At 44.3% G+C, this 62597-nt stretch overlaps 5 protein-coding genes across 13 annotated transcripts; 2 read left to right on the top strand and 3 right to left on the bottom strand.

Moving 5' to 3' along the window:
* Nucleotides 1-876: 876 nt before the first annotated feature.
* Nucleotides 877-10294, top strand: LOC120906409 (receptor-binding cancer antigen expressed on SiSo cells). Of its 3 annotated transcripts, XM_040318075.1 has the most exons (4): nucleotides 877-1163; nucleotides 8396-8674; nucleotides 8801-9312; nucleotides 9393-10294. In XM_040318075.1, exons 3-4 carry the CDS (start codon nucleotides 8890-8892, stop codon nucleotides 9543-9545), a joined length of 576 nt encoding a protein of 191 aa, XP_040174009.1. In that variant the 5' UTR covers nucleotides 877-1163; nucleotides 8396-8674; nucleotides 8801-8889; the 3' UTR covers nucleotides 9546-10294. The 3 variants fall into 3 exon arrangements, with proteins under 3 accessions (XP_040174009.1, XP_040174010.1, XP_040174008.1); XM_040318076.1 differs by lacking the exon at nucleotides 877-1163 and having other exon boundaries at nucleotides 8257-8586; XM_040318074.1 differs by lacking the exon at nucleotides 877-1163 and having other exon boundaries at nucleotides 8259-8674.
* A 3700-nt stretch (nucleotides 10295-13994) lies between these two features.
* Nucleotides 13995-21755, bottom strand: LOC120906103 (acetylcholine receptor subunit beta-like 1). The gene is made up of 6 exons (XM_040317550.1): nucleotides 21666-21755; nucleotides 20468-21329; nucleotides 20185-20321; nucleotides 19951-20105; nucleotides 18815-19856; nucleotides 13995-18722 (listed from the first exon to the last, which is right to left on the bottom strand). The coding sequence occupies exons 2-6, from the start codon at nucleotides 20526-20528 to the stop codon at nucleotides 18558-18560; spliced, it is 1560 nt and encodes a 519-aa protein (XP_040173484.1). The 5' UTR covers nucleotides 20529-21329; nucleotides 21666-21755; the 3' UTR covers nucleotides 13995-18557.
* A 1266-nt stretch (nucleotides 21756-23021) lies between these two features.
* LOC120905434 (ELAV-like protein 2) lies at nucleotides 23022-41487 on the bottom strand. 5 transcript variants are annotated; one of them, XM_040316193.1, is made up of 5 exons: nucleotides 41361-41487; nucleotides 33909-35150; nucleotides 32847-33188; nucleotides 32265-32763; nucleotides 23022-31772 (listed from the first exon to the last, which is right to left on the bottom strand). In XM_040316193.1, the coding sequence occupies exons 3-5, from the start codon at nucleotides 33037-33039 to the stop codon at nucleotides 31424-31426; spliced, it is 1041 nt and encodes a 346-aa protein (XP_040172127.1). In that variant the 5' UTR covers nucleotides 33040-33188; nucleotides 33909-35150; nucleotides 41361-41487; the 3' UTR covers nucleotides 23022-31423. The 5 variants fall into 5 exon arrangements, with proteins under 5 accessions (XP_040172127.1, XP_040172126.1, XP_040172123.1 ...); XM_040316192.1 differs by lacking the exon at nucleotides 41361-41487 and adding an exon at nucleotides 39891-40107 and having other exon boundaries at nucleotides 32847-35150; XM_040316189.1 differs by lacking the exon at nucleotides 41361-41487 and adding an exon at nucleotides 39873-39976 and having other exon boundaries at nucleotides 32847-35150.
* A 2103-nt stretch (nucleotides 41488-43590) lies between these two features.
* On the bottom strand, nucleotides 43591-46413 carry LOC120905436. Of its 2 annotated transcripts, XR_005739911.1 has the most exons (4): nucleotides 46183-46413; nucleotides 44534-44657; nucleotides 44015-44406; nucleotides 43591-43879 (listed from the first exon to the last, which is right to left on the bottom strand). XR_005739911.1 is itself a non-coding variant. In XM_040316196.1 (3 exons), exons 1-3 carry the CDS (start codon nucleotides 46222-46224, stop codon nucleotides 44192-44194), a joined length of 381 nt encoding a protein of 126 aa, XP_040172130.1. In that variant the 5' UTR covers nucleotides 46225-46413; the 3' UTR covers nucleotides 43591-44191. The 2 variants fall into 2 exon arrangements, 1 of the variants encoding a protein (XP_040172130.1); XM_040316196.1 differs by having other exon boundaries at nucleotides 43591-44406.
* A 5979-nt stretch (nucleotides 46414-52392) lies between these two features.
* Nucleotides 52393-54807, top strand: LOC120905435. Of its 2 annotated transcripts, XM_040316195.1 has the most exons (4): nucleotides 52393-52586; nucleotides 52669-52826; nucleotides 52978-53101; nucleotides 53168-54807. In XM_040316195.1, the coding sequence occupies exons 2-4, from the start codon at nucleotides 52704-52706 to the stop codon at nucleotides 53386-53388; spliced, it is 468 nt and encodes a 155-aa protein (XP_040172129.1). In that variant the 5' UTR covers nucleotides 52393-52586; nucleotides 52669-52703; the 3' UTR covers nucleotides 53389-54807. The 2 variants fall into 2 exon arrangements, with proteins under 2 accessions (XP_040172129.1, XP_040172128.1); XM_040316194.1 differs by having other exon boundaries at nucleotides 52394-52826.
* Nucleotides 54808-62597: the final 7790 nt, after the last annotated feature.

Here is a 62597-nt window from a genome sequence, read left to right as displayed (position 1 = left end):
AACAAAACAGCAAAGCGTCCGCCAACTCGGAAGGGAAACAAATGGTTTCCGAAAATCAATACACCCCTTGTGCGGTGTACCAGGCGTCAATGAGAGCGAGTGTGTGTGGTAAGTTTGGGAAGCATGGTTATTGATCTGTTCCTGGCCAGTTGCGCTGTTGCTTAAAACCCAAACCCCCGACATTCGCTGCAACGCAAATGCCAGCACGCTTCTTTTCTTCTGCTCCAAAGTCTTGTCGAAAAGACTGCCGCATTAAATCGTTCACGTCCAGACATGGCAGGCCCATTGGGCGAGAGATGAGAAAGTGAAATTGCTTCGATCTCAAACCCGACCCGGCTGGGCGCATGATCTCGCGCCCTTCCCGTTGCTTCTACTACTGCTGCTCCTGGTCGTTATCGTATCCTGTTCCATTGCCACTGAGGCAACACTATTTTGAATCCCGAATCGATTGGGAGACTTTGTTCTGCATTGTTCTGGTCGCTTCTCTGGAAATCGAACGAAAGAGAGAGAGAGAGAGGGTGATTGGACATCTCGCACTGCTCTGCGTATTAATAGCGTGCTTAGTTGTATGTGTGTGTGTGTGTGTGTGTCTGTATAAGACGTTGCTTTGTTTGTAGTAGATGGTTTACGAAGCCCGACCCCATCACTGCGCATGTGTGCACGCTCCGGTGCAGATAAGATGGAGGAGCATCGTGCGGGTTTGCCCCAAACCGATGGCCATATTTGGTTGAGAGCAGAACGCTGCTGTGCCGAACGGATGTTGCCCGGAGAGCAAACGGGAGCAAATGAGTGTGAGAGGGAGAGCGCAGATCTGCAGATCGATGAGGTGGTAGCCGCCATGCTCGTACCGTGCGCTGCGACTACTCGTTGTCGGATGGTCGCGCGCTCGAGTCGCGGGCCACGCGGTTTCTTCCCCAAGCGAACCCACCACCGCCATCGCAATCAACCAAACCACCAACCACACCCAATCAAATGACCTCTGCCGCCTGGCCCGTTCCCCTGCCCTGGGGTAGAACGCGTTCCCCGCGCAGCTACCCGCAGTTCAGCATCTCAGCGACGTTTACGTGGGTAAACGATACGATTGCAGCTAATTGCAGCTGGCCAGAGCAGCAGCGTGCTGTGCAATGCGACCCCCTCCGCCCACAGGCAATTGTGTGCAAAAGGTGTGTGTGTGTGTGTGTGTTTCGTTGTACGTTGGGGGTTTTCTTAAACTGCGATCACGACGTTGGCACGCTTCCCGGAACGATCCAAATCGACTTTCAATAATACATCCACCGTAAATGTGATTGCCGACCAAGCGTGGTCCGTTTGCCTCCCTTCCGCCGGACGGGTGCGTACGTAATACACACCCCCCCCCCTCCTCCTCTCCCCTTCGTATTTAGTGATGCGCACAAGGCACCGCCCTTTTCCCGCTCGCTCCACGATTCGTCGCTGACGTAATGCCCCGCAGCATCCACTGCCAGCCACGCTGCCCGCCCGCGCAACGTGTCGAAAGTTTTCTCGCTTTTCCGCACGCACACGCAGCCACAACCGCTTCTGCTGCTGCTGCTGCCAGTCCTGCACGCCTGATAAGCGTTCGACGAGTCGATGGCTTTAACTGATCGGTTATCGGTATCGATTGCTTTCCGATTCGATTGATTTCCACCACTCCCGCTCCCCGCCCGGTGCTGCAGCAGCGATGCGGCGCCCTGTTCGATCGAGCAGAGCGGCAGCAGCCGTGCAGAGCGAAAAGCACAGCGCGCGCGACCCGGCCCGGGTTCATCGGCTGTCGGAGCGAACAAGTCGCTCGACGTTCGCCGGCTACCGGGAGCGCATGCTGCCGGGCGGGCTGCGCGCCGTCAGCGAGCTGCTGCAGACGGCCGTGGGAAGGAGTGCGCAGGCGCGCTCTGGCGGTGGGTCCGACTTTGGTTTTGGTGCAGGTCAAAATTTGGCTCCACCACCAGGATAGCATGCTTACGGGCGAGCGGACGGTTGACGAGGGTTTGCACGGATGCGGATTTTCGCCGAGCACTGTGTGAAGGCGCGAGAGTGAGACGGAGCTCAGTGGGGCGTTCCCCTTCCGTCCAGTGGTCAGCAACTGTTTCAGCGCGAAACACATCGAGGTTTGATCAAACAATGCGTTACGGCAAAAAGTTGGAGCTGGTATGACTGTGAAAATCGGGCTAAGCATTGCACAGTGAAAGAAGACCGGGATGAAAATCATTTCACATTTTTATGTGTGTTTAGAGTGTTTTTGCTTTGAAGCAGAGATTTTCATTGTTAGAAAAGACCAAAAATTAGACTTCTAAGCCCCGTGCATTGCAAGGACAAAAAAACTCCAATATTGCAAAAAGTCACTTGCTTTCATTTTGATGGTTAATAGTGTTTTAGAAAGGTCACTTAATAACCTTGCCTTATTTAGAAAAAAAAAATATTTTCAAGGGAGCTATGGCAAAAACTATAACTAAAACAAATCTAATTTATGTCTTTAACACGGTGAAAATAACAGAATTTAGTATATTCGTGTTTTGCCTTGTACTACACATTGTAGAATGAATTATTATAAAACTTATGTCCAAAAGTCAAGATACACTTTTCGCGAACTTCAGAAGTTACATCCTATTTTGTAATTATCATTTTGTAAGAAGTATAGGCCAAGTTATTTCTTCTAATAGCGTAATTTTGGAAGAGATAACAAAGAACAAAGTGAATTTAAATAGCAGGCATTTGAATTGATATTTACAAGGCCGTGAAGATGCATTTTAGCAAATTTTCAAGAATAAGATTATAAGTATATAGTATAAATCACAGCTGAGATGTTAACATTATTTTGAAGCTTTTCCGTAGAGGCAAATATTAAAACAATAAGATATACGTAAGCAATATCGAAGAATCTTGAAGAATCTTTGCACTTTAATTCTTAATACTTCGTTCTACTTAATAGTAATACGAATTTAGTTTCATTTGTGGTTTGATTTCACTTATGAATTTTTTGACACTAATTTAAAAAAAAATATTAGTTTTTGGAAGATCTTGCAACATGTAAATAACAATATAAATTCACTCTGTTATGATTTTTTTTCGAAGTGGATGATAGTTTACATTTCTGTCGTAATGTACGACAGCTAATTTGCAGTACCGGCACAAGGAAACTGTTAAAATAGCGTTAAACGAGCGAAATGTAGCTACTCCAAAATAGAATGTAACATCTTTCCTCAATAGAAAATATTAAGATCTACTAACAACATATTTTTATCCCGGTGTTCGTATGTGCTGCATTCGCTGTGCATTGGTATCCGCCCGCGTTCCACAGTAGCTTCTTAAAAGCATTCACTTCATTAATTCATTAAGGAAAACCATTTCATTAAGGAAAACTCTTTATCTCTAATGTCCATCTGCATTAGAATAACCAGCCGAGCTGCTTACCAACCACTGTACCACACGCAATCTCGCTTCTGCGCATGGGCCCCACGGTGGTTCCGAGGGACTGCCAACCAAGTATTGGAAGAGCAAAACACGATAGAGCGAGAAGGGCCATTCCTCACAGCTTAGACTTTTGCTGTGCGCGCGCACCCCTCCAAATACTGATCGGCGGAGGTGCTCTCCACTAAAACGTCTCAGCAGGTCTCAGGTCTCTAGCTGTTTCTTGTCGGGCGGTTGCTGCCAACTGTTTTAGATCGGCTTTAGGCATCGGCCAGAAATGAAAAAAAAAACCACTACTGCTTGAACCGGTTGTTATGATGGCGGCTGCACTATTAGACGAATGGTAGCGTTGGTTGGTATGGGGGAGGGAACGATGTGTGGCATCGTTGGAAGAAAACCGGTACGAATAGTTGCGGCACGTCTAGCTCCAACTAACCCTGTGCTCCTGTTGGCTGTGTAGAATCGGTTTTCTAAGCAACATGGATTAGAAAAACTATACCCCCCGATCGATCGCGTGTGGAGCAGCTGCGGGATACGATGGTGATGGTTTGTGGAGCTGTCGTTAGATGCTGCTTATAATTATAACTATTAATATTTATTTGTGTAAGCTAAAACTAATCTCCCACATTTCAAGTGCTCTCTTTCTCTCTCCCTTTGCTCTCTTCTAATCAAAGTGATAGTTGTTCTAAGCCCGCATAGTGGAACTGTGTATCGCGCCTTAGCTCTGTCCCTTACCGCACAGCATCCTAACACATTCTCCCAAAAGAGATGAACTAAACAGTCACGGCGGTATCAACGACCAACGCAACCAGCCAACGTCGTTGGTCGCAGCGACGCTTCGCATGGCTTCGTGCATTAGATACGTTACGTTAGGACAGCCTCCCCACAGCGCTGCGCTCCTAGCTGAGCGAGCACATGGTCAGGTTTCTAATGCCACTTTGCTGAACCAAGATTGTGTACGTGCAGTGAACCCTTTTTTCCTCACAAGCGTCATCCGCAATGCTCTCGCTCCCCAATTGGTTCGCTGTTGTTTGGCTTCGCTACCATCGGGCCCCGGGTTGGCTGGTTTACTGCTCCTTCGAGCACGATCACGGTTCCAGCCCGCCGGGACCGGATTATTGCTTTCGCGAAAGTGGGGAGGGGTGTGCTGTTGCTGTGTCTGTGCGCACGGTTTTAGCTAGAAATTTCCCCAACAAGTGCGATGGACACTGTACTCGCTCGAACAGGAGCGCAGCACCGCCGGTTGCCCAGCGGAGGATACGTTTCGGTGGTTCTCCCCTGCCACGACGCGCCCGACTGACGCTCGGCCCAACGACCTCCGGTGGGGGCGAACGCAAGCTCCAACGCTACCTGCACCGTCGCATGCGGCCCGGACATGCGTGGACTCGTTGAAGATCATCTGGTGCCCATTACCGGGTCCGGTGAAGGTTGCGCGATACAGCGCCACACCACGCCCTGGTGGCGGGTGCACTGGCGAGAGCGGGAAGGCAGTTCGCATTAGCGCAACACGATTGCTGTCTCGCTCCCGCCAGCTCGAGCGTGTGGATACGGCGCGGCGAGTGTTGCAACCGCCAGGTTTGTTATTGTTTTTGTGTTTCTGTTTTCGTACGACTTTCAATTTCCATTTCTAAAATAAATGTAAAACAAACAAAAAGCTTCTACGACATTCGGCAACAAGGGACAATGGATGCATTAATGTGTTTTGCACCTTTGTTCGCATAAACGGCGTTACACCCTTGTGGCATAAAATGAAATATTCGATAGCGTTCTGTTGAAAAGCTACTTTGTGCAATCTAATCTACAGCCCGATGCTTCACGCCCTGCCTTCGTCTGGTCGTTTCGCGATTCGAGGCCATTCGAAACGTCACCCATCGTCTCCGTGGAGCATTGCGCGCCCTTTGCCACACGCACCAGGGAGCCTACCACGGTTCCTGCGCTTTTGGTAGCATTTGCGTCAAACCAGACGTATTTGCAGCGTCGCTTTTCTCGCTCGCGAAACCGTTGTGATGAGACGCGAGTGCGTTTCCTCGAAAGGGTGTGTACGTTTTTGAATGCGGTTTGTTTGTGCCCCGAAGATTCTTGGTTGGGATTTCCCTCCATCCGGGTGCACGTTGAATATTGAAATTAATGCTTAGTTTTACAACCGAGATTCGTTTCAAAAGAACACATTTTCGCTTAATGTTTTCGTCACGGCGAATTTGCTGTCGCGACAAGTACCCGCAACGCTTATTTTCGCTGCTTGGATGTGCCGAGCGGACGCAATCTCAACTGTCACGGGCCCGCGGGACCGCCGTTGTTCCTGGCGACGTTTTCGTGCGCACCGCAACGCGCCCTGCTCGAGCTGCTGCGCTCCCGGTTGCTGGTGCGTCTAGGATAAACTTGTTCAGCAGCCGAAACGGTGCGGCGACAACTGACAGCTACGGATTTTTCTTTGTTCTCCGGCTGTCAACCGCGTCGCACACATCCCGCCGGCAGCCGGTACCGTTGGCAATGCGACAGAAAATACGACACTTGATATCGACTGCTTTGTGTGCTGCAGTGAGGATGCCGTTTGCTACGACGCTGAACGATTACAGATTGCACCAGACGGAAGAGGAATGCTGTTCAGTGCTCGCCACTCTTTGTCTGCACTTTTCAAAAAGCAATTTCGAGAGCTACAATCGTTGTTCGCCCAGCTTTCGGTACATCGCTACACCACGGCTTATAAACGCCAAGCGGTTGCGCCTGTCTCCAGGGTTTCCCGCGTACGCTCCGGATACATCAACAGCAGTCGTGGCAGACTGCTGCAACATGCGCTCCTGTGGAAAAAAAATAATTTGCAGCTAGACATCTAACCGAGCGCTCTAGCACCAATCGAACACAATGTATGGGATTTGACATGTTCGATTTGTTGGTTGCAAAATCAAACCTGTCAAATCCCATACATTTTTTCATGTTCGATGTCGTGTTCGATTGGTGCTGGAGCGTTGGGTAATTTGCTTCATTTCCACCAGCGAAGAAAATTTCACGATTTAAATTGGCCGTTCCGATGCCGTACAGTCTCTTTACCGGTTTGTCATTGTCTTCACGAGGCACCTACTTCTGAGTAAAGCTATTCGGTGTATTGCACTTATTCCTATCAAATTAAATAAATGCGTATTACAAGCAAGCTAGCACAACACGAACGTAAATGGATTCAATATTTCCCGCATTCAGAGTTCTTCTCCATGCTGCCTAGTGTCAACGGTGCGTTTGAAGGCAACACCCGTTCGGATCCGGTTGCCAAGCTGCTGCTGGTTTGCCGTCTGGTGCGAGTGAGCGCGAGCAGAGTGCTCTCGGCTGTCCTGCGCCCCTGTCACAGGATAAAACTCTGTCGAACGAGTCCGGCCCGGTTTCCATCCAGACGTAGCGAACTCGGCTCGCAAACCTCGAGATGTCGAACCACGACCGACGACGGCGCTTGACTTTTCGACGCCCTTGGTTCGCGGAAGAGGCCCCCGGAGAGAGGGTGCGCGCAGTATCTTCGCTCCTGGTGGCGAGCGACGGGTAAAAAAACATATTGCATGCGCAGCGATGGGCACCGGCATGTGGTAAGTTCTATCGGAGGCCGGCTGCTTGCTCGCTCTACTTGCTCGTTGCGGTACAAACGGCGCACGGTCGGCGCGGAAAGCGACAGCTTCGGCCGAGCGTGCGCTCCTGGTACGAACCGGGGCCCTCTATTTGCAATCGTGATGTGGTAGACCTGCGCGCGTTTTTTTTCTCTCTCCTTCGTGCGAGCTGCATCTTCCCGTACGAAATGACCGTTGCGAAGCAGCGTCGGCCGTGGTGGAAGGTTGGTTTTTACGGTTTCCCGCCTGGAATGGTCTCAGTTGTTTAGCATTGTTATATCATTTTTTTACGAGTAGTGTCAGCAGTAATTTCGGAGACAGCTTCATATTCTTGTTTGTTACTATTCATCCGCATGCATTGGTCGCTTTCATCTTCCCCGTCCGTTAGAAAGCGAGCTGCCAATATAGTTTTTCTCGATTTGCAATGTGTTAGGATTGCAGCAAATGTTATAGGACGTCGCTGGTGCTGATGCTAGTGATTGAGCATCTATTAAACCCCTTCACATTCTCGCAGTTTTGCAACAATGAGGCAAACAATTGTCACTATTTTTATTCTGTTATCGAATTAAAATAATAAACAAAATCATGAACATGCATTTTATTGGGTACAATTGTCAAAATATAAATTTAAAAAACCTAGGTAACACATTACACGCAAATACGGTGCAGCATGCAAGGCATACGAATAATCCAATACGAATAATACATTCTGATTACAATCACAGAAGAACAGTCCGAGGGCTGCTCGTTGAAAACTGTGCATGGATACTCCTTTACAGTCATGTGATTTTGAAAAACAAATCGTCACACAAACTGATCGGGAAAAACTGTAAAAGCCTGCACGCAGAAGCAGGGCAGAATTTTTATTGATAATACTGTTTTCATACTTGTGTTTTACATTAGAAGAAAATAGTACAAAATTTAATAATAATAATAAACTACAGGCGGTCCCCGAGATACACGGTTAATGGGGACCGAAAACGGCCGCAAAATACCGCGTATCTCGAATTTCCGCGTAAGTCGAATCTCGTGATTTCCAGCCAAAATATCTCTAATTTTCGTGCAATTTTGCAAGTAGAGGATGATTTTAACCACCAAATTCATTATTTGATATGTTTCTACTGAATTGAACAGGTTAAAACCTTTTGAAATGGTATTTCACATTCGGTCAATACGGAAATTATTTGGTATTTCACAATAGCTGTGTCAAATCAGTACAATTTGCTCAAAGAACTGTCAAATTTGGAAAACCGCGTATAAGAGGTACCGTGTATCTCGGGGACCGCCTGTATTTGTCACATTGATTGAACTAAAGTTTGAACGTTGTATTTCTTCTATCGCTATACCAAACACAAACATGATCTTTTTTTTACATCCCGTTGTTATTCCTTATTCTGATTCTAAAGTGTTGTAAGAGAAAATAAAGCAGCTAGAATCTAATGAACAACGAGATTTCCTATAGGAATTCAAAGCCAGTGCTTCATCAGCTGTCAGCGAAAGGTACGGAGGAAGAAGAAGCCGTGTATGTGCACGAGTATGACAGATCGAGCTGTCAATCTTCTCCCCCCCCATCCCCTGCTCGGGTGAAGACAAATCGGTACGTAAACATTACAGCCACCGTAAAGAGTGGATGTACAACCAGAGAAGATGGCCAGCGGGTTTTAAATGTGATTTTCCTTTTCCAAGTAAGTGCACTCCTTGCTGTTATCCAGTCAGTGTGCCATTGAGGGACATTATAAACAGTGATTGTCTGACGCCCTGTCGAATACCGAACCAGCTAATCCCTAGCCCGTTTGCTCTGGCCCTTTTAGGTTGTCTTTACACATTACACCGAACCACACACTGCCCTTGGTCGGTCCGTGACCGGAAGTTGACTGCCCTGCAGACAGGAGTGTGAGCGATGATCACAGAGCTGGTGATGAACCGGATCCGGCAACTGCTGCTAGCGATTGTGGGCGTGCTGAAGCGGGCGATGTGTTGTTTTGCCCGCCGCCGAAAGCTGTCCGCGAGCGAATGCGAGGTGCTGAGCGCGGTCAGCGTCGACCGGTATCCGGCCGGCGGCCGCACCACAGCCGGCGGCAAGAACGTCCCCGAGAAGGACTGGAACTCGTGGGACGATTCGCCCCGCACGGTCGAGGAGCACATCGAGCGGTACCGGGAAACGCTGGCCCAGCCGCCGTCCCCGACCGAGCCGCAGCCGGAGGTAGACTACTTTCAGGACATGGCGCCGCAGATCTCCTCCCAGCCGAAGGTGTGCATCGCGACCGAAACCGAGCCGACCGACTTTAGCCGTCTGGTGGCCAAAATTGACATTCCTGTTGTGGTAAGCGGATCTGCGCTCGAGCTGCAGAAAATTGGAACCATTTCGATAACTTTATTTTCCCTATCGTATTCATATAATAGAACGAGCTAGAAGACTGGAACGAGGGCGAGCGGAGTGGGTGGGACGATGCGGACGAAACGACCACCAAACAGTTGATACGGGAAACGAGGAAAGAGCTGCGAGCCCAGCGGCATCAGCAGAACCGGCACCAGCTCGAATCGTCCTACGCATGATGGGTTTAGCAATTTCCCTGCCCAGCAAACGACTACGTGTACAGAAAGAGAGAGAGAGAGAGAGAGAGAGAGAGAGAGAGAGAGAGAGAGAGAAAGCGACGCACGATACCACTCGCCTCACCCTTACAAGATATGGCTTACTTTTGACCTTCCATCCCTTCTTTTTCCTTTTGCCGATCTTACGAGAAGGAAACGAGGCATTGATCTACACTCCAAAAGTGTTTCCTCCCTTTTTTCCTCTTTCCCTAATTTTAACAGAGCTTACTGGCAACGATTGCTGGGCGAGAAGTCAAATCGACGCCCTGGCGTGGTACGTATATTGAACCTCCAGCGATAATCCGTCAAGAGATGTGGCAAACCAAAAACTGATTGTTTATTTTTGTATTATCATTAGTTGGAAACATTTTGAAGAATTAATTTTAATCGAATGTGTTATTCATAGGCTGGAACAGTCAGGTCCTTTCGTTCTAGCTGAGCGAATGGGCTGAATGTCTAGTTTGAGCTACGTGTGTGACTTAGCTACACCAACAAAAGACGATAGAGAAAACAAGTCCCATTGTGTTATTCTTTATCCTTGTCTGCACGAAAACCAAACTCTCTGTTCTGAAGAGAATACGGAATCCATCCGCGGTTCATTCGGGAGGACAAGTAGATTGGGAACCTGTGTGTCTGGCCGGTTACCGTAGAGATAAGGACTATTCAATGTAAATTAAAATGTATTAAACAAAATGAAAAGTGACACAATCGCATTCGTTTTCTGATTTTACTGATTATTCATACAAAAACCTATATATATTTGTTGAGAAATAAGGCATTACTAATGTACCGAATCTACATAGTTTGAGAAGTCGTGTTTATTTCATCTTCTTGGACATCTTCGACATACGTTCTGCATTGTGCCTGTGAGTCTGGCCATGCCTCAACAGAATCACCTATGCCCGAAATTCTCTTCAGAGTCTCTGAGCTAGTTTTGCCATAATTCCAACAGTCTCTTGGATTTCGGAGACCTGTTTCAGTGAGTACAGTCTGCTACCGTGATACGAGGCGTATGCGCTCCCGAGGCATCAGTGTAACTCGCATATTTTAGTGTATGTCGAATTTCACGTTTTTCAGCTATATATATGTGCATACCGGAGCTGGCTGCCGAGCTCTTCAAGATGGGGCCGGAGAGGCTTACTCGAAATGCATAAGCTGATCGTGAAAATCTGGGAACATGAGGAGCTACCAGAGGATTAGAAGCTGGGTGACATCTATCCAGTCTACAAAAAGGGCGACAGGTTGGGCTCCTCGACCTTCGAGCTATCATAGTTTTGTGTTCTATTATATTATATTATTTATTCCTAATTAAGTGTATTACATTTATACGCGGGAGGATAGTGAGCTGTTGCTCCGAACGCGTCGCGCTCCCGAATGCCCCCTAATCTCTTCTAATCTCTCTCTCTTGATCTCTCCCTACGTTCCCTCTCATCCGATCGGTACCGAGAGATCGATCTCCATCGGTACCGGGACGGTGGGCACTCGTGCTCGTCAGCCGACGAGAGATCGCTCTCGCGGAGAGCGCACCTGAGTGCCCCGCTTGTAATGCATCCAACACATAGTCCTTTATGCTTCCTACAAGATCCTGTCCCAGATTCTGTTCTGCAGACTTGTGCCCCTTGCTATAGATTTTGTCGGCAGCTACCATGCTAGGTTTGTTGGAGGCCACTAACTCACCATTGACCAAATTTTCACTCTGTGGTAAATCCTCCAGAATTATTGAGAGCGCCTAATCCCTACGCACCACCTGTTCATCGACTTCAAGACGGTCTACGACACCATAGACCAGAATGAGCTATGGAACATCATGCAGCGGTACAACTTCCCTGGGAAGTTAATCCGGCTGTTAGAGCCCATCATGAATGGGGTGGATTGGATCTCACACGGGTCTGAGTCAAGGTAACGGACTCTCTTGCCTGCTCTTCAACATCGCCCTGGAAGGTGTCATTCGAAGCGCGGGCTAGACAACGACATCCATGACACGATCCTCTACCAGTCTTTCCAATGTCTTGGCTTCGTGGATGACATCGACATCATCGGCAGGACAACAGCGAAGGTGTGTGAGGCGTACACCCGACTCAAACGCAAAGCAGCAAGAATTGGATTGAGAATCAATGCGACGAAGACAAAGTACCTGCTTGCCGGTGACTCAGACCATCTGAGAAGCAGTGTATTAGGTGACGGTGACAATCTCGAGGTAGTAAAGGAGTTCTGGTGACAATTTTGGGACGGTCGTTACTTCGGACAACGACGTCAGCAGCGAAATCCGGAGACGCATAGTGCGGAGAAAATATGAGATATATCGCACATTGATTCACCCGGTGGTCTACAAGTCCTGGACCATCCGAGCGGAGGATGCAAACACTCTGGGCGTGTTTGAGCGAGGCATCTTACGGACCATCTTCGATGGTGTGTTCAAGCTTGGATCGTGGAGGAGAAGGATAAATCACGAGCTTGCTGAGCTGTACGGAGAACCGTGCATCCTAACGGTGGCGATGGCTGAGACATATAAGAGGATGCCGGCGATCCTGAGGTCGGCATAACGCACAGAGGAGCACAGCGAGCTCGATGTCTGGATCAGGTAAAGCGAGTCCTGTTGCAGATCAGGTGCCTACATGGATTGGAGGCTGCAGTCAGGGACCGAGCATCCTGGAGAATGATTGTTTACCGGGCCATGTAACATCGACCAGCTCTATCGTGAGCAGGGCAACAAGAGGAGAGAGAGGTACATAACGGGTATTTTTGATTAAAATTAACAATTTTATACACTTCCACTTTCCGGAACCAACGGAATTGCAGATGAACTAGTCAAGAACGGAGGTGCACGACTAGAAAATGAGATTCATCAAATTGTTACTGAGGTGTGGTATAGCGAATCGATGCCTTGTGATTGGAATCTCGGCATTATCTACCCCATATACAAGAAGAGAGACAGGTTGGACTGCAATAACTACAGGGGTATTACGGTGTTGAATATCGCCTATAAAATATTCTCCCTGATCCTTCAGGACCGCCTTGTCCCGCACGTCGAAGAGATAGTCGGGAACTATCATAGAGGATTCCGAAACGGAAAATCAACCACTGATCAGATCTTCATCATGTGGCAGATCATGGAGAAGATGGCAGAATACAGATACGACACATACCATCTCTTCATTGACTTCAAAGCCGCATATGATAGCAAAGCCAGGGTAAAACTGTACGAAGCTATGAGCTCTTTTGGAATCCCGGCCAAACTGATAAGGCTAGTTAGAATGACTATGCCCAACGTCACTTGCCAGGTGAAAGTGGATGGAAAACGCTCAGGACCTTTTGCTACCACCGAAGTGCGGCAGCGGGATGGGCTTGCCTGTCCAACAGATAGATGAACGCACTTTTGAAGTGGTCCCACAATTCACCTTTCTTGGGCAAAGGTCAGCAACAAATATAGCATGATAGCTGAGCTGCGCGTAAGGATGCTGGGTGCCACCCGGTCTTTCTACAGCCTGAAAAATTAGTTCACCTCAAAGAACCTGTCACGACGGACGAAGCTGGGACTATATAGTACTTATATAGTACCAGTACTCACGTACGCCTCTGAGACATGGGCACTGTCCAAATCTGATGAAACCCTTCTGGCCGCGTTCGAGAGGAATATGCTCAGAAGGATACTTGGCCCCGTATGTGTGGAAGAACAATGGAGGAGGCGCTATAATGACGAGCTATACGGGATGTACGGCAACCTCATTGTCACGCAGTGTATCAAGCTCGCCATGCTCCGGTGGGCTGGCCATGTTGTACGCATGGAAACGGACAACCCAGCCCGTAAAGTCTTTTTAGGCCGTCTACAAGGACAGGCCATTAAGGCCGGGATAACGGACTAGCAGCCAGCGACTATCTGGCGATCAACTCTTTGTTTTGGAAAAGGTGTAGACATTCCGCATGTCATGCTCCATGTACTCCATACATTCCGCATGTCATGCTCCAGTTCAACGACTTGATCAACGATAACGACACACTTGATCAAAGCTGCAACAATCGAAGCGGTTGTCAAACGTGAAATAAAATGATGGTTTACCATATTTTACGCATTACTTTTGCATTAGAGCTACAATTTTTCGAACGATTGTTATCACTCTTTTGTTTCATTGTCGTTGTAATGTGTAACGTTGTGTAACGTTGTTGTCTTCTTTTTCCTACCTCATTCGTTCTCAAGAGAACCATTTCTGGGTGCACACAAATATTTCGAAAGAGTGTGAATAATTGCTTTTCATGTTACTTTGCGTGAGCTGATCGAAAATGTTTCTGGTCGAAACAGCGTTCGGAACAATATTTTCAGCATCTCAGTCAAAAAAGTCTAAGAGCTCATTAATTTTCCATACTTTTTAACCTTTAATTTCTTTCCGATCGTAGAGATTTTACTAAAAACATTCATGAAATTTTAAAGCTTCTTTACAAATCTACGATCGTAGAAAACTTTCCGGTGAGTACAGAATAAGCACTTATTATTCCACACACTTTCAAGGAACTAACGTTTTACGTAGATTATTTTAAACGCTCCTGACTCCTTTTAGTTTAACCAGGCGTCAACTTCTAAAACTTTGAACTTAGCGTTGAACAGAACGTTGATAGGTGATTTTTTCATTCTTCAAACACGTCTTAATTGAAGGGTCTAGTGAGCAGATGTGAAGAATAAACACACAAGAAAAAAATAAATAAAAAAGACGCCAAAATTACCAAAACACGAGTTTGTTAAAATTATCCACTATTTGTTGTTTTTTTTCTGCAATTGTTTCATTAAAAATGTGTATCCAATACAATATATTTTACTCGTAATGTTCGATAATTGAATCAGCAACCTACGTAAACATATGCAAACGTGCACCGAATGACCTGTGCTGCTTTTCCCGGGGGTTAAGGGCTGCAAACGGATGTCGATTTCGTTTTGTTGTGGTGTGTTTTGTTTGTTTTTGCTGTAAGACTTATCTCGATTTTTTCTTCTGTTTACTGACACAAATGGCGCATCCACACACACTGAGAGGAGACACGCTCACTCGTGCATTCAAATGTATCCATGTAATTTTCATTGTATTGCCTCGGATAGTATCAAATTGTCGTGGCTCCTCTTGTCTGGATTTGCTTAATGTATTACGTACTTTTGTAAATGTAATTTTGATGTTGTTCTGTTCTATTTTTCTTCAACGTTTCGTGCACGAGTATGTGTGCGTGTGTGTGTTGGCCAAGTCAGCAAATTTGTTGGATTAATGTGCAGAAACGTGTCAGTGCCGGCCGGCATACATATTGAAATACTTATTTCGCTTTTGTTTGTTGTTGCTAGCGTGTTTGCGATGAGTAGGAGGAAGATTACGACCGGTGAAGCCATACTGGTTTTTGATTGCTTCATAATAGCTGCTGGAAGTATTGGTTAAGAACCACAGGACACAAAACGTGTTGCAGGCAGAAACAGAAACTCAGTGCCATTTTCTTCATCTTCATTTCCACTTTCATCTCTTACTGTTCCTGGACATAAACGTGTACGAGAACGAAAATGAAACATGCTTCATCCAAATTTCCACCGTATCAGAATAATTATGTTTAGCTAACGCGCTGTGTCAAAGTTTCGCTTTGACAATTACATTTTCAATTTTACTATTGAGTAAATTCGCACTAGACTTTTTGACCGATTTCACTGTGTTGTGATTTCTTTTCTCTCCGCACCGTTGTGCTTTATGGCTGCTGTTGTTTCCGGTTCCCTATGTTGTTTTTCAACCGCTCGATTGTTTGTTAATTTTTGCTTGACCGTCTTCAATTTTGTCTTAAGTTTTCTCTTTAGTACCATACTTGATTTATTTTTTACGTTCTTTCTATTACACATTCCGGTATGCATTCTAGTGTTTTGTGTTTAGTTCATTTTCAGAAATGCTTAACATAGTTTACACGTAACGCTCCGTCGTTTTACACGCTTTCGCTCGTTGCTCTATTATTTACTAAATTATTGTGAATTGTATATCACGCGCTTTCTTTTGCAAATGTCATAGGTTTTTGGGTGCATATTTGTGTTCGGGTTTGTGTTCTGTCAAACTCTTTTGTTTTTGTTTTGCTTTTTTGCGCTCATTGTTAGTGCACAAACCAAAACAATGGATGTTGTTCGAATGTTGGAGCTTCATTATCTTATTTTCAACTTTTGTTGTAGTTTGTGAATTATGTTCTTCTTTTTTTCCTCTATTTTGCTCACACCCTTACCAAGGTTTAGCGTATTTTTTGTGTGTGTTTTTTTCTTTAATGTTTTGTTTTATTTATTTGTTCGGTTTTTTTGTTTGTTTGTTAGGTTATAGAAAACATTCATGCAATATTACCCTAGGATTTTGTTCCGAAGAACTGGTACTTGCTTCGGCATCATCTTTATACGGCTTCTCTTTCATCTTTTTCTCTGCCATACACACGGTTTTACAATTTTCCTTCCTCAGTTATTTCCGGTTACGACGTAATGCATTGCTATTTTATAAGGGTCCTATGTTATGTTATAAGTTGCTGTTCGTATAAGGGTTTTGGTTTGATGTATACGTAATACGCGTAATGAGTAATGCAGTGTAATTTGCTTTCCGTTTGCAGTTGTATATGTGTGGTTTGTAGGTTGTTTGTTCTTATTTGCTTACATGTTTTGCTTTCCGATCTGCGTTGTCTGGGCACCTCCACTCTAGTGTTTGGTTTACGATAATGTTATGCTTTTCGTTTCGCACATAAACGTTAGTTGAAAATGTACTAGGGATGTATAGACGATAATAAAATACTCTTTTGTGTGTGTTTTTGTTGTTGTTGTTGTTTTTTGTCTCGTGAGTCGGTTTCCCGTACACAGTAGACAGGTTAACTTACAAATTTGTTTCTGTGCGTGTCTTTGCTTTTGTTTAATTAGATACAATTGCTTATAGGTTAGTAGTTCAACTGATAGGATAGTGTTTTTTTTAGTATTCTCCACACGCTCTCTCCTTTTCTCCATCTATTCGCTAACTTCGAACAACATGACAGATATATAAAAAGAACAAAACTAAGCATCCTTGCTTGTTACTATTATTAACATCGGAAACAAAGCTCTTTCTTGTTATGTCCCGTGGACACACAACATATTTCTTCTTGTCCTCTATTCCTCCTTCCGGCCACATGTTGCCGTTTTGCTAATAATGCCATCGGTGCCACGGGCGTCACAGAAAACAAGACACACACACACACACATTAAATAGTCTTTTGTTTGTTTTTTTGTTTGTTTTGTTATTGTTATCCAACTTATCGGTTTAAACACGACGTTTTTTTGTTAGTTTGTTTTGTTTTATAGAAATTGCAGTTGACTAGCTTTTACTCGTTTCTTCCATTTACCCTCAATGTGGGTACAGCTCCGCATCATTGAAGAGTTACAGGGGAAAAGGGGAATCCTGCTATTTTTCGCGAAACACGTATTGCCTTTTGGTTTAGCTTATCGCGTTTTCGCTCTGCCTCGCTTTCCAGTTTCCTTGCGCTTTCTTGAATTAAACGTGCCAACATTCGAATAGTTATAGTTTTGCTACTCTCCTTATAGGTGTATCCCCATTTCTTCCCTCCGTTGAATCGTACATTAACGAATAGGTAATATTGAGCTACTTAAAGATTATTCGATATAAAAAAATTAACAGTCAACGACCTTGGCAAATTGCTTCCCCCTTTAATACTCTGGTTGGAGCATTGTTGTCCCCTTCATTAATCTCTCTTTCTCTTCTCTCCTCTTTCACTTTACCCCTCTCTCTCTTTCTCTCTCCCTCTCTTTCTTGCTCCTCTCTCTTCCTTTCTCTATTTAACTATCTCTCTCTTACTCGTATGAGCTACATATTGGCGTTTTTGGCAGAGTGTTATACCAATTTGACGACTGCCCTTTGTCGTTAGTGGTTGATTAGAAAACCCGCAGACGCTATTTTACGCCAAGCTGTACAACAAACACTACATGTGTATGTGCGATCGTGTAACTGTGTAAAGTGTAGGGTTAATGCTGTTGGATGAACATGTGTGTGGCTGCTGCTGCTTATGACTGTAAAAGTTCCTTTCTTATTGTTTGCTATAATGGTTGTGCAGCGTTTCTTAACTTATTCTGCTTCTCCCTCCTCCTCTCTTTTTCTCTCTCGTTCTATTTATCTCTTTTTTCTCTTTTTCGAGTTTTCCTCTTCTCTCTATCTGTCACATAAAACAAGTACAAGAATTGCTTCAATTCGACGGTAAGCAACGTTTGGACAGGCAGCACACTGTCTAGCAGCAACGAGATGGCGAGTACTATTGCTTCCCCAATTACCCGCATGTTGGTTATTGCAATTAACCGATAAGGTAGTATCTACAGAAACTTAACGTATGGCTGGCGTAACGCTGATGTGTATTGGCTATGGTGGTACCAGTGTTGACCGGCTCTCATTCGTTATCTCTCTCTTTCTCTCTCTCTCTCGCTCTCTCTTTTTCTCTCTCGCTCTCTATCTCTCTCGATCTCTCTCTCGCTCTATATTTCTCTTCGTCGCTCTCTTGCTTATGTCTTCCTTACTGGCAATTAATGGGGTAAACGGTGTCTAGGCAACTATTTAACGAACCTGACAAAATGCATTGCGATTGTTGTTTTTTTCCTTCTTCTTGCTTTTCTATGCGGGAACCGTGCCTCACCTTATATACTTATCAGGCACTGGACCGATGACTATCTGTCCGAAATAGCGAAGTAGTTGAACGTGGGCCTGCCATCCGATGGAGTGCTGTTTGATCGAGGATTGTGCGGACGGGTATATGACTCACCCTAAATAATGAACTATTGCTGAAAGGGAGGGTACCGCATTCGAGACCACTCTCGAGCCGGAAGCGCGGCCAACAGCGCTTCTTCGCTTCAGCCATGCCACATTGTGCACTTGGAGGTTACAGTTGTAAGTGTTCTATGCGTGTCTGTATGTGTGTGTGTGTGTATGTGCATTTGTGTGGGTGTTGGATGCTTGCCCCTGTCCTTTATTTGCCACGGTAGATCTCGATGATGCGGTCCTGATCGACGTACTCGAAGATGTGCGGCGCATCCATCAGTATACCGACCGTGCCGGCCGTGGTGACGATGAAGAAAATGTAAAGCTGCAACCGATCGATCACCATCGCGACGTACTTCCAATCCTCCCGTGTCTGTGTCGAGATCGAGAGAAAAGTCAAGCTGTCAGTAGGCTTCTAGTTCTTGCAAAAATAATGCGATCCTCCTCCATTCCCCTTCCACCTACCTGAATGTACAGATCTTCGTTGCGCAGATGCTCGGCTATGAACTCGACAGCCTCGGTCGCCTTGCTAGCCTCGGGCGACAGCAAGATTGAGTCAGAGCTTTCGCTCTCCCGGCGGCAGCTATCCGCGCCGATTCCGAGATCGCCACTGTTCAGCTTCCGGTTCATCTTGCAGTTCGGATGGTGCAGATCGGACAGCTCCATCACCTCCATCTTCGACTGCTTCGCGCCGAGCGCACTAATGTGCTTCGGTATCTCGGCGGGCGACCCATACGACGGGTGGGTGTGCGGCTGCGGCGGCACACTCATGCCCGGCATCTCCATCATCCAGCGCAGGCGCGTCTTGCGCGGGCGCTTCATCAGCAGCATCGCGGGCAGATAGTGCAGAAAGACGGACCGGATCCACATCGGCATCCGGTGCGTGCGCGGACCGCGGAAGTTCCAGTTGATGATGATCACCGTCACCAGGATCGAGACCGTGTTCATGATGAAGGTGAATAGCAGATACTTGGCGATCAGTGGCAGCACCAGCGAGGTGGGTGGCAAAATTTTCGACACCAGCAACAGAAACACAACCAGTGACAGGAGAATGCTGATGCCGAGCGTCACCTTTTCACCCGCCTCGGCAGGCAGGTAGAAGACGAGCACGCACAAGAACGAGATCAGCACGGTGGGCAGTATCAAGTTGACCGTGTAGAAGAGCGTCTTGCGCCGGATAATGATGTAAAACGTGATGTCCGTCTCGGTCGGGTTGCCCTCGTACACGTTGAGGTAGGCGGGCACTTCGATGATGTCCCACGTGCCCGACTTCCAGTAGTCGGACAGGTCGACGAAGTTCTTGTTGTTGTAGAGGGCTAGCGACACCTGATCACCGTTGAACGTCCACGAACCGAACTTCATGATGCAGGTCTGCTGGTCGAACGGGAAGTAGGTGACGTCGATCGTGCAGGAGCTTTGATAGATGGCGGGCGGTACCCACAGTACCTCACCGTTCGGGTAGATCAGCACGTTTGATTTGTAGCGCACCTCGTAGTTACCATCGGCACTATCGGGAAAGGTTAAAGGGAGAAAGGTGGGTGTTTTGTTAACTTGTATGTTTGAGGATTGGCAGCGGTGCACCGGGTGTGCAGTGATCGTACTTGTTGAACAGCACAATGTCCGGCTTCCAGACCTTGTCTGGGGGCAGCCGCAGTACCCCGATGCCGCCGTAATCAGCCTCGTCCCACTGCAGCTGGTAGTCGCTCCACACCAACCGCAACCACACGTTCGATTTCATAATCTGATTCTTCTCGTTCTGGGTGAAAGACATAAGAGACAGATAGTCAGACTGGAGGTCAGTTTGAATGAGTCCGTTTGCAATTGCCATTACATACCACGTTAATCAGCTGCACGAAGGCGAGTCCGAACCGCACGTCCACCTTCTGTGTCATGTTTTGTACCGGGCGAATGAGCTTGTTGTAACCACGAAACAGGTCACGCACCAGCCGCTCCTCGTCCTCCGAACATGACACTGGTTGTCGGGTGGATGCATTTGTTACAAGACACAAGGGTGGTGAAAATATGGGTTAGTTTGATGGAGCATCGCAACAAAGAAGATGTACGTCTGGAGAAGGCAGACACACCTTTGGGACCCCCCAAGCTTCGTGTCGAACTTACCCATCCCTAGATACTGCTGCAGCGCTAACAGCACCGACAGGATTAGCACACTCGGACGCATCTTGCCCGCAATGTGATACCCGTTTCTTCCGATTACTGCACAACGTCACGCCACGTCACGAGGGCCAACGCCTCACCGCTCGTGTGCTGCTGTACCCCAGCGCCTCAACTTTCCAACGAGTTACTGGCGTGCCAGAGCAGCTAGCAGTACCTTCTACACACTGCAGCACCACCTCCACCAGGTGTTTCACACGCTCTGGAACGACGACGAGGACGACTACGGCTATTCGCGGAAAGGATCGCCGTGCGACATTACCGAATCGCACCAGGTATCGCACTAACACGCGAGTGCGTGTGCACTCCCGAACGTGTACGAGTGTGTGTGACGTTGGAGAGAGAGATAGAGGTGTGGATGTGGTGGGATGGGTTGGGTTGGGGTAAGGAAAATACCACAACGAGGAAACGCCTTTCCTCACCCACTGCCAGTAGAGATGGATGGGAAGAGGGAGATGAAGGGAAGGCACCTACGCGGTGTACTTTACTCAGTTAGCTGGACATGGCGTGATGAATGGGGGGCAGATTCACATACACACACATGAACGCACTGTCACTCACCGACAAATCCCTCTTTTGTGTTCACTCTATCACGTTATCGCGAATTGCTGTGAATTTCCTCTAAATTGCAGGGCACTCCTTTATCTGTGAACGAAACACTGTCGCCACTACCACACTTACGCGTGCGGCAAACACACGCGTATACACACACACACACACAGCTTCAGTGCTGCAGATCCTTGCGTGCTGCGTGCGTGCTGGTAGAGTGGTAGTAGTGTGCTAGCACGCTCGCTCTCGCTACTGCCGCCTGTAAAATTTGTTGTGGTTTTGTTTTTTTTTTTGACAAGAACAAGAGAACATGGGTAGCTTTAGAGCAATTGAGCATCGCGCAAACTGTTGTGCAAATAATGGTTTATCGATTTCCTTAACACCACAAACACACAAACACACCTCCGTGTGCACGTATTGCGTTCGTGTGCGTCCGCGTGTGTGTTTGTGGGTTAAAGTTTACACATGAGAATGCACGAGCCGTTTTGGAGGGTTTTGGGGATGTGATAGACGAGGAGCAAATGAGTGTGAGAGAGAGAGAAAGAGAGAGGGAGCAAGGGAGGAGAAGGAGAGAGGAAGAGAGCACACAACTTACCGCGGGCCGTCGTCCAGTCGGGGCGATGATTTTGGGGCTACCCTGTACGGCAGAGCTGCTGCCGCTGTTGCTGATAACAACGCAAGCTGCTGACTGCTAACCATGCCATGGTAGTGCGAGGCCGCCTTATGGGGCTTTCGGATGAGTTCGTGGATCATTCGTCTCCCTCCATCCCTGCCCACTTGGCAAGAGGGCGCGCATCCTCGGTGGAGATGGGCGCATGTCAGTTGGAATTCTCGGGCGGAAACTAGAGCATCTCGCTCGGGATGCTGGAAACTCGCTCGCCCCGAATGTCCTTCGTATAAGCATGCGCATGCGCTGCAGATTGGGTGTCGGATATATTTTGTTCACCTCTGGGTAGTGTACACGCTGGATTTATCTTGTTCCAACTCTCTTTCCTTCTTTCTTTCGCCTTCTGTCTCTTTCTGATCGCCGAACAGGTGGACCATTCTTATCTGATGTGAGAGTTTTTTGTTGGTGTGCTGAGCATACTCTCGCAGCATCCAACAAACAAAAACCGAGAACAAAAAACCCTCAAAAACCATAGCCTATCCTTCCTTCCTTACCGGTCGAGGGATAGATTGAAAAGCAAGTTATTTATTCTACCTCCTTGGCTTGGTGGGGTGAAATTTTCCCAATGCCACAGAGAAAGGACACCACTCCCTGGGGCAGTGTGCAATCGTTTACTATCGGAATGCCGCTTTGGTCTATAATCACCAATGTAAGCAAAATGCAGACACACAAAATGCAAGAGTGTCTAATCGCTTAGCCCAAGGGTAGAAGGTTGCCGCAAGAAAGATCGCCCGGAGGGCGATGTATGAAGACAATCTTCATGAACTGCAACAAAAAAAAATCTCCACTTTACTATCTGAACGAAAATTAAAAGAAAAAAAAAAGGAAAAATGTAGACGATAATGATTCGTCATACGAGTTGAACTTAACAACACGCCCGTCATGGATTCAAGCCCCGAAGAGACCGTGTCGCCATACCGTAGGGCTGACTATCCTGCTATGGTAATAAATAAGTCACTGAAAGCCAAACCCACTAGTGCTACAGGGCAGACCTTGACGGACAACGGCCAAAGAAAAAGAAGATTGTCTGCTAGAGGGAATTTTCAATTTACAGCTGCTTTTGTTTCAATTCGCACAGCACCAGAGTTTCCAGGCGGCTTGTAGGCAGCTATTTCTGTGAATTAAAGCAATAGAACTGGTGAGCCTGCAGGACTTAAATGCGGGTACGATGTGTGGATCCGTTCAAAAGTCGACTTTAAAAAGTCAAGTACTTTGCATGCACCTTTATTAGATTTTCTCAATAAATTTCCACCGCATGGCAAGCAAATATCGACACATGGACGATTTTTGTTTTCTGATTTATTATCGAATTGTCAGCTTTGTGTTTTTGGTTTTAAATCTCCAGAAGTAACATACAATTTTGTCTTATGTTTGTGTTTGGTATAATGTTTGCGCGCATGTTGCTTATTTGCTTTCATTGTTTTAAATCATCTCCCTTCACACTGGCTTTAAATATTTATGGCTTTCTTGCCTAGTTCCCACATTCAATAGCTTTTCTTTCAATCGATTGAATGGATGTTCGTGTTTGCTTTGAATACTGATATTGTTTTGCTGGATTCTGTTTCTGTTTTCTTTCAGCTCTAGTTCTCTTTAGATCTCCACACATCAATATTTAAATGTTTGTTTTTTTTTCTGCAGTAAGTTAATTGTCTTTTGCACGATTATTTTATATTGAGTCATCCTCTTCCTGCTCTCCCATTACGCCCATTTCATCCTATCCAACAGTCGGTTATACCGGAGGTTGCGCTATGGCAAACATACAATGCTTTCATTGGCGAAAGGGCATCGGAGAGATAGGAAGAGTAAAATGAACATAAATGACATTTATTCGAAGAAAAACGGGAAGTAACGTATTCACATTGGAAACGTGTATCTGTCTCAAACAGCAAGGGTTCTGCTCTTGTTGACCCTTTCCAGCAATATGTAGTTCCTACCGAATACGAACAGTGCACCCGTAGATAAAGCAGTAATGACACAAATTCACATATAATACGACACTGACGTATAATGGGATGCCTGGAAGCCACATTTTATGTGGAACCACTAACGGTGTGGTATTTCGGTACCGTGGAATCAGCTGCTAGTCCATTACGGTTGCTTACACTATTCAATCAATTAGTTATATTATATATCTGTTCTTTTAAATATTAAGATATTCTCCACCAGTTTGTATGAAAATTGGGCTGGAAAATAGTCTGCTACGGCTACTGTTTTGACTCGATGACTCGTTTTTCGTTTTATTTTTGCTTTTTCTGTGCATCCTTGGAGGGATTGCTCAACTGGCCTTCCCATCGCCCGCCTGATTACTTTTCATATGTTTGTGGACGACATTAGTTTAATGATGTACTAGGATGGTGGGAACAGTGGGAACTCATGGGTTGGGACAAATGGGAATATGAGCCGGCGATTTAAAAATGTTGATAATGATGATAGTAGTATGCGATGGCAAGGACCATTCTACGATCCGCTATGAAGGTAGGCTGTCACTTCGCTTAATCCAGGCGGGTATGCGCACAATACTTTTGCTACACTTTCCATTCGGTGTTTAATTCTAGGTTGGTTTCGTTTTGTATCACTCATCCATGTTTTGTTTTTTTCCTATAAGATTCACAAATCGTGTTGGTGTTTGGTTGCATTGTCTGTCATAACCATTTAGACCACCTTTTTGTGGCTACAAACATGGGTACGGTTGCAAAGTTTCTTCTTTTCCTATACAAGTCTTCCTGAAGTCTTCCTGGTCTCGCATGCAACTGCGAATGATTTGTTCTTTTTCTTATGATTAATTCTTTTGTGGTTTCGTGCATAAAATGTATTGGAAGGTGAGGCTGAAGCCTTTTGAAAAAGAAAAAAAAAAGAATAGCAAGCTTCCAAAACAGCTTTGCGAGATAACGGTGAATTTTGCTCTTCGAATTGCATACCTTTGAGCGTTTTGACTATTTTATTTGATAGGTTGCGCCTTGCAGTAGGCAATTCGATTACCAGAAGCTCTTTTAAGCAATCTCTAGTCGTACTAGTAAATTACTTGAAATTTTAACGCCCGAAAAACACTGCTTCCTGGTATTAGCAAGCCATTTTGAGTGACTGCGAACCGAAACAAAATGGAATGACTAATTCATTTCACGTTTCTTTTTACGAACGGTGATTGTAGATCTGTCTTGTCACATGGAAACGGATTACTGGTTTGTTTTCATCTACTACTCGTCCATATAACCTCACTTTTACGATTACATGTGTTTCCTTTTGAAACAGTTTCTTGTACTTCAAAATGGATGTTTGCGGGCATGTGTGCTGTTACCGCACTGCAAGCTGCATTTTTATATATTTATATAAAAACCTTAAGTTGCTCGATGGTGCACACTGCACTGATCCACACCCATACACAATAAGAGATGCTCTAGCTACCTGTAGGACATGCCGGTACTATTCGACACCCGGACACGGCTGTTCGCACGTTGCTTGATTTTGAGGGTTTTAAAAATGCCCCTCTCTCGTAAGTTTTACATGTTTTTTTTTTATAAAATTTTCCCCTAAAAGAAACTACCTTCATTGTGTTGTATATTTGTATATTTTCGGTTCCCTTTTGCCTAAGCACTGTCACACCCACCGCCAGATTTAACATTAATAGTTCGAAAATGGGTATATTCAGCATTTTTTGCTGCGTATGCTTAGGGATTTGCTTTGTATGAGTATCGCTACCATGCCTTAGTTTGCTTTCATTAGCTACAGTAAGCTTTTGGAGAAGGAGGAATAGAGGATTGGAGGAATTGCTTGAATGTATTTTGCTCCAGTAAGCTTCTTGGGGTTTCTTTTCGACAGCAAATACACACACGGCTCTCAAATAGTGACACTGGATTTAGCATTCATTATGGGATTTGTTCGCATCTAAAACAGTCCAGTCTTTCGTCATGTCGTGCATCTGGCAAAGTTAACACTCACATACACCGACACATTCCGCTAATACAACAAACACAAACCGGGAGTAATGAACGTTGGTACGGTGGAAAAATATAGCGCTTGCGCCCCTGAATTTATAGAACTATCCAACCATGGCGAAGAGTGCCAAAGTTTGCTTAGGTTGCACAAAATATAATTGTAAATAGAAAAATAATAAACAAAAGACGTAAAGCGTACACAGTAGTTGTGATGCGCATAGCCTACCTTTAGGCGCATCTTTAGAGCAATATGATATGGAAGTAGGCCGCGTCTGGACTAGTAACCAATCTGATGCTACTCAACCGTAACAAACCTTTCGCTGTTTCTTTCTGTGTGGAAGTGTTAACCAAATTACTAGCATTTCTGTGCTGCGTTAGAGTCGGTAAGGCTACTAACGCAACACAGATCGCTGATTCAAATGAAAGAAGAAATCCAATTTGCTATATGTTTTGTGGGTAATTTTTTCTTTTCTTTCATCCAATTGTGGTACTATATTTCGATTGCCCTGTGTTGGAGTTTGAACCTGTTTTGCACCGTGAGGGGGAACGAGTGGAGATTCTTTTCCTTTAGTTTTTTCGGTTGCATTTGTTGAGATTTCCTTCTGATCTGATTTAGTCCTTGCTCATGTTTTGTTTTCCCGTTTCATTCGTGTGTTTTCTTTTCTTATTCTTTCTCATGTTGTTTTATCCCATTTCTTCTCTGTTCGCTCTGCTGCTCTATCATTTTGTAACATTGTTTCTGTCATTGCGCGAAGAAAAACGAATGAAAACAGGAAAACCTAACGCATAATGCTTACTTGAATTACCTTTGCTTCATTAACGGCAAGTGGACGTACGGGTGGAAGAAAATTCATTGCAATATTTCTTTTTGATACACCCACTCACATAAACAGACATATGCTATTGTAGTCATTTTTAGTTAGGGGTGTGTGGCATCCTGTGGTAAAGGATTAGGTTGAGGGCAACGAGCAACGAAGGGAGTTAAATTTCATTGCATAGTAGTTTACGTAATATACAAAATACTAGTTTGCTTTGTTCTTTTATATATGCTCGTTAAATTATGTGATTTGGAAAACTTATTCAAACATAGATATATATTCATATATAATCATACGTGCACATGCATCGCTAAGTGTGTGAGGGTGCCCATGTGCACTGTTTTACCTTGCTAATTTAAACCACAGCTTGACGCAAACACACTGGCAGAGGATTTTGAATATCGACCTACATCGAAAATAAATTGGATAGGATAACAGAAAATGATTAAGGTTAACTGGCATAGACAGTGCTGCCCATAAGAGATGTTATGCAGCTCTGCGCGGAAATAAACGTGTAGCCATGTACAAACGGTCGCTTTAAATGTATGCCTTAACAAAAGTGCCTCAATCTATGCAGTCCGCATCACAATACTATCTGAATATGCTTGCTTTCCAGACCGCTAAACCACACATCGAGACAATAAATACAGCTACCGGGTACAGAAATACATTGAAAATACGAATAATATTGTGTACGTTATTGTTTTCTTTTTCTCTATTATTCTTCCTCTCACCTCCCTATCTCCGTATGCTTTGATAAAAATAGAGTTATGTGTATCTGCTAAATATGCTTGCCTCATGCAAGCAGTTCTACACCGCCCACCAAATTGAAGTAGAATTTTGACTAATAAGCACCTTGACTAGAAGATTATAATACCGTTGCCCCGCGTTTGTTTTCTGTCCCTACATTCCGCCACGCTTCTTATTGTGCGCTTCCAGATAGCATTTTTGTTTCATAAAACAAGGTGTATGCTTATATGCTTGCGAGGTGGTGTAGCATTGCAATGAAACTCATACCCACAAATACACACCCACGCACGGTGTAAAGAGTTTTGTTTTGTTTTTATATCGCCCGAGAACTTATCAAAAAAGCGCTAGGGAATGTAATTGGTTTCATATCTCGATTGTGTAATTCTGTTACTGTCCAATTATTTAAAAAAGTGAAAAGGTTTCCCGCAATTTATTGTTCAAATCGTTCAAAATAACATGGTTGTGTAGACGCAAGCACGTGTGTGTCTTTGTAGGAGTGATTGGTTGTTGCATGCTTTTGTTTTGCAGCTTTCCTAGCTTATAAAATGGTTTATTATAATTGAAACAAAATACTCAACTCATTCACAACGTATATACGTGGATAAAAAAAAACGTCAGAATTTGTATATTTGGGGAAGAGATAGGACGGGAAGTTAAGTAGTAGGGTAGGAATAGTTTCATTACATCGCTTAAATCTCCTTTGTGCTCATGTATATTTTATGAATGCGTTACATATTTCTCTGTGTGTAGTTTTTTTTGTTGTTGCTCCAAAATTATATTACGATTATCCATATATTCTCAAATACAGGTTAAAGAGTGATTGATTAAATTGATTAGTTTAAGCACAATTAGATTTCATTTATTAAACTTAGTTCGGCTAAATATGAATTAAAGTTTGTTTCCTTTCTTACCGCGTTTATTGCGCCCTTTCACTCTCTTCTTTCGTACACTGTCCTGCTATTATTTCCCTCTTGTATCTGTTTCATTCTTCGCTGCGGTCCATAAACCCATTTCAATGGACAAAGAAGACACAAAAAACAAACACGAAAAAGGGTGAAAAAGTCACAGAATAAAAATTTTACTACAAAGAGATCGCTCCGTTATGTTTCGCTCTCTTTCTGACTCGCCCTTGACTAATCGTTCCATTGTATATCTTACTTTCCGCGCTCCTTGTTCACGATACTCGTCCCAGCTTTGTTTGACTGCCCTCCGTGTTGAAAGTTGCACTACACAGCAATAAGGTAATATTTCCATACAGTTTTTGTTTTCGTGTTTCCCATTATGCACCCACCAAAACCGCGTAACACAAAGAACGAAAAAGCCCTATCTCTCGCGAGGCGGGCCATTACACGCGTGGAAGGTTATGGCGGGCAACACATCGTACAAGATTAATTTAACGTTCAAAGTAATTTGGTATCAATTTTGGAATTTTGCTACTAGGCTCATACGTTTCAGTATTTTTTCCCGCCTGCACCCCTCCCGTGTCCCTGCTTCCGCCACAAGCGTAGGGAAGTGTGAGGGGCAAATCACCATACTTCATTACGTACCGCACCAACACACAGAGACACACACACATATTCATACTAGGAATAACACAAGTGCTAAATTATTGAACATCTTATTTAAAACTTATTTTAAATGCTCCTGTCCCTCCTGAATCCCGTTAAAGAATCAGAACAAGATGGTACGTCCTCTCCTACTTCCGCGCTCTATCTCTCTTTCCCTCTCGTGCGTTTGCACAGCCTAGCATATATTGGCTCTATTGCTTTCTCACCTCTCTGGCTACTGGATTGAATCGTTTTAGCTTAACAGCGATGTTAAATAAGGAACGCTTAGTATAGAGCGTGCTGCCGGTGCGTACGCAAGAGAGAAAGAGAGAAAAGGAGCGAACCGCGTACCTGAAGATAAATTACTATTCATAATAATCATTTGCATGTTGCGTGCTTTACATACGGGGATAATACGATACAATTATTCGATTAATTGGAATTAAATGGTTAAAATTGAAAGGAAATGGTACATGGAACGTAATATATTCCTTGTTTGTGTCTTTTCTCCTCTTTTCCTTCTTGCTTTCCTTTGAAGGCATTTTGCCAGTCCGGTGCGCTAGGGTGTGTGTGCAAGTCTTCTTTGATTGCAAGTGGCTGGTTACATTTGCTTTAGCTTCGGTGAGGAACAAGCTGAGATCAAACAAGTGTTGTGTTTTGACGTACTCTGAATCACAAACGCAGGCTTGCGCACACCATAATGCGTTCCTTTTTTTTTCTTTTCTTTTTTGTATTGAATAATGCTGATACATCGAATAATTAATAATTCATTACTCATTAAGAATGATAAGGTAAGAGATAAATACTTGGCTTACTTAGTTTGTGAGTACAGTACAGATAAATAAGATTAGAATAGAATGAGATGGAGAGACGATACAAAATAGTTATTGCCGAGGGGCACGCAGGAGAGAATGAGCGGATTCTTTGCTCTTCCGCCAGGTGCGCTCATTTAATTATCAAGGCGGCTCGAGCTCACTTGCCAGGATTTGTCTGCTGTATTTCCTCCACCTTAGTATGTTACCATTTCGGTTAACATATTTCAAATCTGCAAATTGTAAACCGTGCGGGGAAGCGTAACGGGGTTGTCACGCTGAGGTGTTTAAACTTATCGTCCTCGCTCGCGGTGCGTGAGTAACGCTGCCTACCAACTAAGCGGTGATAAGTGATCAAGTAAATAGGTCAATAAATAAATAAATAAAAAATAAATAAATAAGCCAATAAATATATTTACGCAGTATGCGTATGAGAAAATAAATCGACCTAACCTAATCATAAAACTCTCCTGCGGTGATGCAACGCGGCCTCGAATGACTGCGCGTCATTTTTGTTTCCACCGTCCCCAGGTGGCATTTATATGGATTTTGCTAAACTATATATTATTAATTCACAGTTGTTCTCGAATGCCGTCGGCCTTGCTTTTTGTTCGTTTTAGATTGATTATTATTGCACATACAAATTGTTCTAGACTTGTATTTCGATATTAGGCGGAGGGCTCTCTGTAACGCGCTCTGTCACACCTTGTGAATGCTGCCCAATTATGTTTCCTTCAATTTCCTTTCTTTTCACTGCTCTTTGCTCTATACCCTCTCAATGTTTCAGACAGCTTTTGACAGCCATGATTGGTAAAAACTATTCGGGTATAGCCATTCCCGGTTCCTATACTAGAGCGGAAGCTCTGCAAGCGTGTTCGTTTTTTTTTTTACAACATACCTTCCGTTTTTCACCATTCTAAAATATCATTTACATTTAATATATTTGCTTTACAAAGATTATTTGAGCGTTTTGGGCAATTTGACTCTAGTTATCAATTTCACTAAGGTGCCATTTTGGGGGCTTTCACGGGGAAAAACGGGGGTGGAAACAAAACTGACTGCATCATTTGAAATGACCGGCATAACCTTCGCACACGCTCACATATATAGTCTTGAAATTAAATACATTCATCCTTAATCGCTAGTAATGGGTTAGTATGGCCAAGGAAATAATTATTGCACCATTTGTCGAGAAGACTCGTCTTACTGGGGGTTTTGGAAAAAAAATCAAACACATACATTAGACTGGCGGGGATATCGATGGTTTAAGACGCACCAACTTACGGCGCTATTCTAGCGATCACTGACGTGATCGCATTGTGCGTGTTTCTGCCCCTGCTTACTGTGTACGTCACATGTGCGCATGTTGTCGGTTTTGCTACTTGGTTGGGATGGTTTTGCTAGTTTTGTGTTGTTTGGTATGCAAAATTAATGTTATGCTCCACACAAAGTCAACATTACAGCTCCCTGGCAAGAGTGGGACTACCGTTTGATACACAACATCCGTATGATTTGCATGTTCGTATCAAATTTGAATCATTACGTTCGAAATGAGGGTGCTACTAAAATCTTCCTGCATCTTGGAAGCCTGTTTAAACTTAAAGATAAAAAACCAATTGCACGCAACCGCGTATGCAGAATCAAGCATAAAAGCGTGCAGAATGAAGCACGAGAGGGAGAGAAAAGAAATCTAATCTTAATCGCAGTAAATCTTACCCATAATGGGTACACAATGGACTGGTGGGTGGTAAATGCATCAAAGTGAATCGAAAACCCTGGGAGCATAGGTGTAAAACGGTTTAAAGAAACTTAAAATTTTTCCCATTTTTAATTGGCCTTTGACTTGGTGTTGTTAGTCTTGAAGCTAACCTGCAGGACGCGGTTGCCGAGCGTGTAGCCGTTGAGCGACTGGACGGCGACGACGGCCTCGTCGTAGTTGGTCATCGTAACGAAACCGAAACCTTTGCACTTGTTCGTCTGCAGGTCCTTGATTACCTTCACGCTCTGGACCGCACCGAACGGACCGAACAGCTGCCAGAGCACGTTCTCCTCCGTTTCCGGCGCGAGGTTATACACGAAGATGCACCAGCCGGATCCGTTGATTGCGTTTGCGGATAATACTGAGCTGCCCAGGTCGCCGGTGAGGGGCGAGTAGCGGCTAAAGTTTGACGGCAGGCTTTATGGCAGAAACGGGTAAGCCAGCGGAAGAGGAGGTGACGATGACGGGAAGGATGATACAAAAAAGGAAGAAAGAGAAAGAGAGAAAAACAATTTTATAGAACGATGTGAGTAGACAGAATCTGATGACTATGTGTTAACAAGGTGTTAACAAGGGATAGTCGCAACAGAAGGTGCGTCACTATTTCGTAGTCGCACAGGTGCGAACGGTTGCTCTTCCTTGTTAACCCGCTTTTCTGTCGCCTGCGAATGAGTCTCGATCACGTGCGTGTGTCTCCAGTTGTCAGACATAGCAGTCAAACGCATAGGTTGACTCGCATAGGGAGACTGATTGCAGATGTCCTATCGGTCCAGTTTGATAGCAGCTAGCTTGTTGGTTGATGGGTGCAGTTCGGATGCTTGACTAGGTTGACAACACGCACGTGTAAAGCAAATGACCACAGCGATAGCAACAGCAAAAGTTATACACAAACAGCAAACGGCGGCTTACCTGAATCTGCCGCTGAGCGGATGGATCGGTCCCGGTGGGAAACGGCGCAGGTTCGGTGTTGGTGTTAGGTACGCCGCCAGCGGTGGGATCGCCTTGTTGATGTTATTGCTAGGATTGTTGGCGAACTTCACCGTGATCGGTTCGGAGGCACCCTTCGGTGTCGTGCCGTTCAGCTGCTGGATCGCCCGTTCCGCCTCCGAGCGCTGGTCGAACCGGATGAAGCCGACGCCCTTCGATAGGCCGGTAATGTTATCACATAGTATACGGGAGGTGATGATCTGCCCGTACGCGTTGAACAGATTCTCCAGGTCTTGCTGGGTCATGCTCTTGGACAGGCCGGACACGTACAGGTTGGCGCCCTTGATCGCGTCCGAGCTTGGCCGGGCGAACGACACCTTGATCGTTTTGTTCTGCAGGCGCAGCCCGTTGAACGTGTTGATTGCTTTTTCTGCGTCCTCCGGCCGGTGGTAGTTGACAAACCCGTACCCGAGACTTTGTCCTGCGTGCGTTGGGCAAGATAAAGACAGGGGAACAATGTTAAGTGTTGTCGTGGCAGGCTCCCAACCATTACCAACTACTTACCGGTGACTTTGTCGCGGATCAGCTTGCAGCTCTCGACGTCGCCGATGCTGGAGAAGAGCGACTTTACCTCCTCCTGTGTCATCGTCTGCGGCAGATAGTTTACGATCAGATTAGTCTTGCTGTCCTCCTGGCCGCTGCCGATCGAGCCGGAGCGCCCATTCTGCTGCACTGTTTCCAATCCGTTCGAGATCATCGTGTCGCCGGCTGCCGCGGTACTACTGTGTTCGCTAATCTTATTAAGATGGATGGATTCGCTGTTGCTTTTTATTTGTTCTGTTGCGCGCAGCTCGCCACAGCACGTGAGTGTTTGTTCTCTGAGTTCACTGAGTGGGGGCACCTTTGCTGGTTCGATCAATAGAGAGGGGAAGCGATTAGACAGATGAAGGGGGATGGGGGGGGGCTCGGCTTTCCGATAGTGCTGGCTGCGTTTGTGACTAGTTGCTGTCTTTCGTTTTCTCTCTCGCTATATTCTGGTACTGCTTACTACTGCAGTGCCCCGTTCACCCGGCTAAGTGAATTTTCGTAAGTATTGCACGCGCGCTTTTCTTTTTATAAACACACGCTACACACACTCTCTTGCTTTCTCTTTCATACACTCAGACACACATGCACACTCACGTCCAAACCACACCTACTCGTGTACGTTGCTTACGCTCGAAAAAACTGGAAATTGTTGGGTGAGTTAAGAACAGGCTTCCTTTTCCTTTTTTTTTATAAAGCGCTTTGCACTTTCGTAGTAAAAATTCGCTCAAACAGCCAATATACCGCGGACGATTTCTAAACCGTGGCGTGATGGGGGAGGGTGAAGAGGGTTGGTGAATTTATGCCTTTGTTTTGTTGTTGTTTTTGTTGTTTTGACTAGAATATTTAGTGGTTTTTGCTATACTTTGTTTTGCTAAATTGCTTGGCTTTCTTTTGTATTCTTAAAAAATCCTCCTGCGGTCAACTTTTACACGTTTTCCACACCTATCTCGCTTGCTCGGCTCTGCCTTGCACTTGTTCGTTGCTTTGTTTACGACGGGAAATTTGTGCTAGTGTTGTACGGTTAAAGAAGATTTTTACCCTTTTATACACACATACGTGTATATATATATATATAGTTGGCCGCTACGGGCGTGATGTAGGTGTGCAGGGGGTTTGTATTTTTTTTCCTCGTTGGCGGGTGTGTGTTTTGTTATCCCCCGGTTTTCACGCCGTTGGAATGTGAATACTGCAGGTTTATATTGCTTCTGCTGCTCTGCCAATTACACTGCGGAAGCTGGTCAGTTCGGCTGATGTTTGGTTTGCCGATGTGTACGTGATCCGGCCAGTAGTGGTAGTGAGACACTCAAGACGGTGCTTTCGCCCACGGACCGGGGGTTTAGGCCTCCAGTGGCGCTACTACGGCAGTCACGCGAGAGCGGTAGGGAGGGGGGTGGCGGGGCGGGGATGGAGTATTGTTTATGTTGTTTTGTTGTCTTTTAAATTTCACTCTTGGTTTTTTGTTCTCTTTGTTTGAATGCTAATGTTGATTGTCGTGCAGCTGTCACCTCACTGTGTCACTAGATATCGGCTTCACTCGTGTTGCGGAGGGGATGTTTCCTGGGTTGCGGAGGCTGCTGGCGTTTTTGGAAGTTGGGCACGATACCCGCACCGGCTAGTCGGCGTACGGCGTGTGTTACTGGTGTATGTTGGTGTATGTTTGTATGGCTATTTCAGCGCGCGGAATCTTGGGGTTGGCTACTGCCTTCGCTTCCTTTGCGTGCCTGTAGTGGTTAGCTAGCTTCGCCTCGCAAGGTTGATGGGTTCTAGCTGCTCTAGCCGTTCGTCGTGGACACGCGGTTTGGTTGGCGCTTTCGCTTACCTCCGGTTTTATTTTTTTTTTAATACTTGCCGTTTACCTTTTGTCGTGTACGCGTGTTGTAAGATTATATAATTAATCTTTACTAGGATAATTTTGTAAATAGGAAGCAATTGATCTTTTGTTTTCCACCTATTCCCCTTCTTTTTCGGTTACCGTCTTCCTATGTAAATAGTGTTCTGCGTTCCGTTCTCGTTGCCCGTTTTCCGTTCGTTTCACGCTCGGTTGGCTGTGGATGTCCTTTCCTGTTTTTTCTTCTGTTTCTTACTTCTTCCGTTTTCTGAAGTATGCACTTCCTGGTCGTTGGTTCCGCTGTGTGTATGTGCTAACGTTCTGCAATGCCGCACCGCACAGATGAACTCCTGACTTTGCCTGGTTGCGCAGCTACAGCCCTTATTCCGATCCGGGGTGTTGTAGATGATGCGAAGGAAAACGGTCGTAACGGTAATCCAAATCTCTGGTATCTGAAAAAAACAGCGTAAAGTTAGGGAAATTCAGTTCAGAAACGTTTTTTTTTCCTTTTCCCCAGCCAAGCGATGGTTCTAGCTTCCTATTGCGCGCTCCTTTACGCGAACCTGCAAGATAACTGGTGTGAGCTGTCTTAGGACCGCGGAAAAAAACGCGCTCCTCTACAACGAAAGGTTCCAACATTTCCTTCCCCTCGTTTTTCGAAGGGTAAGGGCGTGTATCTCCGTTTCACTAAGGTGCGCCCTTTTTGGTTCCGCTCCGTGGCCGCTGCGCTCACACTTTTTGCTCTCACTCTTGCTCTCTCTCCCTATTTCTCTCCCGCTCTATCGCGCTACCTCGAAAAGGACTCAAAAATCGATCGCCACACCGTGCGAACCAGGGACGCGAGACGGTTCATCTGGCGGTTCACGGTGTTCGAAATTGCTGTGTAATGCGCACTCGCTGTGTTGGCTAGCCTTACCACAGCAGCAACGCCAACGCACAGCGCGGGACGAAGGGTACGGAGGGTTTTTGGGAAGGGAAGGGCTAGCAACTTGGGTTACAACTAGCCTCTAAACAGACACTTTGCCGAAAAGATTGTCCCTTTTCTGGGTGAAGGATACACGCGAAAGCTTGCCTCGAAATTCTAGCCTCTATTCTCGCACAATCGAACGAAACTGTTATTTTAGTCCACCCGGGAAAGAAGTAATATAAAACGCACCTCCTTCACACACACGCGCACATACACACACACACACACAAACAGAAAGACACGCAGCCGGAGCTCTAAGGATGCAGAAATGGTCTGCAAAATTCCGGCTAGCCTTATTTTAAACAACCATTCACCGGCGTTGTAGCACAGAACGACAGAGCGCGCTAGGCGTACTGGGGACGCTCGACATTTTCAGCAGATCGGAGAGAACTGCTCGAACCCGTGGCATTGATAAATTTTTTAGCAGCCGCACACGGCGGCTCTCTCACTTCCTGACGCTCTCACGCGCTCGACGCGATTGCGTGTGAGTGTGTGTATGCGTGAGTGTGTGAGAGACAGAATACGTAAACCAAGCCCGAAAAAAGGATCTCGCGCTCGTACTCATCCTCGCAAACCCTCGAAAAGGGAAAGTCCGCGCCCAAATGTAGGCAATCGACCGTTCGGAATCGCTCTCCTCGTGATTGTCGTCTGTGTCGGTGTGCGTTAAAAACGGAAGAGAGCATAAGAGAGGAAAACTACCCTAAGGGCCCCGAACTGAATGAAGTGCCAAGAGGTATGGTTGTGGTGGTGGTGGTGGTGGTGCTAAAATCATATCGCACACTGTTAATTACACACGCAAATCACACGAGCGGGAGCTTACGAGCCGCTTTTGTACACGCCTTTGCCCGAATGAAGCTGAATGAAGAATGTAGTAAAAAGGTTTGTTTTTTCGGACACTATACACCCACATGCACAAGCGACTCGAAAATGGAATAAACCTGGGAGCAATTCAAAACTACTGGTAAATGGATGATTGGGGATCGGTTTTTGGGAATGAGTTGGCTGATAAATCCTTCTTTCGTGAAATGTGCAATAAGTATTGAGATATGTAGGCGATTTGTAATCATTCTGATAGTAAAAAGGAATAATTTATCGATTTACAGATCTCTCTCTCTCTCTGTCTCTTTTTCTCACTGGATAATAGGTTACATGTGCTTCAGGGCGTTTGCCTGCCAGCTTGATTGATCGAACAGAAAACCGGAAGCAACGTCCTTACAAGCAACAACGTTGTAAGTTCTGCCAGCAAAAATCCATAGCAACCACCGTTACATAACACGGCGAGTGCCAGCAGGGTGTAAAATTTCCTTCCGGCTCCCATTTTGCCGGTTTGTGGTTGAGTTTTGGATTCTGATTAGGCGAACATAATTGGTCGTGATTTTTCGTGTTGCTCCTATGAAGCAAGGAAACGCCCTTTCTACCTTTTGCTTTCACGCTTCGCTAGAACATGATAAATTATGCAATTGCGTATACATCGTCTCGAGATGGCATTTGTCTGCTGGTGTGGGTGTGTGGTCGTGTGTAGTTGTATTTAGCACGGTCTCGCGCACACTCTCCTCGTCTAGCCTTTGCCCTAGTTCCCGTGAGCGAGCGAGTGCAACGAGGGTGTGTGTGAGTGTTAGTGGGCAAAGATTTATGAATCCACCCTACATTCGCCGTCACTCGGTAAGGGGCTGGAGAGTGCGTCGACACTTGAGAATGAAAAGCACAAATCTGCAAACACACACACATACACAGAAACACGGCGAGCAAAAGCCGTGAGCATGCACGCGACGAATATCCTGAGGTTACGCTCTCGCTGAACCAGCCACACACTCACACAGACCCACACGTGCGCGCCTCGTTCGGGAAAATTGTACTGGAACATTCTACAGGGGGAGGATAGTAAAAAAAACTCACATAAACACACACACACACACCCGTGCGCGCCTACAGACACATCGAGCAGGGAATGCGTCTGGGCTGACTGTGGTCTGGTTGAAGAAGCCGCGCCTGGCTACGTACGCTCTTTACATAGTGTGTGTGTGTGTATGTCGCGTGTCTGTCACCTCCTAAAACGCCTTCCACATGTGAGCGAGGGGGGAAGGAGGGCGTGGAGGTGGTTACATTGGAACCTTACGGGCGTTCTGGTGGTCGCAGGCTGAGGTGTTACCGTTTCTCATTCACACCGGCGTCCTTCTTACCCGCTACGTCTAGACTCTAGACGCAACCGAGGGCCACACTGTGCTCCACTGCTTGACCTATTTCCTGCGCGCTGTGCCTGGGGATCTTTGCGGCTGCGAGCTTATGTGCGAGGGTTGCGCACACCCTACACAGCGACGCGTTCGAAAACACCGTGGAATCCATTCGTGGCGTGAGGGCGTCTTGCCCCAGCCATGGTGAGAATACACCATATCAAGATATCAAGAACCCCGGGACTCTAGCGACTTTAGCGCCACTGCCGATGCCCGAGGTGTTTCTTCTGACAGCTAGCTGGTACCATCGATACGTGACGCCGGTACAAGGATATGGTGGCAAAGGGGACGGTTTTAATTAGGACACCGTTCCGTGCTCGGGCCAGTGCTGGGCGGACAAAAAGGTGGGTAATACGCCGAAAACGAGGTGTTACCACGCTATTCCGCAATAAATAAGTGTTTTTGAGGGGGTTCGCATTAGTACTGGCAACACAGTATCTCGCTTACTTCCCGGTCTGTAGTTGTTACTGGCACACATGGGTACGGTTGATGGTGAACAACACGCAAGGAAAATCATTCCATCCAACCAAAAACGGCTGGATAACGTATAGACGGGCTGGCATCTTCTTCCATTATGGAGAATGTAGTTTTGAACGCAAGCAACCCCGCTCTGTGTAATGTTCGAGAGGCCTCACGCACCGATAGACACGTACAAGAGCAACTGTGCGGAGCAACAAATCCAGTTTTCCGGGGTCGAATGCGACCGGTCTATACGGGCATATCAAAGAGCGCACCATTGGTGCACTTGTTTCAAAGTAACGTCCGGGATGATGGACCGATGCGAGTAGGCTGCCCCCTTGCAAAAACAGCAAAAGAGCGGAGACACGTGCCGTATCAAGGAACGGATCTGCGGTTCTGCTAGGCTGTTTGTGCGCGTGCCCGGTCTGCTTTTTTTTCTTCAAAATCCTCATTCTACTTCCATAGAAGTTCCGCGCTGTCTCACTCGCTCGTGCTACTAGTGCCACTGGTGGAAATCCCTCGTCTGTATTAAGGCTCGAGGGACACCATTCCCTCAGAAAGGATGGTAAACCATTAAACTATACTCTGGTAGCGTACAGCCTCCGAAAAGTAGAGGAAGCTAGATCTATAGTAGCACTCCGTACCCACCCCAGTAAAATTGTTAGCCAAAATTCCGGTTCGAAGGACCAAATCGCAACGAGGGTATAACAAGGGAGCAAGAGACCTGAGCAAGATTTACACCATGATGTTGCAGCACTTTTTACAAGAATACACCAGAATTTATTCACACACACACACACACACACACACACACACACACACACACACACACACACACACACACACACACACACACACACACACACACACACACACACACACACACACACACACACACACACACACACACACACACACACACACACACACACACACACACACACACACACACACACACACACACACACACACACACACACACACACACACACACACACACACAAACACACACACACACACACACACACACACACAAAGACACACACACACACCCTTACCTGCCTTCGTGCTTTCCCCCTAATCTTCGCTAGCGATAAGGATACGGAGAGGTCGCTGACACTTACCAATACAAAAAAAAACCTCTAGCCTTTATAGTTACGGCGAGATCCCGCACGCCTCACGCCTGCCGAGTGTGGATTGGAGTTGTACAGTGTACGGGTTTCACCCTTGCTACTTCTTCCGATTTCACACAACAACACACTCACATACACATACACACACACAAACATACGCAGATCTCGAAAGGATCCAACCCTTTACACTATCCGTAGCATTTGCCGCGCGCTACGTCCTGACGCGATTCGCAGAAAGTGCGTCGAAAAAGTGTAGCCTTCTTATGCTGTTTTTGTATGGGTTTTCCTTGTTTCGCCTTATTTCCCTTATTGTTGTGTACGTATATGAAAAGTGTGTGTGTGTGTGTGTGTGTATACATATATCTAAATGACTAAAAATATTACTTGTGGTTGCCTTATCACCTAAAAACCGTTCCGTGCCACGCAGAAGGCTCACACAACAGGGCTGGCCTGCGCCGTGTAGAGGATAAAATCAGACTGCCGGATCGCCACGCACACTCGTGGAACCGGAGGGTGGGGGTCGCTTTCGTTGCTGCGGTGCCTGCAAACGAGCGTGAGCCTGCCCGTCGGTAGACGAACATAGATATCGTGTCGGGCCTGGGAAAGGTTCCGCCAGCACGCAACTATACGGGCGCACTTACTTGCTCTCTCACTAACTTTTCTCTCGTTTGCTCTATCTCGGTTTTGCTGTATCCTCGGTTTTTGTTTACTGCCACTGCGCCTGCCGTTTTGTCGGGGCGTCGTGTAGTGGTGTGCGCTGTAGCCGGTACGCTGGCCACGATATACGCTCCGAGCCTTACGCAAACCATACCGTGGTTCGGCCACAATGCCTTGCAAGGGCAGATTCCCGAGAGTACACGACCGGACCGTAACGCTCTTCAAACAGAGGAAAGCTTTTGACGCTCTCACGTTCTCTCTCTCTCTCTCTCTATCTTTCTCAAGTCGCAGGATTGTGCGCCGGTCCTCGTTTTTAGGCGCTGGCAACTGGGACATCGCAAAAAGGGCAGTGCTGGCGGGGTAGCGATGTTGAGCGCCTGCTCGACACCTTGGCCAGGACTGTTAAGATGCTGTAGATGCGTGGGTTAGGACCGTAAAAAAATTGTTATTTGGATCGATTACATCGACCTGCTAGCGTGGATATGCGTGCCACGCTCCCCTTACCAGCAAGAAGCAATGGTAGTAAAGGGACAAGCGGAAGGAGCAAGGAGTAAATCGTCTTACCAATCGAACCCTCCCAAAGCAAAAAACAAAAAAAGACATTCAAGAGATACCTCTTTTTGAGAAACATTTTCATGTCAGGTTCTTCATGGTTCTTTGAAATGGACCACTTGCCCATCTGCCCCAGGCTACGATAGGGAACGGATCATTTACTTACAATGGTGTGGGCAGAAGATGTTACTGGCGGTCTCCCGGATCTATTGGACCGGCATTTTCCTCACACTCTGACACATGCACACACATACACACACACTCGAGCAAGATGGGGTGTAAAAATTTGATTCCCTGAGCGTTAGACTAGCAAACCAGCGCAATACTCCCGAAAATCCCGGCACAAAATCTCGAAAAACCGAGCTAAAACGCCTGAAACACCTTCTTTTTTTTGTTTTCGACTGACACCTTTTCCACACGAGATCGGGCGGGGAGGGCAGCTTAGCCGGGAAACCGCTGGAATGTTCTGGACCGCCACCCGGAACGGGTTCCCGCGGACCCCATTTGTCCCGCGGACTTTTTCGGTTGGGTGGGAGTCTGAGGGAGCTGTTCTGTGCTTCTAGAACCTCCGGAATCGGTTGATAGGAAGATATTTTGTCGTTGTCGGTATATAGATATATAAAAATATGCTTGCTTTATGCGTGTATAGAGATGGGTACGTACGTATATCAATCAAAGACGGCACAAACTCAAAACCGCAAAATCAAGATGATGTACGAACGGACGAAAAATTAACTTGTCTAGCACGGGAAAATATACACTGGATTGAAGTTGATGCGAACAGTGAATCGGGAGCCTAGCGAGGACCTGGCGTACGGTGCACACACAGCGAGCTACCGATCACCAATACTAACGTGCGAGTGATAGTGAGAGCGAGAGAGAGAAAGAGCAGTAAGAAATAGAGAAAGTGAATTTTCCTTCAGAAGCGTAGGAGAGAGAGAGAGAGCGGGATAAAAAGAGTGTGTGTGAGAGAGAGAGAGTATTAAAAGGCTCCAAAGGATCAAGAAAGTACAAGTCATATCCGGTTCCTTTTGCGCATCACTAACACACGCTCGTTCTATCCGGTGCAGACCGCGTTTGTGTAGTGTAGTTAATAGCTGATTTAGAGTCTGGATCCTTTCCTTGCACTACTTCAAAAATTCAACATGCTGAGTAGTAAACTCCTTTATCATACAGCTTGCTTTCCGCTGTTAGGGATGCTTTCGAATAGGACATCAGTATATTTGTGAGCGGATATGTGTGTCACACGGACACACTCTCCCCTCGCAAGTAAGGCACGGCTCCCGTTCTATTGCACACGGCACGTAATACACTTGTCTCGCGGGTTTTCTCGAGTATGAACCAACCTCACAAACACTCACGACCACTTTTCACTCGACCGATGCTGATGTGGAGGTGTATCCGTGTACCCAAACTACATAAAAAGCAACAACGGGCAAACAAAAAAACAAAATGAAATAAAATAAAGTCCACGCATGCGTGCACGTGAGCAAACGCGCTTGACCGGCACCGGTTCGAGTGGACTGTCCTTTTACCCCGTTCCCTTCCTCGTGTCCGAGCGAGTTTAGCGAAGCGATGGTGGAAATCCAATGCAATGAGTAGGCAATCATCTCGAAACCGCAGCAAAGGGTATCCGCTTGCGCTTCGAATCTCGTTCTTGTTATCGTGTGCTCATGTGTGTGTGTGTGTTTTGCTGCTGTTCATCGTTGCATCCAACGGCTTTCCCAGACTTTCCGGCAACGGTGAGCTGCTGCAAAGCGACAGGGGGTTGCTGGGAAAAAAACCCTCCTCCTATGTTTATGCAGCCCGTGCCGTACACGAGCTACTCGGTAATAATGAAGGGAGCGAAGGTTGCTGAACGGAGCGAAGGGATTTTTGCTCGAGCAAAGCGTGGCCAACCCTTTTCTGGGTGTGTCAGCAGGGTGCAAAGAAAGTAAAACGCATCGATCGGCGACGATGTTGCAGCGTGACGGTGGCAGCACTTTTCCGCAGCTCGCCTGCGAAGCAGGCTGGATGCTGGAGAACGATGGGAGGGAGGGGGTGGTCTCTCTTTTTTGGTTGGGTATTGTTTTGGATGGTTGCTTTGGACGCACTAGTGCAGGGTATGGGGTGCGCGGCTGTCGTGCAAATGGAAAGGTTTGCATGGAGATGTTTTACACCAATTTTGCGGAGCAAGAGTTGCACCCTCCTGTTCCGTGTTCAGTCACGGATTTTAATATTCCCGCTAGTGAAAGTTGCTGACCGGCACGCGTACACACATATGAGCGGATGTGTATGTGTGTGTGTGTGTGTCTATGTCCAGCTACTGCTAGTGAGTGTATTAAGTATGCATATATTGAAACCGTTGAGCGTAAAATTTTATGCCATTTCGTTTTGAGAATTAAAATTTAAAACCCAAGCCAAAGATGCTTAAGAGCTAGTAGCTACGCAAATGTGGCTCATATTTCGTAGAAACCCATTTTAAAAGGAACAATTTTAGCAGAAAAATTGTTTTAGAACGGTGTTTTCAACACAGCAATTGTTTAGTTTAAGCAAAATTTCCCAGCAACTCTGCATGCTTCTCGCCAACAGCTACTGCGTTTCAGGCAGGACGATTTGTAGGGTGTTGCTAGGCAAAACAACAGGAAAACTACAAATTGGACGGTGTGCGAGAAAAGGAACCAAGCTAGCGGCCTAACGATATGGAGAAACTGTAGATTGCAACTTTATAACGAGCACGGCTAGATCTCCCTATCGCCCGCACAGTACCGTGGGATAATTGGTGGACGGCAATACGCTGCTTCTAAACTTTTATTTGTAGGCTGGTAGGTCGACTGGCTGGAAGGCTGGAGATGTAAAAGCGAGCCAGCAAAGCAAATCTTCATCACAAGTGTACTGATTCCGAATACGCAGATTACAACTTTTTTCTAGATTAATTTATTTGTATACACGTATATCAAAAAGAGTACATACTCAGACACGCATTACATGGTATATATTAGCTTGTATATAAATGGTTCAAATCGCTCATTCGTTGATGTCGTTTGGCGTGGATGAAGTGGACAGATCTTGAAGTGATGTAGTGCTATGATATTTTACAACAATTTTAGAATGTTATAATTTTACCTTTAAAAGAATAAAATGGGCATTACGAACAAAACTGCTAGTTTGCCAAAAGACACCAATACGCGTCATACACTTTCCTAGGGAGAGAGAGAGCTTTCCTTGAGTCGTTTGCATGCAAGCGTATTGCGTGCAAGGCGCGCCCCCTGTGTAGGCGCTTGCAGCACCAACAAAGAGCTTTAGCATAACGCCCTCTAGTGCGGAAGTTTACGGACCTTATTTCTTTGGATCGGGGATGTTTGAATGATGCTGCTGTACGTTGGATGTGAAGCAGAGCAGACTGGTTGATAAGCTAGGCGGAGATAGACGCTGAGATTACACGCACACTGCATATCATAGCAAATTTTGTGAATAAAGGTGGGGTGAAAAAAGATGAGAATCCTAGTCACGCTCTAGTCGCGTAGCGTGAAGATGGCATCGAAGAAGAATAGCACCCCGTTCGTGACGGCCAGTGAACCCTTCGAGATGCCGATCTTCTTCGTGTCGGTGTTCCAGGCATTTTCCCACTCCTTGAGGATCAGCACGCCGGACGCGATGAACATGGCGCACCCGATCAGACTGAAGAACAAGTCCAGCTTCTTGTTGATCGGATTGCTCAGCATGTACCCTAGAGAGAATGAAAGAAAGAGAGAAATAGAAAGAGAGAGAGAGAGAGAGAGAGAGAGAGTCAGAGAGATAGCTTATCAAAATAGACAATGGTAATCAAGAGGTGGAGGCCCTGGAGGAGTACTTACCGGCGAATAGTGCAATAAGAATCACACTGTACCCGACGAAAGTGCCGGCCGACAAGAGCTTCGTGATGTCATCTCGCTCTCCGAGACTTTTGTAGTGCAGTATCACACAGGTGATGGCCAGCGCCTGAGAAGAGGACAAAAAGTAGAGGTCGTAGGACGATTAAATGCTTGCCGGTCGTGCTGCGGCCCAGATCTGTCCAGACTATTATTGCACGATGAGTCAGCTGAGAGTTGCTTGAGATGACCTCAGGCACCTTCCTGCAGATAGCTCGTATAAATCAGACAGGCAGCGTGAGCATTCGTCACCTTCTGGGGGCTGGGGCGAAAACATGCAGCGAGAATGTAGCCATGATAACGCTTTGTTGTTTGCGCTCAGCCAGCGAGTGCAATGCGCAAACATGAAGATATTGAGCAGTTTGTGATTGCTCACCAACTTTTTGTTTTTTCTTTTTTCCCCTTCTTTAAAGAATACACGAGCAGAGCTAGTGTTGATGCTCGGTCCTCTCCTTCTACCCATGCATCAACCGGTCGAACTGGGTCAAGTTGAACCAGTTGCGGTGTTAGGTCTGATGCGCAGTTCGCGCGTGCCCAACGCATTTAGGCGAGCACGTGGAAAAAGTTGGTTGGTTTTTTTTGCGTGGTTTTGGAGTGCTGTTGATGTGGTTGTGAACGCATAGATGTAAACGCATGACTTTAATCATTTGCTCTAGCGAGCAAACTCGCCTTTTCTCGGCCATCTGTTTACACCGCCGTACAAATGAGGAGCAAAAACGCGCACTTCCCCGAATTTGCGCGGGCAATTCGCATGTTCGGAGCTCGGAAAGATTTAGCTGAGGGTGCATACAGTGACCATGGTTAATAGATTATTTTAAGCACGATCTTGCCCCTCCTACAAAAGTGCTGATGTCATCGATCATTAAACCGTCCACGACGGTGAATGGTGATGAAAGCAGCTCCGCTGCAACAACTTGAGGGACTTTGCTGTGTTAGTTTGCCTATTCAATTTCCCGAGCTAGTCACAGCCACACGTTTCATCTAATTACTTATTAATTCATTCGTATTTATTCTCCCTCGGCCGCCCTTTCCTCCTTCTGCTCAGTTTTGACAATCGGTTAGGCTTAAAACTCTGCGGAGGTTTGTAATTCGATGCGTTACACGCAGTCTGTAATTCCTGTGGCAACTCCCCACCATTGACCGGAAATTCAATCGCACTGCTGGTTTAGGAGCCGGTCAGTGGATATGTAAACAATTGCTACACAAATAAACCGAAACGGAAAACACATTAACGGATGAAAATAGTAAGGGGCCACCACAAAAACAAAAAAGGCAACGATACGATGTCGATAGTTGGTGTTCGGTGGGTGGACGTAACTTCTGAGCACAGCATGGCTGGTGCTTCCTGGGGAAGATTTCAACTGTCTGGGTTGGAAATTGCTTCGCTCCATAAATTCTTGCTTTTAAACGCACGCTTATTTGCACTTGGGGATGGGGAAACAGAAAAGGCAAACACAGAAGGCAGACTGTCGCCAGGAAACTGCGCGTATCGCGCCAAAGCTTCACACAACTTGATTCGGGTTCTATTTAGCACCACAAAATCCAAACACTTTGTCATTAAGGGTAGCTATTTTTTTACAACGATAAAAACTTACCAACTCCAGGAACTTCACGATGGACAATCGACTCACTGCCATTGTGCTTTTTGTATGTGGACTTGTTTCTTGGGGCGGGTTGAATGTGATGCACGGTTGAACACGGTGTGCAAAACAATAACAGCACGGAAAAACGCACAAAGAAACACGCTCGCTGTGTGTGTTTGTGTGTGTCGGTAGAAAGTGAACCGATTGCTTGAACGTCTCGAGCACGACTGAGACATCGCCTGCACTGGGTCATCATCGCAGGCCTGCTCTTCTGCGCTCGTGTGCGTGTGCACGCGTTGATGCGTGTGATGGAAAGCACGGTTGGTTGAGGAGTCGCGAAGAATGGGCCGGAGCACCGGGATGATGTCATCGCGCAAACCCCGTGCCGCTTCGAGCTATTGCGGCGCTGGATTTACAATGCCTTAAGGCGTGCTACAGTATATGGATCACACATATCCAAGGCCGGTTAGTTGAGACGCGTTCTATTCTAGCATCCGTCTTTACCGTTTCATGGCTAAATAACTATATGCGTGAGATAGTAGTCTTGATACACCTCAGTGTGTGCCTAAACGTACCGATACAATTTCACGCCGTGAAGCGTGAAAAAGAAACCAAAACAAACTTGTCTGAAACAATTCACGCCTAAATGTATGTATCCAACTGTCATACTGTATGGTACGATGACATTAAAAAAAAGAAAAACTTTCACTATTTTCAATGGAATTCTAGCCGCATGGCTAGGCTTTTTTGATGTTACTTTTTAGTTCAATCGTGAATACTAAAAATAGTTCCTCAACATTTCAGAAAGTGTAATGTTAAAAATCTAGCGAATTATAATGAATTCCGTGACCGTGAAAATGTTCAGACCTTATGTTACACTCACATTTTGTCTGAAAATGTGTTTGAAAAGATTAGGTTTCTTTAAAATATTTTGGTTTTATTATTATTATTATTATTATTATTATTATTGATTGTTTAGCTTCAACGGGCCGTATGGCCGTATATGTTCAATTAAAAACATATTTTTTGGGGTTTTGGTATAATCGGAACCTGTAATGGGAAAGATGGACACTATGCAGGGTATGATGAACAACTGTACAAAACGTTAGAAATTTAAATGGTTTACTATATTGTAACGTTACCTATAACTTTTCGCTTCTTGGTAAACAATAATTCATGGTCATATGCAAAGACTGTTCGTTTAGCCATCAAATTAGGAATCATATGCGTTGCTTAGGAGAAGGTAGGTTAAGATGGACACCTTTGGAAAAATGTTCAAACTCAAGAATGTTTAGGTACAGCGACGATGAAAATGTACCTACCTTATCCTACATTCATTTTTTTTCAGAAAAAGTTGAAATTGAATCTTTTAAGTTTTTATCATTTTTTATGTTTTTTGAAGACTGTTTAAGACAGACACCTGATAGGAGAAAGATGGACACCATGGAGGGTAAGATGAACAATTATAGAAAATGATGAAAATTGAAGAGGTTTATGGTATTTTAACATTATGTATTGCTTTACATGTACGTGCATAAAAAAATATTGGCCAATTGCAATGACGGTTTATTCAGCTGTTAATTTAGAAATTTTAAGCACCGCTTGGGAATTTAGAAATTGTAAGACGCGTTTACAATATCGTAGAATGCCAAATCTAAAGCATTATTGAATTATCAGGCACTAACAGCTGACTTTGTCCCAGTTCACAGAACAGCTGTTGAGAACTTTCCTTTATGAAATTACTCAAGTCCGCAACCCAAGCATATTTGATTTTTATTTTTTTTTTAATTTTCTACCAAAGTTATGATTGCTTTTGTTATTATTATTATTATTATTATTATTATTATTATTATTATTATTATTATTATTATTATTATTATTATTATTATTATTATTATTATTATTATTATTATTATTATTATTATTATTATTATTATTATTATTATTATTATTATTATTATTATTATTATTATTATTATTATTGTTATTTTTATTATTATTATTATTATTATTATTATTATTATTATTATTATTATTATTATTATTATTATTATTATTATTATTATTATTATTATTATTATTATTATTGTTATTATTGTTATTATTATTATTTGAAATTTTGATCTTTGTTATCATTTAGAACCTTTCATCTATTCCGGAACGATTTCAATGCCTCTTCTTTTTGTTGATTAAAGAGTCATGAAAAGATTTAGATTTTAGTTTAAATTCAGAATTCATTCGCGACAGACCTGTCAGGTGGACCACAGTTTTTTAATTACATTTGACATGTCCCACGCATAAATATATGGTGCATACTTGCACATCCAGTAATTACACCGCATATTTGCACGAATGTACAAACCTCAATTGAATGATTGTTTTCTGCCAAATAACCAAAACAAAAACTTCTTTTGAGCAATTTTGAGTCCAACAACTCCATTTGGATTTGCGAGGGCGTGACATTTAATCGTTTGATGAGTTGTGTCAAATCATACAGTTTTTTTGTGTATGCTGCATTTTTTTCTCACCTTCATAGTTCGTTTTGGAGGGATCAACATTACCCTTGTGGGTGTGTACATTGTATTAATTGTAACAATAATTTTGAGAAACGGTGTTAACCAATTACATAAATCTGCTTATTTTTGCCCTTTTAATTATATAGTCACTGCGCTAACGCTGAAGTGGTGCTCATATTGGAATTTAGAAGTTAGTTCTCTCGAACTTTTTTCTTTCTTTTTGGCTCAACAACCGTTGTCGGTCAAGGCCTGCCTGTATCATCACTTGTGGGCATGGCTTTCAGTGTCTAAATGATGTCCCCCCATAGCAGGATAGTCAATCCTACGTATGGCGGCACGGTCCATTTGGGGCTTGAACCCATGACGGGCATGTTGTTAGAGTCGTACGAGTTGACGACTGTACTACGAGACTGGCTAGTTCTCTCGATCATGAATGGTTAAACTTCTACCATTGCAACGCCATACAAGGCTTCTTAATGGTATTTTAAATTTTTAAGCTCAGTAAATTTACCCTCCTCGATGGTATATCGATACGATATTTTGAAGTAAATATATTATTTAGTTTATTTGGATTAATTATCGGACCTCTGCATGTCTACATAAATAGATGTATCAATACTTATGAACTAACCAAAACGAAATATAAATATTAAAATCGAACAGGTCACACGCAACATTTAAAAAAATCGTTCTAGCTATCCTAGACGCTGCAACAAAAAATCACGACAGAAAGGAGCGCGCGGGACCTTGCAGCAGCCCCATGTTTTTTTTGTGACATTAAGCGACTCCAAACCAAGCAATAGGCACTGTTGATAGTAAGTAGCTTGGACCCCGTTTGACCAAGGAGAGAGTCGTTAGACAACCCTTGTAAACTTGTGCTGAACTTGTGCTGTGTGCATGCAACTCTGTACATTTTTTCATCATAGGTCCTAAAATAATTCAAAAACAAAAACCACCCTACGCTGGCGTGATTTTTATGCACGTGCTGTAGATGGTCATTTCGCACCACCCAACAATTTTGCCCTGCGTTCCCCTATTGTATTCGTTCGAGAGACGTCGCTATGTTTTGACCATCGATGATCCTATGTTTTGATCTGTCCACATATTGTTTGTTATGCTGACGCTAACATTGCTAAATGTTTAATTTTGTTGGTTGTGCGAGATAAAACTGCACGTTTTCATTATTGCTCATCGCGTTTGCAATATGATCCATGGAGAGATGCCGCTTTGTTGCAACTGTAGCGTTGTCAGCAATTATGCTCATATTGATGCTTGATCGTCGTGCTTGATCGGGTAATATCTTCGTTTGCACAATCAAAGCGATACTTATGCATATGGTTCGCACCGGTGTATTTGGGTATAGTTTTCTTCTTCCATGGTTGTGCTGCGCTGTAGCGGCCGCTCACGTTCTCACGCGCTCATTTTGCGCTACGAAAAGGGGGCTCAAGCGTTCTATACTTCCACTATTTTGTTTTGAGCTCAAAACTCTCGCTAAGCTAAATTTTAAATTTGACTGTCGCGCTCTAACCAGTAGCATTGATTCATTTGCTCCCCCGGTTTGTTGCTGCATTCCCGCCGGTGAGCCAGAGATGAGCTCATCAAACAACGATTTTTAGCGTCAGGGACGGCGCTTGGAGCTAGCGTGCGCTGGCACGTCGATGACGGCATCGGTTGCTTAACGGGGGGCGGACGGATGATCAATGTTTGTCTCGCGATCATCGCGTCCATTCGGCAATCAAGGTGATCCTGGACTGCGTAGATGAAGCGCAGAGTTGCGGACGGTAAACATAGCCGTTTCCTTTTTTTCCTTTGTTGTCATAAATGGTGTGAGCAGCCATGGAATTGTCGATAAAAGTTGAGGAGGAAAGCGTAGCACAGAACGTGTACCCTTGTGAAATAATGTCCAGGGGATCTGAGGTACAGTTGGATTCTGAGAATTGTGGTTGGTGACATGACCAGGAACATTATGCTTTCAAATATTCCAGTCACATCTTGGATTGCTTATTACGCTGCTAGGAACAGTAATGCTTAGGTATATGCGAGATGAAAGTAAGAGCTATTTGTAAAATAAAATGAAAACAACACAAAATTCATAAACCAACAGCACTGTTGACTCTAAGTCAAGATTCGAAAATTTGAAGAAAAATTTCAATAACTTAAAAATCGAAACTATTTATTCAAGTCACTTTCCGTCCGACTGATGCATGAATGGCACGCAAAGTGATTGATGCTCGGAATACTGAATTGAACGTATTCTGCAAATATTTGTTTATGATTTTGGGGTATGCAAGTGTATGTGTGTGTGTGTGTCTTTGACTGAATTACAATAGCCGAATAGCGCGCAGCTCGAGCGTCAAATTATGCAAAGTGAAAAAAAAACAGCAATGAAACATTTTCGCTGAACGAAATTCGAACAGACCCTTGGTTGACCTTGAACTGGTCTGCTTAGAGCCAGAGACTGTAACCCAAACACGAACCAAAGTAATTAAATCGTGCATAAACAAGCAACACTGCGATATCGCGGCACTACTAGCGCCATCTATTGCAGAACACAATTTTGCCTAGCCGAGGTGCGAGCTTTCTGGGAGCTTTGCGACGGAAACTTGAGCTTTCTGGATAATGTTAAAACGGCAAAACAACGAATTGTAATGCTGAATCCTTATAATATTCTCTTATAAATACAGATAAATTCAAGTTTTTACAGAGTAAAGTTTTGATGTCTTATACTATCCAAATTGATTAACCGTGTTCAGCCTCACTGAGTAACGTCCACTGCTCCGACGTAAAATGTGACGACACTTTACCGCTCGGAAGCAATGCAAAACAAAACAAAATGAAGTGAGGAGGTAAACATTGCACATTAAAATAGGTCGATCTGGGATATCGATCTGGACGGGATGCGAGTGCTTTGTACGATTGGGTGGAAATGGCACACAGCGAGGGTAGAAAGGAAAGGGTCACCGGGTTCAATTGAAATATCGTTCCCCATCTACCCGCGTCCGGCGCGGACAGTGAGGAGGGATGGGAGGATGGGATGGGACGAACCATTCCTCCCGTTGGTATACCGAACCGGGCATGTATTGATTTTGCGTGCGTTTGTCCGCTGCCTATAAATTGCAATGCGCGATGTCGCGATGGCAACAAACTTTCCCGCCAGCCTTTGCAGCACGGCCTCGTTCGCTTAGTTTTCTAATTAATAAAATGGTTAACGCTCGCACCGACACCCGAGTCCCGAGAGACGCGCGGCGTGGGAAGAACAACAAAAGCTTGAAACTTGTTGGCTGGAGTTTCCATCCGATTCGTTATTCACTTTTTTTTGTTGCTCTTTTAGTTTACTGAGTTCAGCAAAACTAACTCGAGATATTGGAAAAGTCAGCTATGTGTGTAGCAAGAGGTGGATCAGCATCATCACGTCCAACACTCGAGATTGCAGCAATGCCGGTGGTGAGAACTGATCTTGAAATCGTTGCGTCGTCCAAATTGATCCGGCAACGCAACGCCAGACGTACGTTGCTCGGAAGTACTTCAATCTCCCTGCCTGTCCGCCCCGTCGCTCTCTCTCTCTCTTTTTCTTTCTCTATCCGGCACACAACACACCCACTGCACGTGGCTTAGCACAAGGGGGAGCTATTTTTCGCTATCAATTAACCTCCAAACTCGGCCCGGTCTTGGGCCACCCTCATTTCATCAGACTTAATCTCGCACGTCAAGACGGCAACGGACACACTGGACACTGAGGCACGCAATCTTCGCTGGTGGATTACGGCTGGTTTTTGGGGTGCGCGTTACTCAACGCGCTGTTTTGAGCTAGATCTGGGACGGAAGGGAAAACTAGACGGAAGGGAAAACTACTGGGAAAAAGTGGCGCTGTGCGTGAGGAATGATCTGCGTGTTAGTTGGGTGAGCGGACTAGAAGGAAGCAGTTCCCTTTCGGCGACAAGTGCGCAGCGTTGGAATACGGGCCGTCTTTTTGTCCTTTTAGCTCGGTGCTGGTCTGACTGGTGCAAGTGTACTGGAATGGCGGAAAATTCCGTTGCTCCTGCACCAAGGATACACCACAGTGTGCTGCCTGTTGGAATTCAACCAACGGCACCAAGAGAGTACCGTCCGCCATTATCGATCATCAAATTTTTGGAGCTGGTAATTAATATCACTACCTCGACTGGACTTATGTGTGTGTTGTTGTTGTTGTTGTGTGAGAAATCACCAGCTTCTGAAGAGCTGGAGCGTCCGAAAACCGCCTTCCACGATCAATCAATTGCTTTTTCTTCGTTTTGCTATCATCATTCAGTCACTGGCGGTTACCTGTACCACGCTGCACTACTACAGCTTCAACGATGGTGATCTGGTGACGGGCTTCCTGGCAACCGGGACGTTCTGTGGCTTTATCGTGATTCTGTTCACCGTCATGGCAGGTACGTTCATTGCAGCTTGCCATGTGGTCATCGATCCGCTGTGACAGCGACTGAAATTTTTTTCAGGCTACCTGATGAAGGCGCCCCTTCATCGTCGATTGAGCATCTTCTACAGCCTCCTCGGCTGCGTCTGCTTCCTGACGTCCGGCGTTTTCATTATCGAGGCGTGGGAGCATGCGTTTCGCACACGGACCCGCGATCTCGCCATCACCAAGGGCTCGATCTCGGTTATCAACGGGGTGATCTTCCTGATGGACACGATCTTTACCTTTCGTGAGCGCAAGTGAACAGCGCGCAATCGGGGTGCTCTGGGTGCCCCACACCATCTGGTCCGACGTTTAGCGGTCGCCAGGGGTTTGAGTGTTTGGTTTGGTTTGTTTTAGATGGTTGTCTGTAGTTTTGTAATAAAATTGTAACAAGGTGTTGTAACTAACGCAACGAGCGCTGTTGGTGGATTCTGAATTTAGAATGCCATCGTGCTCAAAGGTTTTAGGTAAATTGGTTTTCATGGTGCACAATTTCTATTACAATTAATATTTATTTTCCTATGTGTGATTTTATGGCACACGTAGTTTTTATGAACAAATTAAAAGGACCTTCAAACACGATCAAACACATTCGATAAAACATTATTCACTACGATTTTTAAAGGGAAAGGGCCCATACAGGTTTAAAGTTTAAAAAAGAGTTAAGTTTAAAGAGTTTAAAAAAGAAAAAATCCAAAAAACTATCCAATAATAACAATAAATACCTAATATGTGGAGACGTTAACGCACGACACCGAATTGGAATTGTATCACTGCTAATCAAGCTGGTAGATCCATTTTTTGAGATATCCAGAAATCCCATTTCAATGTATACATTCATTCAAACGCTCTCACATACATTCATTCAAACTCTAGACAAAATCCGTCTGCATTTTAACAGATAACAATAATGATATTTCTACGCCAATCTCCCTAAGAACTTGCTTCCGATCATTTGTTAGTAAAAATTCAAATAAAAAAATATATCACTAATTAATAAACCCAATCCATTAGCATATAGCAAAGATGCATTAACAATCAATATTACTATCACAGAGCTGAATCTAATTTTGCAAACATCTTAAATAGATGAAATGATAATAAAAGCTACCAATGACATCAAATATGCTCATCATATAGCCAGAGTTCCAGAAATATGTCGTGGAAAATCATAACATCATAATACCGATGAGGATGAGGTTGTATCTCTTATATAAGTGCGCAATGAGTATAGGAAAAAGGGGCAGCGACACAGGCAAATTCAACTTACCTACGGCTTAATGAAACCATCGACACTAAAACACCACTCTAAACGCTGCTTGGTCAGATAATCTTGAATCAAATAAACAGTGTTCAGAATTACAATGGTAGAATATAGAAACTAGTAAAAATGTTGATCAATGTGCCAAAAAACTATCCAAAAAACAATACAGAAATTCGCTAATAACCGCAAGAAGAAATGTAATGCTCTCAAAACAAATTTTGAATACGAAAATAACACCATTAGCCACTATATTAGTTATTTAGAAAAAAGAAAAAATAATCTACTGCAAATAACTAATTATGTATACGATAGCCCGCAGTAAGCTAAAAAAAACTAGGGATCTTTATTTATGAACTGCTGGACTACTTTTTAGCCGGTCTCGTAGTACAGTCGTCAACTCGTACGAGTTAACAACATGCCCGTCATGGGTTCAATCCCCAAATAGACCGCGCCGCCATACGTAGGACTGACTATCCTGCTATGGGGGGGAATCAATTAGTCACTGAAAGCCAAGGCCACTAGTGGGTACAGGCAGGCCTTGACCGACATCGGTTGTTGAGCCAAAGAAGAAGAAGAAGGACTAAGACTAACTTCTGGATACGCTTCTGCTACTTAGCTGGGCAGGTGTTTTCGGTGCAGGTCGCTTGCCGGTCACGTTGTCAACAACGTTTGCGATGATCATGATCGCCCCGGTCCATCCGAACATACGACACCGCACCTGGTGTCCGCTTCCAGCGGAGTTCTCGTTGATACCTGACTCCACTTGCGACCGTTTACTTACTTAGCAGCTGTGCACATATCTAACTATTTTCAATCGCATCCCGTTGCAGAATTTACCTACCAAAAAATCCTAAAAAATAGATCATTATTGTTTATAAAAGTATATCTACATAAATCTTATAATGAAATAGTGAATTTGGCCCGATTACAGGTATTTTCAACAAAACCTCAGATGTGTAGAACCTCAGACTGCAGGGCACATTTAAAAGTTTTCATGCAAATATCGATAAGCAATCCTGTTCTCTTTTTGATGTCCTTTTACAATTACCCTATATGACCGCGTTGCTATCTTGGTACAGGTTTCTATCCAATTCTTATCCCGGTTCATAGCATGTTAATATCCGTGTCTTTCATTCTCAGGACGCACTGCTTATTATTGACCCGTGCCCTACCTGCTGCAAGACTATTTGAACACCGTGCAGCCATGGAATGGTAGGGGAAATGGCGGTCAGAAGTCCCAAAAAATATCTCGGATTAAAAAAAATATCGTGTTTATCACAATTCTAAATAGATAGCTAAGAAAAATAACTCAATCATTTCAACTACAGAAGCTATGTCTGGTCAAAGTTGATTTTTTTCCAGACTACGTTTTCCCACAACTTTTGTCCTATTTTCACATAATGAGTTTAGGTATGAATACGTGTAGTAGATGGACGAATATACCGGGCGTTCGGGATAATTTTGACAGTTACATTTTTGTTTATAACTCGTGATCGAGTTGGCCTATGAAAACAAGCAATACGCCATTCGACAGCTAAAAGTGTTCGGAACAAGCAGCAAAAACATCTCGTGATAAAAAAAATGCCAAAAAAGAGTACATTGTGGAAGCGGATCACATGCATCATGATGATCCGCACCGGACGCGACAACCGCGACATCATGCAGTGCGTGCAGTGTTCGCTGAACACGGTGAAGGCGATCCAGAGCTGAGCTGGGAGAAAACATCGACGACGACGAAGCGGTGGCAGCACGAAAACCACATTCTCAGCGGCGGGATTGCGTGCGGACCGACGCTTTCCTGGCAGACCTCCAGGCGCGCGTGATGGAAAATCCGGGGATCGGAATTCGGCCGTTGGCACGTGAGATGGGGGTGGCACCATTTCAATGCTGGACACCGTCGTGAAGCCTTGGATCACGAGAGTGGCCAACGGCAGACCGTACGTGTTCCAGCAGGATTCCGCTCCGTGCCATACAGCCTCCAAAACGATAAAGTGGTTGGCGGCCAATTTCAACGACTTCACCGCGCCGAATGTGTGGCCTCCCAGCTCCCCGAATCTTAATCCCATGGATTTTTTCGTGTAGAGCACGGTGGAACGGGACACCAACAGAACCTCCAGCAACACCAAGGCGGAGCTGATGGCGAAAATCATGTCCGTTTTCGCGGCCCTACCCCGCGAAACTGTCTCCAGGGCATGTTCCCGGTTCCGGAGACGGGTGGAGGCCGTAATAAGAGCCGAGGGTGGATATTTTGAATAAAATGCATAAAATACATGGTAAGCTACATTTCTAAAACAAAAAAATTTCCCCGATGATTAATTTTGCCATAAAACATTGTTTTCTTTCTCCGTAGGTAACTGTCAAAATTATCCCAAACGCCCTGTATATATGGATAGTCGTTTTTCACGATTTTTGGAAATTCTGTAAGAGATAGATAAAAACAGTGAATGTATGAGTTGTGCAGAAAACTATTTCACGTCAAAAATTAAATTTATATATTTTTATATATTTTTTCAAAACATTTTTACACGACTTATTACGTAAAACCTAAAGCAGGTATTTTGTGCTAACTGACGCATTTAAAAGCGTTCAAAAATATAAATAACATATTCTAGAAAGGTTTTACAGAAAAATATTCTTAACGATTTTTTAAAAGTGTTTTTAAACTTTTTTAACGGTTTTATGAGTTTTATAAGAATAAATATCAAAATTTATTTTTTTACATACCAAAAGTAAAAAAAATCTTCGCATGTAATGATTGTTTTGAAAATACAACTCAAAATATTTATTTAATATTTTTTAAATGGTCATGAGAACCTTGTTGATTTCGTAAATAACGGCTCAAAACTGATCTGATCAAACAAAAGTGACAAAAAAAACCTTAACAACGATTTTTTAGCAGAATCTAAATATATGCTGCTGTTACATACAAAAGTTAAGGAATGCAATCCTAGCCTGATATTTTTTATCTCCTACCACCCACTTCACCATCGATGTTCTAACGTGTAATTTTTTTTAAATTTAATAAATATAAGAAGATGTGAAATAGTATCCTGCACAACTCATACATTCACTGTTTCTATTTATCGCTTACGGATTTTCCACAAATGGCGGAAAACAGCTGTCCATATAGTTGTGGTAGGCACTGTAACATTGAAAAGGAATTATTATACAAAATTTTCCATGTATGGTAATGAATTAAAAAAATGTATAATTTTATATCTTAAATTTTTTCTTCAAGCTTAATTTTACTTGTGGTCAATATGCTTTCAAAAATTCAGACTTATCATTGAACCTCAAATGTGAGAAAAATTGCATTGCACGGCAAGTCATACAAAAATTGTTCACCTGCACTACCGCACAAACAACAGAACACCCTGTACTTGGTGTTGCGGCGTGCTAGGGAGTCTAGTACTATTGATAAAATTGTTTGTTAATGTTTTGATATTTAAAAAAATATATTTCAATAATTTCTCTTATAAAACCTATAAAACCTTATAATAAGTTATAATAACTCTTTTTAAAAATCGTTCAAAAATATATTTCCTCCTTTCTAAAATATGTTATTCATATTTTTGAACGATTTTTAAATGCGTTAGTTAGCACAAACAACATGTTTTTTAAGTGTCTTTATAGTTATGGTACGATCATAAATTTGTTTTTTTTGTAATAAGTCGTGTAAAAACTTGTTAAAAAAATTGAAAAAAAATGTACGAAGATCTGCAAATCGCGAAAAACGACTGTCCATATAGTTGTGGTAGGCGCCGTATAAGCACTTGTTAAATTGATTAAACTTATTTATTTTAACTACTTTAATGATTTGTGGTTTAAATTTTGTTTTTGATATTTCAAACGTTTTATTATTAAAAACAATACAATTGTTCTAAAATATTTAATCAAATATTATATCAAATAACTCGACTGTATTCACCAATTGAAATAAGTGTCTGTGGCGATGTACCGCAAAGGGATGCAGGATTTTCACTCGTTCGACATACTTTTTCACGCAATTTAAAGACTTTCTCTAGAGTATGCAAACCAATACTTAGATTATGATGTAATGATCCTCTTGCTTAGTCTTGTTATTGGACCAAATTTCTCTATATTGTGGGCCAAATTTTTCTAACGCCTGTAAAAACGGTGTACAGTGGCGCCATTTAGATTTCTAACGCTTAAAATTATGTTATAGTTGGTTAGCAAAACCGCTGTTCGCGCCCAAACGTTTCGCTTCGACAGTGAATCAATTGCAGCGCGTGTGAAACACGCAGCAGAAGAGAGAGAGAGAGAGAGAGAGAGAGAGAGAGAGAAGTTCTAGACAAGCAACGGTTCTAGAACGTTTTGCATTTCTCTCGTGCCGTATCGAATTAACTCTGTCACATCCACACATGTGAATTCTTAACAATTCTCTCGCATGCGCGACCGGTTTAAAGCGCGAAACGATGCAGAGAGTTGTTGTTGTGGGTTTAGAACTATTAAAGCAGATAGACGTGCAGAGAAAACATAAATACAACCAGAAAAAGCCAATCCCGTTTGGAACCCAATTCATAGCCTTCAAGGAAAGAAATCGGTCTTCCTTCAGGCTAAAGCCTCTACAAGCTTCAACTCCTTTCCACCGGTTGTTTTCCGCGAGGTTGAGGCCTCTACAGGTCTCCACTCTGTATCTTCTTCTTCTCATCCCTATTGGGGCAGTGCAATCCCCAACAACCGTTCTATAGTGAGTATAACTTGTGAGCTGTTTTTACATTGTTTCTTATATGTAGATACTATAGCGAGCAAGCGTCACCTATGAGCGCAACTTTAGTACAACATGTGTAGTACAACATGTCACGTCATTTTGTATATGGAGATAGCTGTTTTAAACTGGAACACTTTCCAATCGAATGAAAAATTTGCAAAAATTGTACTCATTCGGAAAACCGATAAAGATCTAAGTAGTGTTGCCAATTATATACCGATTATTTAACTCAATTGTCGTGGGAAAGTTTTTTTAAATCACTATCACAAACAAATTTGGAACATATACAGAAAAGTGTAATATTATCCCTAGCTCACAATATGGGTTTCAACTTGGTTTATCCGCGGTTCATTAGCTTGATAGACTTACAGACTTTAAACCTTATAAAGAAGAGTATACATTTACTGCATTGGTATTGCTTGATCCCGAAAAAGCATTTGGGTTGATAGCTAAACTTATCAAGTTTCGATTTCTAAACTATCTTATTCATATAACGGTAATGGTGTATGGCTTAGACTTGATAAAGTTGATAATAATTTTATTGGTTTTGCTTGCAACATAAATAGAACCCATAGAAGAAGTACCAACTCTACCATAAACAGAACCAAAAGATTTAGTACTGTATTTCTATATTCAGTGCTCCAACCGTGGTCGTTTGGAGCTTTAGCTACTGATGATGATTTAGCATGGCTTACAGATTACCCATAGCAGGATAATCAATCCTGCGTATGGGAGTTAGGCCATATTGTTTGGTCGTAAAAATGGACGACCATTGTGTTAGGTTCGGCGCACACTTGATTACCAGAACCGTGTGCGGAATACAGAAGAAGAGCACAGAACGAAGTGGAGTATCGAGGCAAGATCGTACCGTAGGTTAGGTCTATTGAATCATATCATTCGCGCACTACGATAGAAAGAAAGTCGAGTTACACTTATGCAACGGACGAGTAGAACAACGAAACTTTACTTTACGCGATGGGTCGGATTCCAAGCGGCGTTAAAATATACGGTTAATAGTATTAAGGTACAATCTTGCACTTATGTTGAAGGAGGAGTATTGCTGATCGGTCAAGCTCCTGAACAGCGGATAACCAAACGTGGTTTCCAAATTGGACCGAGCCTTCGACGGAATCTGCTATTGGGGAGAAACACTAGAACACGAGTGATCTATGTGTCTGAAACTAGTGAACTGTCTCAATGTTTCAAATAAGCTTTATTTATACTTTAATTATCGAACAGTGATGACACAATGTTTTCTTTATTTTATGTTTACGACTACGATTGATCTATTTTCATTATGCGATTGCTAACCCTCTTGGTTTTAGGTTTGCTCCTCAAAATATAAAGTTAATGTCCGGGTGTTGTTTTGCCACTTGGTATTACTATTGCGCTATCGTTTTGCAGCCGTTCTAGGTTGCGAGGCGCATTCCATATTACCGTCGCGCTATGTTTTTTTTTTTTAAATAAGCGGTCAGTTTACGCTTTCTGCCACATGGCTCGTGTATGCTAAGCATTTATTGCATGGTAAGTCTGACCTGATTCATTCGCTGGTAACTGTTTTATTTTGATGTTTTGTAGTTGAATGGTTTCGGCTTGCAACAATTTTGTTAAGGTGGCTTTTTGAGTTGGTCACCTCTTAACTGTAATTCTGTTAAAGTATTTTTTGCTATGTGTTTTACCTACTACTAGCAGTAAATCTGCTACACCATTCCCGGGACCGATGTTTTTTTTTTTTAATTTAATAATTTACATACTTCATATAATACTCTCTCTATGCAACATATACATTTTAACAACTTTTATGAGCGGTTAAAGTTATTAAACTATATACACTAATATATTCGTTGGTTGGCTTAAATTGGTACCAAACATTGGCGTCAACGACTGTACGCAGGTACAGCAACCGGAATGGCGTGCAGGCAAAAATGCAATCAGTGTCGAAATGCAATTCAACTTTCCGGCACCGAACGGCAGAGGGGCAATCGGAAGATATTGCCGAACGGTAGCAGTCGAAGCTTGTGAGAAGAATGGAGGACACGAACAAAACAGTCAAAGCAAACAATGAATAAAATAGCAAAACTATGCACGCCACCAGCCGTTCAGGGCGCCGGGAATAGGGAAGGAATGAAAGGGATTTAAACATTGGTACGGTGAAGCAATCAATGAATGAATCGATTAAGAGCGCAAAAATGAATGACTTGCCGCTCGAACCGAGCCGAGACCTATGCTGAACGCGGATCGGCGAATTGAAATTCATGCGATGATGACATACATAAATACACACAAACACACATGGGATGCTATCTGCATGACAAGTTCATTCGCTGCGCACTGTGGACGGGGAAACAGCACGGAGGCACCAAACTTTTTCCTGGCGGTCAGAACAATCCCGACCGATGAACAATCTGCAGTGCAAAGGTTCGGACCCGACGCGATTTAATCCGGCCGAAGTGAGGTGTATCGGGCGTACACAATTTAGCACACGAGCGTGCTTGATACTAAAAAGGTTTATCAGGCGAGTTCACGAGGGAGTGGTTCATCTTTTTGGACGCAACCCAGCTGTCGAGTCTTATTAAGGAGAACTCAATACTTACGATGACATTGGCGAGGTAACAAAGTTTAAACTGGATAATTTAAAAGTATGTACATTGTTAGCATGTTTTTGTTCATTACAGGATGTCGTGTGTAGTACCTCGTTGTGTTTATTAATAGACATTTATATAGGCATGGTTTAAAAAACGTCTAAATTTATGCAATGCACGAAAGAACAGTTTATTTAAAAAGCCATGGTTGAAGCTGTTAACCTGCTTAAGCTGTAAACTGGGTCGGTTGAGTGTTCATGAGCACACGTTACCTAGGCGTTACACAATGCGTTATCTCACAGCAAAATGTTTCGTGCGTGTCGTTCTGCGTCGGGCATTGAAATCGCAAAATGCGAGAACGTTGGGACCCCATCGTCAAAAGCCTTCAGCACCTCCAGGGCAGGGCATACATTTTGGGACAGCAGTTTGGAAACAGTCGAGATCGGTCGTTAAATGAGACGGAGTGTGTGTGTATGCGAGAGAGAGAGAGATAGAAAGAGGGGGAAGCGAGAGCGAGAGAGAGAGAGAGTGATATAGAAAGAGGGGGGAGCGAGAGCGAGCAGATACTCTAAATTAAATTCCACTTTTCTTTTACCATAAAACAAACACACCGCATGACTGTCAAAGCTGTCTTGAAATTATTTCGGGGAAAGAACCTACATCTTACCCACTCCCATCTTACGTTTTCATTCTATCCACAGTCATTCTCTGTCTCTCTTTCTTACTCTTACCCACTTCCTGATTGTAGCCTTTTGGACACGGTCGCTCGTTGTTCATCTTACGGCCATTTGTCTGCAACCGGAGGCTAATATATATTTGTTTACCCAGCTTCGCTTGCAACTGGCGGATGCAGCACGGGAGGACAGCACAGAAATGGCTGGCAATTATTCAT

This window comes from Anopheles arabiensis, chromosome X (genome assembly GCF_016920715.1).
Source record: "Anopheles arabiensis isolate DONGOLA chromosome X, AaraD3, whole genome shotgun sequence".
Classification (NCBI taxonomy): Eukaryota; Metazoa; Arthropoda; class Insecta; order Diptera; family Culicidae; genus Anopheles; species Anopheles arabiensis.
Note: the sequence above shows the minus strand (reverse complement) of the source record. Positions and strands in the feature narration are given on the sequence as shown.

Coding starts and splice junctions, on each gene's coding strand:
- LOC120906409 (XM_040318075.1), top strand. CDS start 8,890: ATGATCACAGAGCTGGTGATGAACCGGATCCGGCAACTGCTGCTAGCG. Junction 9,313..9,392: donor AAATTGACATTCCTGTTGTG/GTAAGCGGATCT, acceptor TTCATATAATAG/AACGAGCTAGAAGACTGGAA.
- LOC120906103 (XM_040317550.1), bottom strand. CDS start 20,528: ATGCGTCCGAGTGTGCTAATCCTGTCGGTGCTGTTAGCGCTGCAGCAG. Junction 20,322..20,467: donor GCAGCAGTATCTAGGGATGG/GTAAGTTCGACA, acceptor CCCGACAACCAG/TGTCATGTTCGGAGGACGAG. Junction 20,106..20,184: donor TCGTGCAGCTGATTAACGTG/GTATGTAATGGC, acceptor TCTTTCACCCAG/AACGAGAAGAATCAGATTAT.
- LOC120905434 (XM_040316193.1), bottom strand. CDS start 33,039: ATGATCTCGAACGGATTGGAAACAGTGCAGCAGAATGGGCGCTCCGGC. Junction 32,764..32,846: donor GATCCGCGACAAAGTCACCG/GTAAGTAGTTGG, acceptor CAACGCACGCAG/GACAAAGTCTCGGGTACGGG. Junction 31,773..32,264: donor CCGCTCAGCGGCAGATTCAG/GTAAGCCGCCGT, acceptor TCTGCCATAAAG/CCTGCCGTCAAACTTTAGCC.
- LOC120905436 (XM_040316196.1), bottom strand. CDS start 46,224: ATGGCAGTGAGTCGATTGTCCATCGTGAAGTTCCTGGAGTTG. Junction 44,658..46,182: donor TCGTGAAGTTCCTGGAGTTG/GTAAGTTTTTAT, acceptor TCCTCTTCTCAG/GCGCTGGCCATCACCTGTGT. Junction 44,407..44,533: donor TCTTATTGCACTATTCGCCG/GTAAGTACTCCT, acceptor CATTCTCTCTAG/GGTACATGCTGAGCAATCCG.
- LOC120905435 (XM_040316195.1), top strand. CDS start 52,704: ATGGCGGAAAATTCCGTTGCTCCTGCACCAAGGATACACCACAGTGTG. Junction 52,827..52,977: donor TCATCAAATTTTTGGAGCTG/GTAATTAATATC, acceptor ATCATCATTCAG/TCACTGGCGGTTACCTGTAC. Junction 53,102..53,167: donor TCTGTTCACCGTCATGGCAG/GTACGTTCATTG, acceptor AATTTTTTTCAG/GCTACCTGATGAAGGCGCCC.